Source organism: Chenopodium album, chromosome 16 (genome assembly GCF_948465745.1).
Source record: "Chenopodium album chromosome 16, dcCheAlbu1.1, whole genome shotgun sequence".
NCBI classification, from domain to species: Eukaryota; Viridiplantae; Streptophyta; class Magnoliopsida; order Caryophyllales; family Amaranthaceae; genus Chenopodium; species Chenopodium album.
The window spans coordinates 29,874,916-29,947,004 of NC_137849.1; the positions used below are offsets into that span (position 1 = coordinate 29,874,916).

At 35.6% G+C, this 72,089-nt stretch overlaps 4 protein-coding genes and 1 pseudogene across 4 annotated transcripts; 3 read left to right on the plus strand and 2 right to left on the minus strand.

Annotated features, from left to right (window-relative positions):
- The first annotated feature begins 163 nt into the window (after positions 1-163).
- LOC145584053 (uncharacterized) lies at positions 164-1,270 on the plus strand. The gene has a single exon (XM_081640991.1). It carries the CDS (start codon positions 164-166, stop codon positions 1,268-1,270), a length of 1,107 nt encoding a protein of 368 aa, XP_081497117.1.
- Positions 1,271-11,668: 10,398 nt separating this feature from the next.
- LOC145584055 (uncharacterized) lies at positions 11,669-12,214 on the plus strand. Its single transcript, XM_081640992.1, has one exon. It carries the CDS (start codon positions 11,669-11,671, stop codon positions 12,212-12,214), a length of 546 nt encoding a protein of 181 aa, XP_081497118.1.
- A 2,632-nt stretch (positions 12,215-14,846) lies between these two features.
- On the plus strand, positions 14,847-15,359 carry LOC145584056 (uncharacterized). The gene has a single exon (XM_081640994.1). The coding sequence runs from the start codon at positions 14,847-14,849 to the stop codon at positions 15,357-15,359; it is 513 nt and encodes a 170-aa protein (XP_081497120.1).
- A 9,123-nt stretch (positions 15,360-24,482) lies between these two features.
- On the minus strand, positions 24,483-38,637 carry LOC145585094 (agamous-like MADS-box protein AGL12). Its single transcript, XM_081641834.1, has 7 exons — positions 38,163-38,637; positions 27,187-27,277; positions 26,772-26,833; positions 25,992-26,091; positions 25,529-25,570; positions 24,941-24,982; positions 24,483-24,758 (listed from the first exon to the last, which is right to left on the minus strand). Exons 1-7 carry the CDS (start codon positions 38,342-38,344, stop codon positions 24,666-24,668), a joined length of 612 nt encoding a protein of 203 aa, XP_081497960.1. The 5' UTR covers positions 38,345-38,637; the 3' UTR covers positions 24,483-24,665.
- Positions 38,638-67,366: 28,729 nt separating this feature from the next.
- On the minus strand, positions 67,367-70,718 carry LOC145585095 (putative 12-oxophytodienoate reductase 11; annotated as a pseudogene).
- Between the last annotated feature and the right edge of the window lie 1,371 nt (positions 70,719-72,089).

The window sequence follows — 72,089 nt, forward strand, 5'->3', positions numbered from 1 at the left end:
AGGTTATGAAGGGCCGGTTATGAGTGAAGAGGAGCCATAAAAGAGAGATGAGGGAGTTGTGGTGAGAAGTGAGGATGAGTTTTAAAATGAAATAGTTGATGTTGAGAGAAAGGAGTCACAAAAGAAAAATGAGGGAGATGAGGAAATAATAGAAAAACCCCCCATGAAAATATACAAGCCTCCCATTCCATTTTCTCATAGGATTGTAAAGAAGTTGAATGAGAAGTTTTCAAATTTTCTTGAAGTCATGAGAGGACTTGAAGTGAATATCCCCTTTCTTCATGCTATGTCACAAATGCCTACCTATGCAAAATTTTTGAAGGATCTTCTATCAAACAATAGTAGGCTTGAGGAGAGTGCAACCATCTCCCTTCCTAAGGAGATGAGTGCTATCATTCAAAATAAGCTTCCTCAAAAGCTTAGTGACCCCGGTATCTATGCAATACCAGTGAAAATTGGAGATTTGGAAGCTATGGATGCTTTGTGTGATCTTCGGGCAAGTGTGAGCTTGATGCCCTATTCTATTGCAAAGAGTTTGAAAGTTGAAGACTTGAAGCCAACAAGAATTTCCTTACGATTGGCCGACCGCACGGTTAGGCTACTTTTGGGAATTCTTGAAGATGTACCAATTCAAGTTGGGAGAGTATTTGTGCCTTGTGATTTCGTTGTGATGGAAATGGAAGACGACACAAGGGTACCCCTCATTTTGGGGAGACCATTTTTGAACACCGCGGGTGTTGTAATTGATATGAAAGAAGGAAGGTTAACATTGAATGTGGGAGATGAGAAAATTTCATTTTCATTCTCACAAACATTGAAAAAGCTTTTGTTTGATGAAATTCATAGAGTCGACACATTGGAAAGGGACTTAGAGGAGTTCCAAGAGAATTTGATTGAGGAAGATCCTTTACAAGCTATCCTAACGGGAGGCTTAGTTGAGGAAGGTGAAGAAACAAGGGGGTATGATCTTTTGCTCAACCAACCTTTAGTCCACAATGAAATGAAAGTGGAAGTGCTTAATGTGGAGGTAAAAGAGGAGAGGACTATGCCTCCTCATAAGGTTGAACTTAAACCCCTTCCCCCTCTACTTAAATATGATTTTCTTGATGATAGTGAGACTTATCCCGTTATTGTCAATGCCAAGCTCGATGATATCTCTCTTGAGAAACTCCTAGTTGTTCTAAGGGAGTATAGAGATGTCATTGGGTATAAAATTGATGACATTAAGGGGATAAGTACCACAATTTGCATGCATAAGATTTTTACTTGATGATGATCATGCTTCTTTAATTGAGCACCAAAGAAGGCTCAATCCAAACATGAAGGAAGTTGTGAAAAAGGAAGTTTTAAAACTACTTGAAGCGGGCATAATCTACCCTACCTCCGATAGTAAGTGGGTTAGCCCGGTTCAAGTTGTGCCTAAAAAAGGAGGCATGAGCATCATCAAGAATGATAAGGGTGAGACCATTTCTACAAGGTCGATCACCGGGTGGAGGATGTGCATTGAGTATAGAAAATTGAATAAATCCACCTGGAAAGACCACTTTCCACTCCTCTTCATTGATCAAATATTGGAAAGACTAGCATCACATAGTCATTATTGCTTCTTGGATGGATATTCAGGATTCTTCCAAATCCCAATCTAACCCGATGACCAAGAAAAGACTACATTCACATGTCCTTTTGGCACCTTTGCTTATCGAAGAATGTCATTTGGACTTTGTAATGAACCTTCCATATTTCAAAGGTGTATGATGTCTATTTTTTCCGACATGCTTGAATCATCAATTGAAGATTCATGGATGACTTTTCTGTTTTTGGTTCATCTTTTGACATTTGCCCTTCGAATTTGATTAAAGTGTTGAAAATATGTCAAGAGGTGAACTTAGTCTTGAATTGGGAAAAATGTCATTTCATGGTGGAAGAGGGCATTGTTCTTGGTCATGTGATTTCTAGTAGGGGCATTAAAGTAGATCGTCCCAAAATTGAGGTAATTGAGCGCCTCCCACCCCCTACAAATGTGAAGGGGATAAGGAGCTTTCTTGGACACGTAGATTTTTACCGCCGGTTCATAAAGGATTTTTCAAAAATCGCAAAGCCGCTCACTCAATTGTTGGTAAAGGATGCCCCTTTTGTGTTTACTAATGATTTTTTGCTAGCATTTGATAGGTTGAAGGAGGCATTGATTTCGGCTCCTATCATTCAACCCCCTAATTGGGAGCTTCCTTTTGAGCTCATGTGTGATGCTTCAGATTTTGCCATTAGGTCCGTTCTTAGACAAAGAAAGGATAAGAAGCTCCATGCTATCTAATACACTAGCAAAACATTGGATGAAGTATAAAGAAATTACACAACCACGGAAAAGGAGTTTCTAGCCATTGTTCATGCAATTGAGAAGTTTAGGTCCTACTTGTTAGGGTCTAAAGTCATAGTCTTCACCGACCATTCGGCCTTGAAGTACCTCTTGTCGAAGAAGGAACCAAAGCCAAGATTGATACGGTGGGTCATGCTCTTACAAGACTATGACATTGAGATTAGAGACAAGAAAGGTGTCGAAAATGTTGTGGCCGATCATCTTTCACGGTTGCCTATCTTTGTAGGTGATCTTGATAACTTGCCAATCGATGATTCATTTCCGGATGATCAACTATTTGCTATTCTTCAAGCACCGGCACCATGGTTTGCGGACTGCAAACTATTTATCTTGCTCTGTTCTACCTCCCGACCTCTCCTATCAACAAAAAAGGAAGTTTCTACATGATGTTCGTCAATACTTTTGGGACGACCCCTTGCTCTTCAAACAAGGTGTTGATGGCCTTTTTAGAAGGTGTGTCCCAGATGATGAAATTGAAGATGTTATCACAATGTGCCACTCCTCACCTTGTGGAGGGCATATGAGTGCTAACAAAACTTGGGCAAAAATCTTGCAATGTGGTTTTTATTGGCCTACAATGTTCAAAGATGTGTGGGATGTAGTGAAAGCTTGTGACCAGTGTCAAAAAACCAATAATATTTCAAGAAGAAGTGAGATGCCTTTGAACAACATTCTTGAGCTAGAGATTTTCGATGTATGGGATATTGATTTTATGGGTCCTTTCCCAACCTCTTTTGGGAATAAGTTCATTCTTGTGGCCGTTGATTACATGTTAAAGTGGGTAGAAGCGGTTGCATCTCCTACTAATGATGCTAAAGTGGTGGTCAAGCTCTTTAAAAGAGTAATTTTCCTAAGGTTCGGGGTGCCACGTGCCGTTATTAGTGATGGAGGTTCACATTTTGCAAAGCGGTCCTTCCAAGCTCTCCTTAAGAAATATGGTGTGAGGCACAAGGTGTCATTGGCTTACCATCCACAAACAAGTGGCCAAGCCGAAATTTCAAATCGAGAGGTAAAAATGATTCTTGAGAAAACGGTGGATAGGTCTAGGAAAGATTGGTCTACAAAACTTGATGATGCTCTATGGGCCTACCGCACCGCATTCAAAATTCCCATTGGCACCACACCATACAAGCTTGTCTATGGAAAATCGTGCCAGTTGCCGGTAGAACTTGTGCATCGTGCTCATTGGGCTATCAAAACATTGAATTTTGACCTTCAAAGTGCCGGTGAAAAGAGGTTGCTTGACCTCCATGCCTTGGAAGAATTAAGGTTGGATGCATATGAGAGTGCACAGATCTACGAAGAAAAGACCAAGGCTTGGCATGACAAGCATATTAGCAAAAGGGAGTTTAAAGAAGGTAACAAGGTCCTACTATTCAATTCCCGGTTGAAGTTGTTTCCGGGTAAGCTCAAGTCAAGATGGAGTGGAGCTTTTACTTTTAAGAAGGTGTTTCCATATGGTGCAATTGAAATCTCAAATGACAATGGTGAACTGCTCAAAGTGAATGGCCAAAGGCTTAAGGCATACTTTGACGGTTTTGTGCATGAAGAAGCCAAGGTTGTTCACCTTGATGAGTTTGATGTTCTTTACTCTCATTGATCCCGCAATGTCGTCAAGCTAGTGACGTTAAAAGAGCGCTCCCGGGAGGCAACCAGAGTTTCTCAACCCCCCCTCTCTCATAAACTATTATCTCCTTTCCATCATTTTTATTATTACTAACCTTTCTCTTAATATCTTTTGTAGGTATTGAAGAAGAGGAAGTAAGAAAATTATCCTTGGAAGTGAAGTAGTAGGTATAATAATAATCATAATAATAATGGTGATAATAATAATTTAATTATTATTATTATTATGCCTTATTGTTATATTTTTTTTAAAAAAAAAAGAAAAAAAAAAGAAAAAAGAAAAAAAAAGGGTGAAGTTCGTACAACATCAAGTCTGCACGGACGTGCAGAACATCGCACGTCCGTGCAGGGCCAGGCAGAAAGTTGGGTTTCGAAGTTCAGAGTTTGGCATGGACGTGCCAAACTAAGCACGTCCGTGCTGAATATGGTGCACGTCCGTGCAACATGATGCACGTCCGTGCCACCTGAGTCAGAAACTTTATTTTGCTTCTGTGTGAGGCTGCTCGTCCGTGCCAAAAGCTGCGTGTCCGTGCAGCCCCAGAAGCCCGAGTCAGTAGCACGGCTTAAAGCTAAAAAAAAAAAAATTCACTCATCACCCTTTCTCACTCCACGACCCTCCTCCTCTTTCTCTCTCTAAACTCCTTTCCTCCTCTTTCTTACTCACTCAATTCCCTTCAAACACCCAAAATCACACCCAAGTTCAACAAATTTCTCAAAAATCTTCACTCCTTTTCACTCTAAATCACAAACTACTACTCCTTTTCCACATTTAAACCCAAAAAATACCCAATTTCTCAAACCCTAACATAAAAAAAAAAAATCAAATTGGGGGTTTTCTTTGTGGGTTGAAATTCAGCAATTGGTTGAAGGAGTAAGCTCAATCAAGCACAAGAAAGATTAGGGAGGTTCATTTGCAGGTTTTACACCCACGACACGTTTGGTATATTTGTTCCTTCCTTTCACTAATTTTATGCTTAAATTCTTGAATTTTTGCATGTATTTGCTTGGGAAAGTTTGTTTGAATTGATTGTGAGTGAATGATAGTTGATAATTGTCAAGAATTTGTGAATTTAAAGGTGTTTGGTGAATGTTGTGAGAATTGAAATTTTTTAAGTAAGTTTGGAATTGAGGGATTAATTTTTGTGAATGAAGAACATGCTTGATTAAGTGAATTGTTGTGTTGATTTGCTTGATAATAGTGCATGAAAATAATGTTGAAATTGTTGTGAATTGCATTATTGAGGTTGTCTTGGTTGTTTGGTGATTTGCTTGCCTTTTTTTAGGTGGTGGACTTAGAGCTTGGCTTGATTGTGTTGTGTTTGTTGGCCTTGTTTGAGCTTTGATTTGTCATCTTAGTGGACCTAGTTTCTTTGTGTGGTGATTATCTTGTCTTGGTTTGTTTGATTGGATTGCATAAAGACCGACCAGGTGTAGAAGAAACCGACCTAGAAACACCGATGCTAGGTACCGCAACCCTTCTCCTCCTCCCCCTGTTGATCCACCACAAGTGGATACAATGGGAATAATCTTTAATGACCCAACCTTTTTGAACAATTTTATTAGAAATAGTAGGAGGAGAGTTAGGCCGACTAAATTTTACAATGATGATGTGGCCAACAAATTAGGGGTAGGGGACGATGTGAGGATGTTGTTTGAGGGCTCCAGCCTAGGGTCTTGGTTAGGATTGCATGCCCCGACCTACAAGAGACTAACCCTCGAGTTCCTTTCTACCCTCCAAGTGCAACGAGACACCAACAAAACCCCCCGCCGCATTACCTTCCAATTCATGAATTCCCTACATAACTTGACAATAAGGAGGGTAAATCAAGCCTTTGGGTGGCCCACGACCGGAACCATAGGTCCAAGGGATAGGTACCCCCGTAATTATAATGCGGGTGAATTTTGGAGAAAACTCACGATCCTTTTCAAGTACAACCCTAGGACCGATAAGGCTACGGCTATTATCCACCCCGGCTTTAGGCTTTCTTAGAGGACTACGGCAAACACGACGTTTGCTAGGGGGGATAGCTCTGGGGTAGTGTCCACAAGGGAGATTTACTTCTTTTGGCACTTGAGTGAGGGTAGCACGGCCTTAGATGTAGGGTCTTGGCTAGTTGACCACCTAGAGGATGTTGCCACAAGGTCCGGTAAGATTACCATAAGTGGCATGATCACTATTATTGATGTTACTCTTAACCTTGATTTTGCAGATGAGGAGGTTTGTCCAGGGCTGACACAGCTTGATATGCAATCGTTGAGGACCATGAGATGGGTCGTGGACGCAGAAGGGGCACACCCATACTTATGGTATGTGAGTGGGCGACCTTATGCCTACCTTCCCGACCCAGAGAAGACATTCATTACAGACGAGAGCAACTGGGTATTTGAGAGGGACCTCCCATGGCTTCCCAGTGAAGAGGAAAAAGGGCAAGAGTAGCCACAACAGCAACATCAATTCTATCAACAACAACATGAGCAACAACAAGGGTACCAAGGTCAAGGTGTGGGTGAGAACAACCCACCCCTTTCATTCGAGCAACAGATTCAACTAATGAATACGGGTTTCACCCGCATGTTAACCGAATTTGAGACTATGAGAAAGTCTCACGAAGACATGAGGTCCTCCTATGACAACATGAGGACAAGTTTTGAGGGTCTTCGAAGGGAATTGGGTGAATTCCGAAACGTGTACCGACATTGGTACCCCGGGGGCTTAAGCTCCCAAGGCGGCCCGAGCCAATGAGTTAGAATTCCTTTTTTCCTCCTCTTGTGCTTATATTGTTTTAACATTAGGGACAATGTTCATGATAGCTTGGGGGGGAATCATTGGCTCATATGTTGGTTCATGTACTTTCTTGTGTTGATGGTGTTGAATTTGCATGTTGTTTGTTCCTTTCCCCTAAAATCCAAATCCCTTAAATCCAAAATTGCTCCCTTTGAAATCCAACACCCTAAATCCAAATCCCTTAATTTGTGAATACTTCTCCTCTCTTTTTATTTAGATGTATAGTTATGATTTATTTTTATGCTTAGCTTAGTTTAGCTTAACTTTGTAATTATAATAACTTTTCTAGTAAAAACAAAAAACAAAAAAAAAAAAAAAAAAAAAAAAAAAAAAAAGCCTAAGGATGAGACTCAAATGACGATGCTTATATGTTTTGCTTGCTTGACTCCTGAGTGATGAGTAAAAGTTCTTTTAGAAGGGTGTGTGCAAGAGTTGGGGTCATTTAGAGGTCCATTAATCTTGATTGCATTAGAGTATATGAAATGAAAACCGATGAATGCTCAATTGCATGTCTAGCATAAGATATTGTCAAATTTGCACAAAGTAGGATATGTTTGTATCAATTTGCGTTCCCTTGTGCCCTTGGTGTGCCCCCTTTCCTTCTCGAAATGAAACCCTATTAGGGAATTGGTTCTATTTGTATCTTATGTAATAAGTGGCATAATAAGCCACATGTTTCGAATAAAAGAAAGAGTCGCCCACAGTAAAAAGAGGCGAGGGCAATGTATGTTGAAAAAGAAAAAAAGAAAAGAAAAAGAAAGAAAAAAGAAAAAAATATAAAAAAAAGAAAAGGGGAACAAAAACTCCTCCAAAATTCTCAAAATTTTCACTTTTTCTAATCTTGAGGTCAACTTGTGGATGCCTCCAACACATTGTCTATTTTGATGTTTCTTGTATAATTCCCGACTTAGAGTGTAGTTAACGGGGCTTGGGAGTGCATTTTGGGAGGTGGACTTGCATTTTGAGATTTTATAACTGAAAGAGGGCTTGTTGCAACTTTGGAATATCTATACGTGCTCTAATGAATTAGTAAAAGGTCTAAAGAAGTATCTTATTGCAATCTTGCTTAGTTCTCCTCTCTACCCCCAACTCATGTGCACATTTGCATGATCGGTAATTCTTGAAAGTCGCTCACTTGTCTTGCTTGTGATTTATATCCCGATGAGTTGACTTGGGCAATAAAAACATTGGTTTTGGTGTGTATTGATTACTTTGATAGTAATGATGTGTCTTGATAGTTTTGGCGTGGTTTGTGTGAGTTGTGGGTTAAGCTCAAGGGAAACCCTCATGAGATAAAAACTCGTCCTCTTAGGCGACTTAGGCGTTTAAATTGCTTTTCACTTGTGCTAAAAGTGACTATGGTTATTACCATGTGGATTTGTGTTTTTGTGTTTCCTCTTTAATGCCTCTCCTTGGTTTGATCATTAGCAAGTAATCTTCCTTCTTATTTTAACATGTTTGTTTTACTCGAGGACTAGCAAAAGCATAGCTTGGGGGGATTTGATAACTTGTTATTCAATATGATTTTAGGGCGATTTTAAATCTTGTTTACTTGACAAATTGGTGTTTTAGTTCACTTTTACTCTATTATCGTGCATTTTTGTGTGTATCCTTTGCTTCACGGGTTGTTATTGTTTTTGTTGAGTTCTTAGGTCTAAAGATGACCATTTTGGAGCATATGGATGATAACCGAGGTTAGAAGCCGAGACATAGGAGTAAAACCGAAGAAAAGGTGAAGAAAAGGGCCTAAGAGACCCTGCACGGTCGTGCCACATCCTGCACATCCGTGCAGGGGTGTTCCAGCAAGTATAATGTTTCTGCTAGAGCCTGCACGGACGTGCAAGAGTGCAATATATCCGTACATGACCCCAAGCACGGCCGTGCTTATCCGCGCGTCTTTCCCAGGCCAAATCTGGGCTTTTGACTTGCACTGCACGGTCGTGCACTAGGTGGCACGTCCGTGCTGCTTAAGCTGCACGTCCGTGCCGAGCCTGGCACGTCCGTGCTGACCTGGAGACGAGCCCGACTCTTGTTTTCTCCGTCCTTTTTATTTGGGGGTCATATAAATACTCCCCTTAGCTCTTTTGTACGAGGATCCAAGTTTTTAGAGCTTTCTCTTAGTTTATAATCTTAGAAACACAAATATTCTCAAATCATTAGTTAGATTTTAATTATTAGCGTGGAAATTTCAATCTCAATCATTGTACAAGACAAGTTCCACCATTGTTATTCAAAGTTGAAGCTTCTAGTAACTTTTCTTACTCTTCTCTTCCATTTTAGTTGCTTTGATTGTTAATTATTTTGCTTAATTCTTATATGCTTAGATTGTTAATTAGCTTAATATTTAGTTTAAATCTTGTTCATGAGTAGCTTGAAAACCTTAATTGCTTTAATCTCCATGGATTGTGAGTAGTCTAATTGTAAGGGATAGATCCTGCTGAGCTATTCCTTCCAACTGGGCTCAGTTGGGAAGATTCAACCGCGCAAGTAAGAGTCGGCATGAGTGACCTCATATCACCTCTTGAGGGGCTAGTTGTATAGGATAGCTCCCGCTGAACTATTGCCCAGCTCCCAAGGTGCGCACTCATGGCCGAGAGAACAACTATGAGGAGCTCACTAGCCCGATGGAGTCAGCCCGTAGAGCTGACCAGGTTGAACTCTCCACAAAGGAGATCGTACACCTATAAATAGAGGGCAAAGTACAACGGAAAAGAGGTTAGACACACAAGTTATTATACTCTCTACATCTCTCTAAGTACACTTTCTCTCTCTAAACACTCTCTAACTTAGGCATCGGAGGGGGGTTCCTCGAGCCACCCCCGAGGGCAGTTTACATGTGTTGCCTTGTGTAGGTTGTCGACGAGGCCCAGCTCGCCTAGCAGAACCCTAGGATCCATACCTGGAACAATTGGCGCTAGAAGGAGGGGAAGGATCATCTAACCTGAGGTTCACCAACTGAGTTAGGGACTAGTTGACAAACCACCATGGTCGGGGAGGAAGTTGTACAAACACCCATACCCAAGGCCAATGACGCCAACCAAACACCATAAAAAACACCACCAGCAACCATCGATCTTAAAGGATCCGCCGAGAAACCCAAATCCACCATCTCACAAAAATCCAATCCCATTGGATCGACGTCTGCTGCAACTAAAGCAGCTTCGAAACCAGTCGATTCGGTAAGATCTAGTTCCATTTTCAAATACGGTATGCCATTGATAGGCGCGAACAATGAACCCATTGTTTCAGCACCCATAGCCCAAAAACCGCAGCCCGTAAGCATGCCAGCCATTCTGCAAAACCTCTCTAAGTGCAGTAAGGAGCAGTTGGCAGCGATGACAGCAGTCCTTGCTAACTTTGGTAAGGGAGTGAGCTCGTCACCAACAGTAGCAGCTGCAGAACCAGCGGTGAAGAAGGCAACACCCACAACCCTCACTCCCGAGCAGAAGGAGCTCATCCAGCTGAGGAAGAAGGTGTTGGAGTTGGAAGCCCGGAATCTGAACCGAGAATGGAGCGTGGAAGAGATAACCCAGGCTAAGGGCAACACGGAGAGACGAGTCGCCCGCAGCAGGTCGCCAGCCTCTGAGCGGGGACCGAGCCTGGATAGGGAGAAGCGAGTATGGATCCAGGTTATTCCAGATGATTCCCCATTTTGCCGGGAGATTCTAGAAGAACCAATGGAGAAGATAAAGATGCCAAGCTGCAGGTACAACGGAACTACAACACCTAAGAAACATATCTCGGCTTTTAAGAATCACATGGTGCTCTATATCATGACGGATTCAGTCTGGTGCAAAGCATTCCCGCCAACCCTGGAGGGGCTGGCAGCGGAGTGGCATGGAGCCATTCCAAAAGGTTCTGTGTACTCGTATAATCAGATGAAAAGGATGTTTATGGAGCATTTTATAGCTTTGGTAGACCGAACTAAGGTGACAACTGAGCAGATGTCCCTAGTTCAGGAGAAGGATGAACCCCTGAGGGAGTTTATCACCAGATTCAACAAGGAGGCAACAACCATCCCAAATATGAGCCAGAAGGTAGCGCTAATGGCAATGCAGAGCGGTTTGCTACCAGGCTCACCATTCAGAGCGTATATAGGGCGTAAGAGCCTCAAAACTCTAGCTGAAGCGCTAGGTAAAGCGCACGAGTTCATCAAGGCAGATGAGACTGACAGGGCGATGCTGAGTAGGAAGGCGCCAAACGACCCAGTTAAGCGGGCAGAAGTCACCCGGGCAGAAAACACAGCCAGGGCTGACCAGCCCAGCAAAGCTGAACAAGGTCGCAAAGAGGCAGATCGAGCTGTTGGGATGAGAAGGTCAGATCCGAAGAGAGCAGGAAGACATGGAAGGTTCGACCAGTATACCCCGCTCACTCACTCGAGGTCCCACATCTTGAGCATGAACAAAGCTGACGATAAGTGGCAGAGACCCCCGAGGATGGTTAATAGGAATCGTGATCCCAGTAAGTGGTGTGACTTCCATAGGGATCATGGCCACACGACCGATGAATGCACACATCTGAAAGATAACATAGAAGATCTAGTCAGGAGGGGGTACCTGAATCAGTTCAAACATCATGCTAATCCCCCCAAAAGAAGGGACGAGGACAGAACAGGTCGTGACCGTAGAGGAGGTCACAGGGGTCCCGCTGAGGATAGAGACAGAGATAGCAAGCCAGAAGGCAGGGTGTATGTGATCAGTGGAGGACCAGTACATGCGGAAATAGTGAACAAGGCACGAGCAGACCTACGAGCAATGATACACCAGATAAACTATAATGAGAAGCGCAAGTGGCCGCCTCTTCCCCCGTAGCCACGAGCTACATTTGATGAGTATAAACAAAAGGGCATAATCTATCCCCATGATGATCCTCTGGTGGTGACGATGAGAATTGCAAATTGGGAAGTAGACCGAATACTGATAGATGGTGGCAGCTCAGCCAACATCCTATATATCAACGCGTTCAAAGAACTGAAGTTAGATAGGAAAGATCTAAAAAGGGTGAGTTATGAAGTCACTGGGCTTAACGGGTCTGGACTGACCCCGGAGGGTATAATTGAGCTCTCAGTCCGAGTAGGTGAAAGGTCAAAAATGCGCGATGTTCGAGCAGAGTTCCTAGTGATAAACTCCCCTTCACCTTACAATGTGATCATGGGAAGGCCGCTCATCCACAATATCGGCGGATTGGTTTCCACCTATCATCTTGCCACGGCTTACACAACTAATGAAGGACGGTCGGCAAAGCTCAGAGGAAGCCAGAAGATGGCTCAACAATGTTACATAACTGCTCTAAAGCAGCCCACTAGGACCAGACAGCATCCTGTCTCAGAGCAAAGGTCCATTGAGCAAGCCGAGAAAAAGTCAAGAAAAAGGAAGCGCGAAATATCACAGGAAGAAGGAAAAGCAGAAGCTAGCCATGGAAAATTTTGAGCCTGCAAAGGAGGAAATGGGTAGGCCGCTTCCCAGTAGGGAGCATGTTACAATTGAGCTCACAGAAGGTGATCCTTTGAGAACAGTGAAAATTGGAAAGGACATTGATCCTGGAGTGGGGGTACACCTCATAGAATTGCTGAGAAAGAACAAGGACATCTTTGCATTTTCAGCAGATGAGATGCCCGAAATTGACCCTGCAGTCATGGTCCACAGGCTAAATGTGAGAGAAGATATCAAGCCAATAAGGCAGAAGAAACGAAGCTTCTCCACAAAGAAAAATCAGGCAATCCAGGAAGAAGGGGAAAAACTCCTGGAAGCTGGATTCATTGAGCCTTGCGACTACCCGGAATGGCTAGCCAACGTGCTCATGGTGAAGAAGGCAAATGGCCAGTGGAGGATGTATGTTGATTTCACATATCTCAACAAAGCTTGCCTGAAAGACTGTTACCCGCTGCCCCGAATCGATCAGCTGGTAGATTCAACTAGCGGGCACGCCCTGCTAAGCTTCATGGATGCGTTCTCTGGGTACCATCAGATCAGCTTACACAACCCAAACCGGCAGAAAACCGCATTCATCACCGAGGGGGGAGTATACAATTACATAGCTATGCCCTTCGGGTTGAAGAATGCCGGAGCTACTTTTCAGAAGACAATGGATAGAGTGTTCATGCACCAGAAGGGTAGGAATGTTGAGGTATACGTGGACGACTCAATTGTCAAGAGCGTCACGCAGGAAGGACATATCATGGATCTGGAGGAAACATTTCCCACCCTAAATAAGTATAACATCAAACTTAACCCGAAGAAATGTGTCTTCGAGGTGAGCTCGGGAAAATTCTTGGGCTTCCTTATCAGTGAGAGAGGGATAGATGCAAATCCGGAGAAGGTTATAGCAGCCCTGAGCTTACTTGAGCCTATGTGCATTAAGGACATCATGCGGCTGACAAGCAGAATGGCTGCACTGACTAGGTTCATCAGCAAGTCAGCCGACAAAGCTTTACTGTTCTACCAGTTGCTGAAAGGGAACAGGGAATTTAAGTGGGGAGTCGTAGAAAAAGAAGCCTTTGAGGGCATCAAGGAGCATCTGACTAAGCTCCCAACAATGAACAGCCCGGAGCTGAAAGAAAAATTACAGTTGTACATTTCTGCGTCAATTCAAACAATCGCAGCCGTTCTCCTGGTAGAAAGACAAAAGCAGCAAAGGCCAATATACTTTGTGAGCCACGTGCTGACTAAGGCCGAGCAATGGTACCCATTGGTGGAGAAGCTGGCTTTTGCGGTGGTAACTACAGCAAGGAAGTTGAAACCATATTTTGACGCGCACATAATACAAATCCTCACAAATCACCCACTGGAGAAAGAATTACAAAAAATGGACGCGTCAGGCAGACTCTTGAAGTGGGCCATTGAGCTCTCCGAGTATGAGTTCGAGGTCAAACCTAGGGCAGATATCAAAGTGAAAGCCTTAGCAGACTTCATCGTGGAAGCCTCGTATGAGGAGAAAGAAGATGATATTGGAATTTGGAAGGTAGAGGTAGATGGATCATCAGCCCAAACAGGGAGCGGAGCAGGGATCATAATGACATCCCCAGAGGGTAATGTATTTGAGTATGTCATTAAGTTCAAATTCAAGACATCGAACAATGAGGAAGAGTACGAGGCAGCTTTGGCAGGCCTGCGTATGAGTATCGCAGCCGGAGCCAAGAAAGTCCATATGCAGACTGACTCTCAGCTTGTCGCCAGTCAGCTGAGGGGGAAATATGAGATTAAGGAATCCACAATGTTGAAGTATGTAACCAAGGTAAAGGAGCTGGCAGCTCAACTAGTTCATTTCCAGATAAACTTGGTCCCTAGAGCGGGAAACTCCCAGGCTGATGCGTTATCAAAGTTAGCTAGTTCCACCCTGCAAAGTCTCACAAGGACAGTGATGGTGGAAGTCCCGGAGGAAAGCAGCATCGCCGAAAACAAGTAGGTGAACTGCATCGGACAGCAGCGAGCTTGGTTCACAGACATACTGGCATACAAAGTTCATGGCTCGCTGCCGGACGATGAAGTGCAAGCTAAGAAAGTGAAGAAAGACGCTAACTGGTACATGGTGACGAATGGGGAGCTCAACAAGAAGGGCTTCTCAAAACCACTGCTAAGGTGTATTCTAGAGTGGGAGCAGGAGAAAATCATGGAAGAAGCACACTCAGGAATATGTGCCAACCACATTAGTGGAAAGGCATTGGGAGTAGAAGTTCTCATAAGGGGTGCATACTGGCCAACTCTGACGCAAGACGCACTGGCATATGTGAAAAAGTGTGACAAGTGTCAAAAATATTCCCCAGTCATAAACCAGCCAGCAAATTATCTGACCCCAATCCTCAGCCCGATCCCGTTTGCTCAGTGGGGAATGAACATATTGGGACCCTTCACCACTAGGTCAGCGGGCAGGAAGTACCTCATAGTGGCAGTAGACTATTTTACCAAGTGGATAGAGGCCGAGCCCACTAAGTACATAAAGGAAACCCAAGTGAGGACGTTCATATGGAAAAACATCATCACAAGGTTCGGGGTGCCGTAATGCATAGTCTTTGACCACGGGTGCCAATTCGACTGCGACACCATCAAGGATTACCTGGAGGACATGGGCACCAAGTACGCAAGTGCCTCAGTCTGTCACCCACAGAGTAATGGCCAAGCTGAAGCAGCAAACAACCTGATCTTAATAGCCCTGCAGAGGAAGCTGGAGGAGCACAAAGGCCTATGGGCTAACCTAGTCCCAGAGGTGTTATGGGCAAACAGAACCACAGAGAAAGAATCCACTGGTAAAAGCCCTTTCACTCTAGCCTACGGGGCTGATGCAGTCGTCCTAGTGGAAGTACAAATTCCCAGCCTGAGGATACAACACTATGAGCCACAAAGAAATGAAAAGCGCATGCTGGAAGAATTAGACTTCCTGTCGGAAGTAAGGCTAAAAGCCGCTCTCAAGCTGGCAGCCAAGAAGAGCAGGATTTCCAAAGCTTTCAACAAAAGAGTCAAGCACCGGGAGCTCCTGCCTGGAGACTTGGTCCTCATAAGGACAGCAGCAGTGGGAAGAGGAAACCAGCATGGAAAGCTGTCAGCCAATTGGGAAGGCCCCTTCATCATTCATGAGTAGGTAGGACCTGGTGCATTCCTCGTTGCAGATCAGGAAGGTCAGGTCTTAAGGAATAGTTTCAATGCTGGTGTGTTAAAGAAATATTTTGTTTAAAAAGGCAAGAAATTAAGTAGAACTGGGGATAATTGTTTCAATTTTGCAAGAACTCTATTTAGTTCATGTTATGTCAATTAAGGAATTTAAGCCATTTTAATTCAAGGAAATACGAGCCTCTACGTGAAGAGTATATTGCATAAACTTGTTTAAATATATCATGCTTTAGCATCATACACTAACATGCAGGAAAAAAAAAAGAAAAGAAAGAAAGCATGCAAGTGCTGAAGGCAGCTAGCACCTTAGCATGGAGCAGCGAAACAACGTTAAACAGCAAAAGAACATCCCTCCCTAAAATCTCACCTTACCTGCTCAAAGTAAAACAGGGCACCACCTCGGGGACGCCTGAGGGGGAGGCCTGACACGTTCAACTTGAGCAGGAAAGGGCAGTAAAAACGAATAAGGATGGGCTGCGCGGGCAACACTAAGGTTCTCTTAGTCCCACTCAACTCACCTCTTTGAGGGGGAGAGGAGGAGGAGATAGGCATATAATAAGCCCTTACGAAGAGAAGTAAGAGGCACAAAGCAATAAGTCACAGCATAAACAAGCTGAAGGACATAAGCAATAAGTCACAGCATAAACAAACTGAATGACATAAGCAATAAGTCACAGCCTAAACAAGCTAAATGACATAAGCAATAAGTCACAACATAAACAAGCAGAATGACATAAACAACAAGTCACAGCGAAATAAGCTGAATAACATAAACAAGCAGCCAAAAGATGGTTGACACAAGTAAGTCTCAGCAGAATAGACTGAATGATGCCAAACAGTCAACAATTGAATAAACTAGCCAATATGCAAGCAAGTCTCTACAAGAATTAAGCAGAGTACATAAAGCATAAACATACAGTACAAACAGGGCAGAAAGAGCAAAGCTCATCGAAGCTCCAGCTAAACATAGAAAAGAGAAAGAAGGTAAAAAAGCCCTCAGCAGCCAAATCAAGAAAACAGGGAGGCCCAACCTACGAGGCTTCACTGAGCGCAACAAAGGGGCTGCTGTGCTAAGGCCTAGGTACTACTACACCTTGGCTCAACAGCAGGTTCAAACGAACACGCAGACCACAAAACAATCAGTGGACGAAATAGTAGAAAAACCATCAAGTACATACAACACAAAGCTGAACCCCTGCCCACCAGGACAGGGTAAACATCCAGCAAATCAATTACAATATATGCAAAGCTGAGCCCTCGTCCACCTAGACGAGGAAACACCCAGCAAAATAAGTCAAGGAAACATGAATTCAAGTTACGTTGGACAAGCCCAGCAACAAAAGATAAAGTATTCTGAGAAGACACAAGAAAATATAATCTTTGGTGGCTATACACCCCAAAGACAGCAACAAAAGCTACCTAGTTACCACGGATCTAGGTGAGGGAAACTTAGAGGAACCACTAGAGTAGGAAGGTGACAGCCGCCATAACCTTTATTATCCACCAGCCAAAGACTCTACCCCAATAGCTGCAGCAACGTTAGGGTAGAGGGGAACCTCCAAGTTCAGCACAGCATGGTCAGGAACCTTGCAGCTAGCAACACGAGGATGGTCAGCGGGCAGCTCGAATAAGCCAGCGTCGCCAGCAGCCTCAACCTTAGCCCAAAAAGTGTTGTAACGAGCCTGCTGCTCCTCACCTTCACCATACAAACTGCTCACACAGCGGGCATCAGCCTCCCATCCACCATCATGGCGATCAGCCAATAAATTAGCAAAAGCAGGAGAAAGCGCAAAGGCCTTAAGTGCCTCCTTCCTAGCAACTTCCAGCTCAGTTATACGCCCAGCCCCCAGATTGACAATCTCTGCTTCCAACGTCTGCACCCTTGCTTGAGAAGTCTGCAGCTGCTCCTCGTAGCTCGCTAGTTTGGTTTGGGTGAGCTGAAATTCTCCCAACTAGAGCTGTAGGGCGTCCGCCCTCTCCCTTAGAGGAGTCACCTCACTAACCATGGCATCCCTCTCCATACGAGCCTGCTGAACTTCCAAATTCTTCTGAGAAAGAATCAGGCCTTGATTCTGGTACTCCTTCTCCACTGTAAGCAAGGCATTGGATAAGTCCCCAACAGAACTGACAAGCTACAAAAAGGCAGAGAAAGGAAAGAGTAAGCTAGAATAGAAATTAATTAAAGATAAAAATAAGACAAGGCATTAACAAAAGAATAAGCAAAAGAAGAAAAAGAAACCAGAATCAAAGAAGAAAAGACTAAAAGCAAGGACTAACCTTCCGCAAGTCATGACAAGCCGTAGCCGTAGGAAGACTGGCCGAGCTGCGTGTAGAATCAGTGGGGAGACAAACTCCCAGAGTAAGACGATACCCCAAGGTACCACCCTTCTGGGGATCGTCCACGAACAAGGATTCATCAGCCCTCACGTTCATCTTTGGGCGAAATGGAGCATTCTCAGCTCCAGCAGGGCACAGCAAGGGACAAAGGTGGGCATCAATGGGGACCTCAGAAAATTCAATGGGCCTAGTAGGGCGGAAGGTACCCCCAGCAAAGATTGAGGTAGCAAACAGCAGGTTCTCAAAGGCATCACTCAGGAATTGGTGAACACAATGATTAAGTTCACTAGAATTCTGAGTATCGACTCCCCTGTCAGCATTCCCACCAGGTTGCCCAGTGTTAGTAGAGTGAGAAGCAAAAGAATCAAGGCTAGAGGAGGTGCGAGCCTTTTTCGCAGCGGGCTCATCCTCGGTGGGGGCAGAGGTCACAGGATCATCCTCCAAATCAATAATTGGCCGATCCTCCTTATGAGTACTCCCCTGAGAGTGCCCACCCCTGGTGGCGCTTCGGAGCCGCCCTCGCAATCTGGAAGGGCGCGGCGGAAACTTTGGAAGCTCCATGATAGTATCATCAGGAAGTTGGAAATCAGTGGCTTCAACAGAAGGAGCTACAGTATCCTTTGCAGCAATAGCAGTATCGATATCAGAAGAAAAGAGCAGAACATGCTCAGCAAAAGAAGTGGGCTTTACACCCGCAACAGTAGTAGTCTCAACCTCATCAGAGGGAAACTTGAGAACGTTATCCGCAAAATCATCAGCGGTATTCTTTGGATCATCAGAAGCTTGATCAAGTTGTTTTTTGGCAGCAGAGGTTTGAGGTGCCACCTGGCCGGAAGCCGCAGCAGGCTGCTTCTCAAGAGAAGCACCATGCGCCACTAATGCCTCAGAATCTGAAGCCGCTCTTCGGGGGGTAGGCCGAGTATCGCGTCTACTCCCAACAGTGGAGGATGAGGGCTCAGCTTCAGTACGGCTGGATCCTGCACGATCAGCAGCTGTCACAGTGCCAAAGACAGCCCGCAGCTCAGATGGAGCTAGGCGCACCTCATTCTTTAGGGAACCAACATATACCTCCAGAGTGTTAAAAAGCTCTGAAGGATTATCAGGGGTAGCAGTTAAGGGGTCCTTCCAATTATCAGCCAACCCAAGAATGCGCCTATCCAGCTTGTCATAACCTGAAAATGGGAAACAAAGAAACAAAATAACATAAGGACTAAAAAAAAAATTAAAAAAATAAAAAAAAAGAAGAAGAAAGGGAAGAAAGGAAGGCAAAAACTTACCAGCCTCATGCGTATAGCACAAACGCATAGCAGAGAGCTGCTCGTTGCCCACAATGTATATAGAGTTGGGCAGCCAGATCTTGGGAAATTTCGAGTCACCAGTCCCCGCTCCCTGCAGAGTGTCAAAGGCCTCCGTCTCACGGGCAGACTCAGATGGGGAGATAGTAACCCCAGCCATGTTGGTACGAATCTCCTGAAAATTGCGCGGCACAGCAAAAGTAGAGGGCACCTTCACCCAGAAGAACTTACCAGTCCAATCCCTGAAGCGACCAAGCTTTGGGAAGGACAGAACTCTACCATCCTTGGGAGCTACGTAGTACCACCCAGACTTAATCCCAGAAGCAGACCTTTTCAGGCTCATTAAAGACTTGAATAAGTGCAGGGACTCAGGATACCTTCGAAAACGCAGGAACCATAGCAGGCAGATCAAGGTGTGAAGGGAAGTTGGATGCAGCAAGGATATACAAATATTAAAGGCACGAAACACCTTCTCCAGAGTAAGGTCAAGGGGAAACCTCAGACCCAAATCTAGCTGAGAAGCAAACACAGCAATATGACCAGCGGGGGGAGCAGACAGCTTCGCACCATCAGTGGGCAGGACCAACTCATAGCCCTCACCAAAACCGTAAAACTTCTGCCCAACAGAAGCAAGGTTCAATCTCTTGGCGTCCTTACGCCAACTGGAGTCCAGCACGCAGTTCTTGGGCCCATAGCATTTGTCATCCAGAAATAACTCAGTTTTGCCTTCCTCTACAAGCTCCACAACATAAGTGGGCTGACAATCATAAAAAGAGCGATCACCTAGGGATTTAGTCATCCTGCTCGAATGGATAGCTGGAGAGGGAGACGGTGATGACTCAGCACTGCCACCCCGCACTATATAATGGTCAAACCGATTCACATCAGCCATGTCATCAAGCCAAGCAAAACTGTTTAAAGGCTGAACATTGGGAATGAGGCTAACAAGGGACACATCAGGAGGATTAGCCTTGACAGCGTCGGCTAACTATTTATGGCGCATTGCGCGCATCCTCAAACGGGTAAGATGGGACAAAGGAATCACATCCAAAACAAGCACCCGCTAGCAGTAAGGATCAAAGAAATCAGGGCGAGGCTTGCGTTGAAAAGGGCGAAAAGCACTACCCTCAGCAGGACGACTACTGCTTGACCCAGATGCAACAGTAGGAGTCGAAGCAGTACCCGTCCCGCTCGCAGCGGGGGGACAATTAAAAGGCATAACCACTTGTATAGGAGCGGGGGAAGAAGAATGAGAAACAGGAGAAGTGTGCGCAGGGCGCTCACCTGAGAGGGATGATCGAGAAGGAGAATCCGATTCAGTGGCCACTTGAGGCTCACTTATGTTCTGACTATTAGAAGCGTCAGACATTGTGAAATCTACAAAGACAAAAAGCCCACAAAGAGGAGGAAGAAGGTAATGGGGCATCGAAAATTGAAAATCAGTTTATGGAGACAAGAATAATGGAGGAATAAAAAGAAAGAATCAAGAGCGCAATTACAACAACAAAAAGGGGGTAAAATTGGACAATGATAATTGAAACGAGTCAAAAGACACAATTTTGTGAAAAAAATGCAAAAAGAAGCAAAATTGGGTAAGTACATACAACAAAAGGTACAAAGTAAGTACCTTTAGAACAAAAGTTACAGAAGCAACAGAGTACAACAACAATGGCGAACACAAGAGCTCGAACAAAAGTGATGCTCAAAACTGCAACCAAGAGGAAGAAAAAAGCCAAATTAGTAAGAAAGCAAGAACAAAGAGGAGAAAAGTAAATATAACAGGAAAAGGAAGCAAAAGCAAAGATGAAGAAAGCGAGAACTTACCGCAACAATGGAGGAATCGCGAGCGTCTGAAGGGGAAAACGAAGAGCGAAATTTTTTGAAATGAAAATGAAGAAGAAGGGAAGATGAAAAATAAAAAGTGAGGAGAGTAAAAGAAGTAAAAAGGGGGGGACAGTGAATTTAATACGAAGTAAATGGGCGGTTGGGCATGAAGTAAAGCCAAACCGCCATGTCACTCCAGTAAAATCGAAACTGACGGCTTGGATCATCAACACGTGTCCCATTCATGCTAACACTATTCCCGCCTAAAAAAAAGAAAAAAGAAAAAAAAAACGCGCACTTCAGCGGGAGTGATCGAAATTCCTCTCCGCAAGCTCGTCATTTCTCAGACTTCAGCGGGAGTGATCGAAATTCCTCTCCGCAAGATTGTCATTTCACAGACTTCAACGGGAATGATCAAAGTTCCTCTCCGCAAGCTTGTCATTTCTCAAACTTCAGCGGGAGTGATCAAAATCTCTCCCTGCAGTCTTGGCAAACCACGACCAGACGTGTGCCTAGCAAGCAGGAACAGAGCCATCATAAAAACCAAGCAGCATGGTAGCACCATCACCAGAATTACGACCTGATCTCCCAAGTCTCCGGATCGCATCAACAACCCAGAGACTTAAGGGGCTAGGAGTGTGCAGGGTAATTTAGTCAGACGACCCGTTGAGCCACGGCCGATAAGGCCACACGCTCAGAATAGTTGGCATGAATGACCTCACGCCATCTCTTGAGGGGCTAGTTGTAGGGGATAGCTCCTGCTGAGCTATTCCTTCCAGCTGGGCTCGGTTGGGAAGATTCCACCGCGCAAGTAAGAGTCGGCATGAGTGACCTCATATCACCTCTTGAGGGGCTAGTTGTATAGGATAGCTCCCGCTGAACTATCGCCCAACTCCGAGGGTGCGCACTCATGGCCGAGAGAACAATTGTGAGGGGCTCACCAGCCCGATGGAGTCAGCCCGCAGAGCTGACCAGGTCGAACTCTCCACAAAGGAGATCGTACACCTATAAATAGAGGGCAAAGTACAACGGAAAAGAGGTTAGACACACAAGTTATTATACTCTCTACATCTCTCTAAGTACACTTTCTCTCTCTAAACACTCTCTAACTTAGGCATCGGAGGGGGGTTCCTCGAGCCACCCCCGAGGGCAGTTTACGTGTGTTGCCTTGTGTAGGTTGTCGATAGGGCCCAGCTCACCCAGCAAAACCCTTGGATCCGTACCTGGAACACTAATTTTCTAGGGTTGGGGTAAAACCCTCAATGTAGTCACTAATTGCTTGTTGCATGTGTTAATTTGGTAATTGTTAGGTGTTAATTAGTTGAGCTTAAGTGGTTTAATTGCTTAGTTCTTGTATATGGCCATTGCTAGAACTATTATCCAAGCTTTCTCAACGAAGGATCGAGAGATGAACTTGAGTTAGCTCCCTTATGCTTAATTGATTTGAAATGCCATGAGAATAGGAATTTCCAGTCAAGGGAATGTTTTTGTCATGGTGATTATTCTTTAATACTTGTTTTGTGCTTTGTAACCACGAGAGTAGGTTGCATTCATGATTCAAGTAATCCCTCTAGCTTGATAGAGTAGTTGGGTGCTTTAGATGACTTCCCCTATATTATCCCCTTAATTTACCATTGTTTGCTACAGGCTATTTGTGATTTGTGATGAAGTTGAGTGGTATTTCCCGAGCCCTAGAATCCTCTAAATATTGTTAATCTCCCCTTAGTCTTAGTTGTTTTGAACTAGTACATGTTACATAAAACCAAACCAATACCGACTTCATTTAGCTTACTTAAACGGTAGTATCTCGGTGGTTGATTCAACGCCTCTCTTGGGTTCGACCCTTTCTTACCCCTGCTATTAGCTAGTGAGACCAAGATAGGACTTTTATCTTTGGTAGGCTCGACGACGGCCTATCACTCACTCAATTTCTTATTCGCCTATATTGTACTACTCTCAAAATTGGGGAAAAAAATTTAAATTGTGAAATAATTATCATGAATATGTAATTTAATTTGAAGTTTTTTCCCTAATTTTGAGAGGAGTACAGTATAGGAGAGTGAGAAATCGAGAAATAAAGAAAAAAAAGAAGGGAAATATGGTGAGATAGTAATTAGTGGGCCCTACATGACATCACACTTCAGTTCATAGCCAATTAGGTATGAAGTTTAATGTTTTAAAAAATAGTAGGTGATAAAAAAATTTTAAAAAATGTAGGTGGTAATTGCTAAAATAGCAACATTTGTAAGTGGTAATCGTCAAAAAATCCAAAAATTAACAATGCTAAATAGATGTCACATATGTCCAACATACAAGTTACTTTTATATGTTTATCATCGTCAATAGTATGATTAATTATAACAAGGAATTTTTGACAATTACTACTTACAATTATTGCTGTTTTAGGAATCACCAGCTACAGTTTTTTTTTTATTAAAATTTACCACCTAAATTTTATAAAAATGATAAAACTTCCCACTATTTTGAAAGATAATGTCATGGTGGGGCCCACAAAATGGTATTTCCTTCCTTTTCCTTCCTTCCTCTTTCAATACTCAGTCTTTCTTCTTCATCTCCTTTTTAATTTTGCACAAATACTAAAAGCAAATTACTAAATTAAAAAATTAGGGTTTCAAAATTCGTTGTTCTTGCTTCGAATCTTAAAAAAATAGGGATTCTAGCAATTCGATTTCAAGATATGCCTCAATTTATATTTAAGTGGAAGAAGAGGCAAGTGAGAATCGAGTGACGAAGAAAGAAAACGGAGGGAAATAGCAATGATGATATCATCTTTGAGGGGTTGGTCAAAGTGGTGGGAAGTTTTTGTGTTTTCATAAAATGTAGGTGGTAATAAAATAGCAACAATTACATGTGGTAGTTGTCAAAAAATCCTTCTAACAAATTGTAAAATTCATTTCTTTAACTTATGATTGAAATAAATAAGGGCATGTTCACTTCAGCTTAATTTCAGTTCAGTTCAGTTCAGTTCAGCTCCAATCAATTCAGTTCAGTTCAGTTCAGCTCATTTGTATAAATGTGAACATGCCTTAATTTTGATAACTATAATAAACTTATTTTGAGGTGAGGTGTCAAAATCTTCCATCGATATGCACCAACAAATTAAAAGTATAACTAGTGTTAGGCCCGGGCGATGCCCCGAGTTACTGCATTATTTCCATGACAAAAATCTTTATTAATATTTAATTTTTATTAAATGACATGTAATATGGTAATAGCTTAGTGGCTAACACGTTGAAATTTAAACTTGAGGTTGTGGGTTCAAATCTTGTAAGAACCATATTTTTAGATATGGAGTGAAAATCGGATTAAATGAGGAGAGCGCCACGTGGCACCTAAACTTCATTAGGAACACCTTGAGGAGAGCGCCATGTGGCATGCATCTTAAATTCTTGAGGAACGCCTTTTAATATATAAAATAATAATAATAATAATAATAATAATAATAATAATAATAATAATAATAATAAAGATGTCAAAGTATTTTGATCTAAGCTTTGTCTGAACTTGTTTGTTTTAGTCGATAACAAGAGACATATTATTTGGAAGGGGGTGTAGTAAGTAGTAACTAAAAAAAATTAAATAAAAGCAAACCAAACACATTGGTCACAATACATAAATTCATGCCATAATTGAGTGTATTATACAAGCAACCACTAAGCAAACCATGACACAAAGTTTCAATAGTATGATCTCAAACCTTACATAAGATAGAGATATATTACATAGAGATTCGATTGAGCCAAATTGTATCTCAATTTTATTCATTAACTACAAAGAAATATATGTTGTTAGTACACTAACTAGTATTGGTATATTTCATTTGGTATAGTCAGTGTGTATGGGATGTTAGTTGTCAGTGGTTCAACATTATAAAACCCATGTTGCTCTTCAACCTGCAAGTGTGGAAGGTAATAAATAAGTTTATACATTGTAATACTCTCTCTGCTCGGAATTAATAGTCATACTAATAATGAAATATGAACTACTAATATGACAATTAAATTCAGACAGACCATAGTATTTATTATTTATTATGAGCAAAATGTCAAGTAATAATGATGATAAATTAAGCTACCTTTTGTTGAAGATACTTGTTCGCTGCCCTCAGGACACCCTCCTTAACAATCAAACCAAATAGATTTTCTATTAAATTAAGAAAACAATAAATAGTAGAGCGTAAAGATCAGTATTATAACAATAAGAATCAAATGTAAGCATTTTAATTAAAGCTTTTTAGTTGACTAGAAAAAAAGCCTGGCCTTTTAGTTTTCACTTCCACATTACAAATTATATGTTTAAGAAGTTCTTGTTCAATAATTCCTATGTTTATAATATTGCAAGTTTGCAACATCACCTGAATTTGCATGATTTTAATAAAAAAACAAGTCCACAATATTATTACGCTTATTAGCCATTGTTTTGGAAAAAAAAAATAAAATAAAATAAAATATTAAAAAAGCTCTATTATATAAGCTAGCTCTTGAGAATTGAAGTTAATATGTCCCAAATTTCTTCCCATGTTTTATTTTGCTTAAAAAAATATCAAATACAACTTTCCCAAAATTAAACAAAATCAATCCAAAAACCATAATTGCCGATTAAATGAAAAAAAAAAAAAAAAAAAAAAAAAAAAAAAAAAAACAGTTGGGTGATTTAAACTAACCTTGTTCTTTAGAACTTGAATCTCCTGAAACATAATTTTCATCTGCAATTGGATAGTGAGTAAATTAGTGGTGGTCATATTATAGATATAAGATATATACTACTTCTTTTTCCTTTACAACATAAGATTTGTTTTTTTCCCAGGTAACTGACCATAATGGCACAAATTATGGCTGTAGGTGCACGAGGCAACAAAACCTCAACTTGGTGCAAAGAATAACATAATGTAGTAGGGCATAATGAATGAAATATACGACACTAGAGGCCCCGAACTCCGTGATTTTATTAGATTTTAATTTCAATTTTATAACGCTGCCCCTTAATAATGTAAACACGGATTATGATACAATATTTGTAAAATAAAAGAAGTACTGAATTGATATATTTTATTTTATTTTTTGTTAGTGGGAAGAAACTAAAAAAGTTAAAAGGAAATACAAAGTAGAAGTAGAATTAAAAAGCACCTTGGTAGCACGAATTTGGTAAATCCATGACTCGAGATGCTTTTCCAGTGCATGCAGTTCATCCAATGTCATTGCTCCTTCTGCCCCTCCAAATATGGACCTATTTCCAGCTCAATTTTTTTTTTTTTGCCATTTTTGTAGCAAATTAATCTCATGAATTGCATGTATATAATCAATTGATCTATTGCATGTATGTGTATTGATGTATTGAAACTTTGTACATGATTAATAAAAACACGTAGGTATAGTGCATGGTATATATGTTTAAATGCGTAGTATGGTGTGAAAAGAAATAACACTTAATATGTGACCAAACTCTCCTTCTAATAAAGTTTATACCACATGTCCCTTAACCACATTGATATTAAGTTATATAATAATCTTCTAACCTATGTATGATTAATTGTAGCTTTATTTTGTATGAGTATCTGACCAAATTTGTTTGAACTTATTTTATTTAAAATTTGTTTAACTTATGACTATGCAAAACGCGGACATAATAGGGCCTAAGCCTACTATAAATCCGATGCTCATAAGTCATAAGACCAATTGAAAATAAGATCCAGTTACCTAATCAAGTAAATTCTTGGTGATCATAAAACATGTGAGGCCATGAGCATTTTATCATTCATAAAATTCAATTAAAGGGAAAAAATGGTGATTTTGAAAGGAAAAAAATTAAAAGGATTTAGCTTCTGGCCTTTTCTTTTGGATAATTAATAAACCAGTAATAAACAAATAACTAAAAGAATTACTATGGTGATGGTTCTTATACCGTACCAGAGCCCTTTCTCAAGTAATTTGATCTCATGTGTCATCATGTTGACTTCATCCTTGGATTCCTATTCCAGAACAAAAAAAAAAAAAAAAAAAAAAAAAAAAAAAAAAAAAGCTAAATAATCAATAAATGAGTAAATCTTTTGCACATATTATGTGTATATTCTCTATCACTACTAGTGTAACTTTGTAAAACTAAATAGTACAAATATTTAACTATGGCATATGTATCGAACTACGCATATGTATGAGAGGTAAAGATTTCCAAAATACTTTGATGGACCAATATTCTTCCAAAAGCACTTAGAGGTAAAGATTATAATTTTTGAAAGAAAAAAATACGTTCATATATTAAAACATTCAACGATAATTATGAAGACATTGATTTAACATTAAGTTAATGGCAGAAGTGCAATACCAGTAAGTGCTTCTGTGTGACACTGTCACATTCAGCTGGGAGAAAACCACTTGTGCACTTCATGTACTTCTCAATCAGCCCTTGCATGGTTCTTTATAAAATGCACACTAGCTGGTTAGCAACAATAAGTAAAAATTACATAACAAAAATGTAATAGAATAAATATGGAATTTTTGCTTAAATTATACTTGCTTTAATTTACTTTCTAAATACCTAGTATGTTTTGAATATAACCCTATTACATATGCGTTGTTTATTGTATTTTGATTAGCTTTTGTGATTTATTTTTTCCTGAAAAATCATGTAAAATCATTTAGAATTATCTCATAATATATTTTCAGACATTAATACTTTTGAGTTATTATTAATTTGATAATCAATTGATATCATCATACTTGTTCAAAAAAACATGTCATCTTCAAAAGCAAATGAATTATACATTTAAGTTTGGTAAGTAATTTTTGAAATTCTAACATCTTATCTCTATTGACTATACACTTGATCATGGGACTTTGTCAAAAAAGGTGGTCGTTTTAGTCTAAAACTCAAGCTTTGGCCAAAAATTTGTATCCTATCCGCAGTTTTGGGCAACATAAAAAGGTCTTTTTTGGCCAAGTCAGAATTATATACTTCCTCTATTTTTTTAGTTGACATCTTTCTATTATCACGCTTGTCAACGCATGTTTTTAGCGATTAATATCTCTAATTATCAACATTGTAAAATTATAATAAGTGGATATTAATAAAATATACATTGAAACGATTCAAACAATAAGATCCCACATGAATTTCTTTTGTCGTATCTATAAACCACAAAAGCGAGTCAAAGCGTCTTGTGTGAATAGTGTAAAAGTCAAACGGTGTCAACTAAAAAAAATGAAGGAAGTAAAAATTAACTTGTGTTTTTTTAAAAAAAAATTAAGTCCTAAAACACACTAAATATCATTCATTAAATCTATACGGCATCTACAATTTAAAATTAAGATAATGAAATCGAATTCAACAAAATCAAACAAGAATTAATCGGGAAAGGGCTAAGATTCCAAATACATAAATATAACAATTAGGGACATTCTCAATTTGTTGTCTCATACAACTTTTTGAGTGGATCCGTCATTGCTTTGTAATTTTTTTAGAAAGAAAATTCTGGTGCTTATGTTAATTTGTAATAACCCGAATCCGAGCAATAATCAATCATAACCCCGCACAACTAGAGACCAAATTAAACACAAACTTAGCCTTGTCTTTCAAAGGATTTCGAAAAACCTTGTCTTTCGAATGAGATCGAAAAAAACTTATTTTTCGAAGGAGATAAACCCTATTTTTTTAGGGAGACACTATTATAACCTAAGAAATAAAAATTGGGACTTTTCACCAGTGAAATCCGATGAAAGCCCCTTTAAAATTAACAAAGGAGACTAGTTAGGAGAGAGGAGTGAGAGAGAGAGAGAGGAGACTAAAGTAATTTTATAAAACTTAAGTTTTAAGTTCCCCGAAATCCATAATAATGATTTAGTTGAGCCAACCCAAAATTTAGGCCCAAAAAACCAGCCTACCTAAAAAATTATTAAGAGTAATTAGTACTCTCTGTCCTTAATATTTTGCTCCATTTGACTTTTTGCGGTCTCCCAGGCACGAGTTAAAATAAATTTATCTGTATTTCGTACGTGTAAAAGTTATAAAAATTAGATATTACAATGAGACGGATCCAACAAGATCTCACATGACTCTATTATCTATTATAGATTAAGAGTATTTTATTGTCAAAGATTTTAAAGTTTGATCCATATTTTTGCAACGGGGTGGACAAAAAAATTAGGGACATAGGGAGTACTTCGTAGGTAGGTAGTGTTATCGTTATGTATTTGGAGTAGAGAACAAATAGTGAGAGATGGTGATATGCTTGCTTGTGAATTAAGGGTCTATTTGTTTCATCTTATTTTTAAAAAAGTTAAGATTATTTTAGATAAAATAAGCTCTAAGAAATTAAGTTTAGATAATATAAGCTCCAATAAAATAAATTCATAATATAGATTTAGACAACATGCATTTAGATAGAATAATTTTAGACAAAATAAGCTCACAAATTCAAAGAAACTAAGTTCCAATTAACTCAAATAAAATAAAATAAAATAAGTAAGGATAAAATAAATAAGGTCATATAAAATAAAATAAATACGTTGTTAAAAAATTAATTTAGATAAAATAATAATGAGGCAGTTTTTATGAGATGGATGAAGTATATAAGCTAACAATTTCATTTCTTAACTTGTATCCCAAAAACACACTAATTATACTTATCTACGCGTATTTTTATCATGAATTTCTAATTTTATACAATTTTCAAGAGTGTTTTTAATGCTTATATATAGCCTTAAGGGCTATGTATAACATTACCCTTAATTAAAACCTATCTCGAAAAATTAAATCATTGGAGTTTCAAGTAATTAAAATTAGAACAATATTTAATTTGCAGTCTCATCATTTCATTTTAACAACACATACATGAATTCAATTTTATTGAAGACTCCAAAAAAAAATAAAAAAAAATAAAAAAAAATGGTTAAACAAATATCCTACTCTCTCTTATTCTTTTGTTCGTTCCTATTGGAATATTGACACTATAATTTTTTTAAATTACTCACAACAAATAAATACTTCGTAAATCATAGTCATATTTATTGGGTTTATTTGATTCATTTCAATGAATACCTTATAAATATTAAATTATCATATATATATATATATATATATATATATATATATATATATATATATATATATATATATATATATATATATATATATATATATATATATATATATATATATATATATATATATATATATATATATATATATATATATATATATATATATATATATATATCACTTAAGATTGAAGAAAGTACATTCTTATACATGAGATTCTAATTACAATTAATTCAATCATCTACTTTAACAAGCTAAACTAGTCAAATTATCAATATGTATGGGGAAAAATCTACCCAAAGATTTGTTTATGTGTTTAGTTATATGGTATGGCCATATCTGTTTATAAGAGTAAGACCCGTTCACTTTACCTTATTATTGCTGAACTAAAATAATTTTTACTGAACTGAAATTATTTTTGCTGAACTTAAATTATTTTTACTGAACTAAAATTAATTTTACTAAACTAAATTTATTTTTGCTGAACTGAAATTAATTTTACTAAACTAAATTATATTTGCTGAACTGAAATTATTTTTACTGATTTTCTATTATATTTCTTCTTAATAGTTACTAAATTTTATTGAAGTGAAATTATTTTTACTAGACTGAACTTATTTTTACTGAACTGAAATTATTTTTACTAAACTGAAATTATATTTTTACTTAATATTATTTTTTCTAAGGTGAAGTGAACAGGGGCTAATATATACTTATCCATCATAGCAATAACTTATAAGGGTGACCTAATTTTATCCAAGGTAATCTCAATGCATCATACGAGTAACCTACATCATTTTTTTTTTAATTTTTTCTAAAGTAACCTCATATTTGTTCATTTCAATGTCCGTTCTTCTTATGGCCTCATAACTTAAGAGTAAGCCGCCCCCCTCTTCTCTCTCCTCTAAGGTTTTATTTATTTTTTTTTTTTTTTTTTTTGTCGAAAACAGTCTAATTTTCTCAGACCCTTGTTCTTTAATTTAATTCAGTTTTTTGCTTTGTTTTGCTTGTTCTCTTCTTTTGTAAAAGTTTATCCCAAATTCCGGAATTTTGTCAATTTTTTTGGGATTTTTGTTCTTTTCTATGGATGAGAATTTTATTTTTAGGAATCTAATAATAGTTGGGAAGGTAACATGGATTCATATGGGTTTAGGGTTTGTCATCAACTCTATGATCAAAACATCATTTCTCAAGTCAAGTTTGAAACGGTGGAGTGTGAGCTATGCAAAATAGTTATGATTTTGATTATAGAAGTTACGTTACCTCTAAATACACACGTGATTTACAAATCTTTATTATTATTGTAAATATGTAGTTTATTCAATAAAGATATTATTGTTCTTCTCAAAAAAAAAAAAAAAAAAAAAATCTTCTTTTGTAATAATCAATATTGTTTGATAGATAATTTTAATTTTCCATCATTGTAAAAGCCCTAGTTTGATTATCACTGTAACCCCTATTACTCAATTACATTAATTTCTTATGCGTAAAGTGATGATATTATTAATTAATAATGTTGGTGATCACATATAAAAATTTGCATTGAACATAGAGTAATAATAAATATACTAAAAAAAATATAGAGTAATGATAAATTAAAAAAGGGAACTCGTTCCACGTACCCCCAAAGTTTTAAAAAATGCACCATGTACCCTTGAAAACTTTCAAATGCACCATGTACCCTGACTCCCTGAGGTTTGTAAAAAAAAAAATGCACCAAATACTCTAATCCTCTAACAAATGCGCATATCATTGACTTATCAAAATAAAATAATTCCAACACATTAACTCAGTTTTAATACTTTATACTACGTATTTATGTAGTAAAACAGCCTAAATACTTAAACTACATCAAAATTTGAATTCCGACGATCATTAGAAATTCTAAACTTTTGGATAGAGGTGTCAATTCAGATAACCAGATGGAGTTTGTATTGGGTCTATTCGGATCGGGTCTATAGGATCGGATATGTTCGGGTCAAAATTATTCTTATAACTCAAGTCGAGTCAAGTTGGGTCACATTCAGGTCGGGTCGAATTCGGATCATGGTCTATTGAGTCCAGGCCAAATATGGGTCGGGTTAATTCCAGATCGATCGGTTCATATACGGTTCGGATAAATTCGTATCGGATTCAAAACGAGTTAGACCGGGTTAATTTTGGATCCGATGAATTAGGGTCGGGTTGATTTCAATTTGGATGATTTCAGTTCGGTCAAGGTTGGTTTGCTTAAGATAATGTTGATTCAGTATTTGGTCAATTTCGATTCAAATCCTTTACGTGTTTGTCTAGATTTTATTTGGTCGAGTTGACCGAATTCAATATCCAAATAAGGTCATTTTTAAACTAGAGTAACTATTGAATTTTTACCATATTATTGAGTCGATATCAAGTCATCCATGTGTCATTTTTCATATTGCGTGATTAATTATTACGAAGTGTGAAGAATTAGTTTTCTCATTCAATCAACTCTTGTGTAATATTTATCTTGGAGCCAAATTCAAATTGAATAATTATCGATGAGTATCATACCTACGTACATAAGTGAGACAAATAGTAATGAACTAGTGATAGATTGATAGATGATAGTCACATATGGTGATATACAAAAAAGAATGTCCTCTTTTTAAGGTACTACTGTTCAATTGTTTAATCTCATGAGGCTATTTAGTTTACTTTTTTACTAATTCAATTTGTATAAAATATTTGTTAGAGTTTTAGACTTTCAAACTTATCAATATTAGTAAATTTGTAAATATATAGTAGTATAAGAACTTGAAAAAAAGGGTCAATAATAGGTTAGGTTTAAAATTGTGGTCGGGTTAAAATCGGAACGGGTAAAACCAGATCGGTTTAAAATCGAGACGGGGTAATATCAGTTTGGGTTAAAACAAATTTGATTAAATCGGTTATTTGTCGGGTCATTTTCGAATCGGGTTGAGTTTAAGTTGAATCAAATCATTTCGGTTTGAGTTCATATCGGGTCATATCAGGTTCGGGCTGAGTTCAAGTCAGATCAAATCGGTGTGGAGTTAAGTTCAGATCGGGTTAAATTTAGATTCGAATTAAGTTTAGGTCGGTTACAGATCGGATTTGGGTCCTGAATATCTTGGGTCAAATCGGATCTGTTACAGCTCAAAACGGATGATTTTTTTTTTCCGGATCGGTTCGATTTTGACACCTCTACTTTTGGGTGTTAGAATTTGCTTTATTAACTAAGTTTACTTTATAATTTAATGGTGTAACATTATAGTAGCATTAAACTGTGATAATTTAATAGATTTGATGTTTATGGAGTCTTAATTTAACAAAATGAACATTCATTGTGAACCTAAAGGTATTTGGTGCAAGTTTTTACAAACGTCAATGGTACACGATGCATTTAAAAGTTTTCAGGGATACATGGTACATTTTTTAAAACCTCAAGGTACCTGGAACAATTTTCCATTAATATAAAATTAGTACATAAAAGTTTTAAAAATTATAGAATATATTCTATCTCATCAATCCCTTAAACGTTTCTCCATATGAGATATCTCTACCTACAATTTGACAATTAAAAAAACGTGACGACCAATTGATGCTATAATCTAGAAGACTTTTAAGATAATGAAACCATTAGTCCAAAAAGCCAAAAAGGTTTTTGAAGTTTTAAATTTTTTCATAGTTTCAAAAACACAAAATCAACTAAAATCTGCATAATAGCACGTAATATTAGAAAGTTTTCCCCTTCTACTCCCTTTTGTACTATTTTGCTTACTGCTTAATGCTTATTCATGGTTTTCAATGTATTAATATTTTTTCTTTTTTTGACAAGGTCAATGTATTAATTTGATTATGAATACTTTAATATACGTTGTTACAAATTATAAAAAAAATTCACATATTGAATATTAGATTAGAACCCGTGCGATTCACGGTTTATATAAAATCTATTTTTATAATTTGTGCATTTTTTTTTTAAAAAAAAATGGATAAGTATAAATAAGAGTTATGCACCTTGTACAAAAATATCTATACTTTTAAAATTTTAGATCTTCATCAAAATTATGATATAATACTTGTTCAACTTCGCCTAATACATATTTCAATGTAAGAGTCTATTTATTAGTGTGTTACATAAAATTATTTCATTTTTTAAGGATAAATTGATAGGTTGTAGTTGTAATATAGAAGCTTCTATTATTCAAATTTCAAAATTATTAAATATGATAGCTCTAAAAAAAAATCCTTGTATTCAGGCGGGAAAATTTTTATTATGAGAATGACATGTGGACAATGATGACGTCAACAACATTTTGTTTTAGTAATAGTTAATTGATATGATATACAAGTACTAACAATTACAACAATATCTTACTTAACTATATTTTATTTTACTCCCTTCGTCCTTTATTGATAGTCCCTTATGGACAATTTTCACGAGAATTAATAAACATAAATAAGTAGTAAAAGTACATTGAAAATGTAAATTTACATTGGATATACAAAAAAATAGAGAAAGAAAGGAATAAAAGTACATGGAAAAATAAAATTTACATGGAAAAGTTGAATTGGCACAAATATTGTTGCAAATTGGAAATTTTTTTGATAAAATATTAATATTCATGTTACTTGAAAAAAAACAAATAAGACTTACAAAAATAAGAGACAGAGAGAGTATATAATAGTGAAAATTTACGTTAAAATTCCGAAAGTTGACATTCATAAGAGATATGATTCAATAATTTAGTAAGCACAATAGAGATGTAGATTAAACTTTTGGTTAAGTGCATCAGTTCTATATGCTCAATGTTTAGACAAGTATATTTAAGTGAATTTTATTTTATTTTATTTATTTAGAAATAAAGTATATTCAAGTGAATTTTTAAGTGTGCAAATGGGTAAATTTAGAAATTTAATACTTCATATACGGGTAAAAAAAAAAATGTAAATGAAAGAATATTTTATTCACACATTAAGGGAGTATCGGAAAGATCGAGAGTTAAAAAAAGTTTGAGTGAAAAAATATATACTACTCCAATATAGATGAATATTCACATTTTAAAAAAGTAAGAGCGTCTTCAATGGCAACCTAATTGTTAAATGAGCTTGTCATGCCACACATGATTTCAAGCTAATCCACATTGTAGCTATTTTATGTCCCAATGGTTAGCTACTAGCTTGCTATTTAAATAAGCTTGACCTTTTCAATTACCTTTATTAATTTAATTATTTTAATATATTAATCTCCAAAAATTTAAACAAGCTAATTTGCTTGGACAAGCTATTTGTATTTTTTAGCTCCAATGGTCAAGCTACTAGCTAGAGATTTTTGAAAATTGCAAGCAAGTCCTTAGCTATAACCATTGGAGTTGCTCTAATACACTTTTCTAAAATGGCTAGATAAGTCAACCGATCAATGCACTTATTTAGGAGGGTTCTTTTAAAAAAAAAATATCAACGTAGGGAATAAATGATTTTGTGTGATCAAACTGATTGGTAGCATAACCACAAAATAAAATGCCAAAGGTTATATTTTATTTAGCTGATCTAGGGGTGAAAGTTCGGTTTTTGGTTTGGTTTTTTGCCCAAACCGAAACCGAACCACTTTAATTCGGTTTCTGTATTTCAGAAACCACACCGCACCACTTTACTTTAGAAACCGAACCAAACCAAACCATATTTATTTCGGTTTCATATTAAAAAACCGAACCAAACCGATTTTTACAAAAAAAACTCGAAAGTGCAGAAGATTGGTACGCAACGTTCACACAACAACGGCGATGACAATGGACTACATTAGGCGAAGAATTCGAAGCCTGGGTACTCTCAATCAAGACTATTATTACAGTTGGATGTGTACTCTCAATAAAGACTACATTAGTGATTAGGCGATGAATTCGAAGCCCAAACGTCCTTGTTCTTCATATTCTTCTCTTTCTTCAAATTATTTCTTCCCAATTTCATGTTTTTTTGCAATTAATTGATTTGGGGTTTGATTAATTTGTTAAAATTTAACTGGGTTTTGATTATCTTGAGCTCCTTAACCTGGGTTTTTCTGGGGTTTCACAAGAGGGTTCAAAATCTGGACCTCGAAAAAATTTGAGGTTGTTGAAGGCTAATTATATTAAGGAATTTACCTTAGTAGGAGGAGAGTGAGAAAGTTGCTGGTGGACTAGACGGTGGTCGACTGGTCGGAGCTCGAAGGAGAGGAAGGGACAGGAGAGTGAAGAGTGAGAGAGGGGCTGAGAGTAAACTGATTAGGGTTATTTTTTCCCTTATATACCTAGGGTTGGGCTAGGGTTATTTGGGGTGGGCTTGTAGTTCGGTTTGGTTCGGTTTTGTTCGGTTTTCCATTTTGGCAAACCGAAACCAAACCAGAAACCGAATTATATTTTTTTTAAGAATCGAAACCGAACCACTTCCTAAAAAAACCGAACCAAATTTCTTATTCGGTTCGGTTTTCAGTTTGGTTCGGTTTTAAACCGCACTTGTTTCACCCCTAAGCTGATCAACATTTTTCATCAAAATAACCAAATCAAGTCAAGGGTCTGTTTAAACGGTTTGGTTCCTCTAATTTTGTCTGAAATTATTTTATCTAAAATTACTTTATTTTATCTAAACATACTCGTATTTTGTAAGGAATTTATTTTATTTTATCTGAATTTATTTTATTTTATTTTATCCGAACTTATTTTAATTTCTTTAATTTTTTTTCAAATACTCTATAAAATAATCATTATTTTTTAATTAAGTTTTGATATAAATATTTTCTAAAAAAAACTGGATAATGCTTGAGCCATGCTCGATTTTTAAAATTAATACAAAGTAGTAATTGAAATATAGAAGTCTTTTAATTTTCTTTTTTGAACAAAATCAATTGTCATTCAGCAAATGAAATCTAAATTATCAAGTACATGAAATAGAATCAAATAAAGATTTACTTTACCAAAACTACGATCGTTAAAAATTAACAAATACATAAATAATGAAGTTTGTGGATAAATTAATGATTTTAAAATTAAAAATAAAAATAAAATTGGAGTTTAGGAGGGATAATTCCCTCCAAAAAGACTCCACTTTTAGTATAGCTATATAGATTAGTTTGTGATAACATGGAGGATTAAGGACAATCATCCATAAAAAGTTATAAGAAATTTTAAGGACAATACTCCATAAAAACATATAAGAAGTACGGAGTGTATATATATATATATATATATATATATATATATATATATATATATATTTTGTGTTAAGCTCAATAAGCATGACCACGCGTTTTCGTTGCAAAAATTACAACTCGAGAACTCAAACCATATATTTTTTTTTTTTTGGTTAGAGAATTCAACCATGCTTGGAGAGACTAATCGTGACCATTGATTAGCGTACTTTATGCATTAAAATTTTTGTATCTAATATTCTTTGTATTAGACTAATAGTAAATTATTGTTATTATCATAATTAGTCATATTAGATTAGTACTAGTAGTTAGTAGTAAGTGGACAAGCTAGTTCTTATAGTGGTCATCCAACAAATCATTTTGTTTGAGCTTAATATTTTTTTAAAAATTGTTTTATTTCAATCATGTGAAACTTATAGATAGCAATCTCATCATAAACTTCAATAAATATTCTACTTAATGGAACCCATGACCACTTGTTTATTAAAGTTAAATTTCTAAAACTCCAAATGTCACTTGTTTATTAAAGTTAAACTTTTAAAACAAATCCAAATGACACATCATATGTCAAGAAAGTTAATTTTAAAAAGAGTTAATCATATTTATAAAATTGTAAATATATAAGTTTCAACTTATATATCTATATTTTTAAAATTTTAAAATGATAAATCTCATATCTTTCAATTCATTTGCTCACACCTATTACTAAAATATGTAACCCAACCAAAAATGTATTGTGATTTTTAAGTAAATATTTTTTCTTACTTTTTTTTTTCCACAAAAATGTGTTAGCTTTCAAAGAAGTTCTTATAATAAAAACTAACATTTCAATTTTTGACAATTTAAATACTCATAAGTCGTAACTAATACAGATTATAAAATTGAAATTACTAAATAATGAACAATGAATTTTGATGTTTTGTAAAATTAAAGTTTAAATGGCACTTTTACCTCGAAATAAAGGTAACTAATCTATGTTTATATTTGACCTAAATTTATTATAAATTTTATTTTCAAAATACATACAATGACCTGGGTCATCAAATCACTCGAGCCAAAAACTAATCAAAGATTACACGTAAAATGTATAGTTACGTACCCTTTAGTAGCAAGTTCATAGAGTTTGCCTTGAGGTGAAAAAACAATAACCCCAATATCAGCATCACAAAGAACAGATAGTTCCTTAGCCTTCTTCAGCAACCCTGCTCGCCTCTTGCAGAACGTAACTTGCCTATGCACCGGGTTCACTATCCGCTTCAGCTGCACCTTTCCTCGTGCCATTCTGTCAATCTTTAATCTCCAATCAAGTTTCTGTATCGATCCTTTACTCGTTCTTTAGAAATTATTAACCAACAAACTAATATTCGATGATCAATGAAATTGTTTTTGTAATATAAATTTTTTGTGTGTGTTTTTTGAATGCTTAATAGCAAACAACCCCCCACTAGTTTGAACTAGCTTCGGAGTTGCCGCTTGTAATTTTGTGTGTTTTTGCTTCTGAAATGAAGCGTTTGTTTTCTTCATTCTTAGCTCTTGAGACCTCTTATTATATATGCAAGTACAACTATTTTTTTACATCTTTTTTTACAAATAATTATAGGATGGTATAGTTTTATTATTTTTTTACCGTAACTTTTTATGTTGGACTGTCCCCCAATTAAATTTTATTTTTGAGAAATTATTTATTAAAATTTAGTATCACTTTTATAGTGCTATTCTAAGGTGGCAAAATATGGCTTAAAATTAAATTATTCTGATGCTTTGGAATGATTTATGCAGTTGATTATTCAGTGGGTTTGCGAATGTTAGACAGTCTTTCAAGGTTATTATTCTTTGTTTAAATTGAAGACACTTGTACGGATAAAGGGGAGTATGATCTTAAAGAATCACAAGTTATTCATCAAAACTAAAGCCAATTAAAGGTGGGATATTACACCTATTGGCATGTTCCAAGCTCACAAGTGCTTAGTCCCGGACGATGTCATGAATGGTGTGTTGCACTGGTATGTCCGCGTGTGTCAACGTACGTACATACGATGAGTTTGAAATTTGGATAATTTCAAAAAAAGCTCTAGTCAAAATTTTCAACATACCTAACTTTGAGAGTCAACTCTATCAAGCTATGTTAGCTTGTCAAAAAATGCTGTAAAATGTGCCTTAAGTATGGTAATTTTTTATTAGCACTTATGAATAATATATATATTTGTCTCACAGTTATTATTGCAAAACTTAAAGGTCATCACTTTATAATGATTGATATTAATAAGATTAATCAAATTTTTATTCAGTTTTAATACAATATTTGCAACAAAGAAATATTTTATATCTTAATAATAATACCTCTTTATTGCAAATAATAAAAAATGGAGATAATATCTATTCCATTAAAATTTGGTGTGGTTAAAATTTTATATGCTTATTGTAGAATTTAATTTATTGTTTAGGGCTTTTAATTCAGTTTGGGTATTTTAATTCCTAGGGCTTATGGCTTAAATTAAATTAGGAGTTTTGCTTATTTCGTCAACTAAAAATTTAGGGTTCTAATTTGAGCAATGAAAAATTAAGGTTTTCTACATATTCAACAATTTATAATTTAAAGTCCACAAATTTCATAGTAATTCCTACATTGTACCTCGTTCATCCTTGTTTTCATTCACTATTTTCTGCATTTACTTTGCCGTCCCCTTTAGCCATTGATGTAGTTTCACCCTCTGACATGGAATTACTCAAAATAGCAAGAAGATGAATAGGAAAGAGAGAGACAACAAAGAAAAGGGTTTTAGGCTTTGTCAATTTTCAAAAAAGGGGATGAATTTGGAGATATGCTTAGATTATATTAAGATAGTTAAAGGTGGAAGGTCAAAGAACAGGAGTTAAAATGGAGGGAAAGTAATATAAATTAAGGAAGAGAGAGATAGTCGAGGAGGGGAGTTAATTAGGTGGAAACCATAGGAGTGGGCCCCACAAATGGCTCAATTGGACAAAAACTATTTTATTAGGGGTGTGAAAAAAAACCCGTAACCGTTAATCGGTATAACTGACTCATTTTATAGGTTAATTAACCAAACCATTAAAAATAAATGGTTACGGATAACCGAACTGTTAAATATAGCGGTTAAGGGTTACGGTTATGGTTACACTTTTGAGTAAACAGTTAACCGATGGTTAAATCGTTAAAATAAAAACACATTTTTATATATATTTTTTTTGGGGAAAAGAGAATTATAATTAATTAAGTTAACCCTAAAATAATCTATATTGATTTGTAATCAACTAATTGGAGTTTATTCTTGTTTATATCCAAATTGGTATTAGAGTTGAAACTCTTGGAACGGCAAAAAGTATTGATTTATAATTTATTTATTGATTAGCGGTTAACGGGTAACCGTACCGTTAAGAAATAGTTACCGTTTTTTAACGGTACGGTTACGGTTTGTGTATTTAAGTAACCTCTCTAACGGTTAACCATGCCGTTAAGGCTTAATGTTACGGTAAACCTAATGTGTACAACCCTATTGTTTATGGGTAGTCCTAGATAAACTTTTGCGATCTTATGGGTAGTTTTAAACAAAATTTTAAAAAGCAAACAGTTGTTCACAATACAACCTATCATTAGGGTTTCTACACAAAATTTTCTATTAAAAATAGTGTTAAAAGAACTACCGAATAAAAGGTAAAATGTTGTTTAAAAAAAAAACAACCTATTAACAGGTAAAATGTTGTAAAATACTACTATTAACGGATTTTCACCGTTCACCCACCTTAAAACACCTCCGAAACCACAAATTTCAATCAACACAACTTGCTTGAAATTTCCTCCACCACGCCGAAACCACCCACCAACCTCAAAACCACCATCTCTAACTCCAAAAACCAACATCCTGAATCACGAAACTACCCTCATATATAAACTCAAAATATCCTCCAATCATCCCAAAATTAACTTTAACACCTTGAAAATCAACCCCCGTGGTGGCAGGGGTATTTGAGGTGGGTCATCGCCATAAAATTAGGTCAATGGTAGAAATTTGGCAAAAGCTAATATCTTACTACATTTTACCTTTTATTAGGTAGTTTCTTTTAATATTTTTTTTATTTGGTAGCTTCTCACAAAATTTAGGTTTTATTAGGTAATTTCTAACCAAAAAAAAAAAAAAAAAAAAACCCAAATCATAAAGGTCTTCAAAAGAGAAAGTGTAACTAAAAACAAAAAAAAAAAAAAAAAAAAAAAAAAAAAAAAAAAAGGAGAAAAATAGCAAATGTTGCTTTTCTCTACCTTATAAAAAGTATAACATTACTCTTATGAATAGTGTGATGCCAAATTTATCCTTCCAAAAGTGTATTTACATTTATACACTCATTAATATGCATAAGTTTTTATTAATGAAAAGTGTTTGGACAATTATATCCTCAAAAATATTTATTCACTTATTTTCTATCGTAATGTTAGTAGCTTTGGTGGCTTTAAAAAAAAACTTAGTTGTCTTGGATAATTATACCCCTAAAAATAGTTGTTACATATCAACAACTAAATTTATGATTTAAGGTCAAACCGAAAGAACTTTCGAATATGGCTAGCTATGGCGCACGCAACGTTCGCATTAGCTGCCCTAGTTTAAAAAAATGAAGGGAGTGTCAAATATGCCTCGATCGAGTATAATAGTCTATTTTTATTAGTATTTATGAATAATCTTTATTTGCTCACAATTATAGTACTCCCTCCGTTTCAATTTGTTAGTCTCATATACTATTCCTCTTTTAACTTAGTTTTTATTTTCTATTTTATACATATTAAATTCTTATTGGTTAAATTAATTGATTGTGAATTGATGACATGACTCTAAATGAAGAAATTACTCCCTTGATTATGCAATTATGGCTAATGCTTTCCTTAAAAAATCAAAAATTGTAAATAAGTCAAAACTATTTACGAATTATTTTTTACTTTATTGTTAGATTCCAAATATTATCCTTTTCTTATTTTATGTGATTGATTCTATATAGGACTATCATATTGAAACAGAGGGAGTACAACTTTTCAATCATCATATATAATGATTGATATTTATAAGATCAATTAGATTTTATTCAATTTTAATACAAGTATATGATCTACCAATCATTATGTGTGCTAATAATTTCTTCGATCTGCATGACACGGACAAAATGAGGTATTTTCGATAACCTTTTTCAAAATCAGACTTCAAATCAAAACCAAATTACCAAAATGTCCCCGAAAACCATAATAGAGCAAGTTTTGGTTTAAAATTGATGATTTTATTTTTATAGTGTTCAATGGCGGTGAAAGCTAACGCTTTTGAAAAAAAAATGATGATATTTTATAACATTAAAAAAAGGATGGTTATTTCTTAATAGGGTATCTTGAGGGTGTTTTTTTTTAAAACAAAATTTCTAATCTTTTATATTAGATTGACAAATGCACATAAGGTAAATGTCACATAAATTTTAATAAAGGATACTATGTTAAAAATAAGGTTACTATTGTTCCGGATGTAACCCAACAACCCGTATTCAAGATCCGTGAAGACCCTAACGTTCGGCTAAGCACGTACACAGGAAATATGGATTAGCTAACCCTGGAGTGAATCCGGGGATAACCAATCTGATGGTAAAATCAAAAAGTGTTTAGGAAGAAAAAGAGAAGATATTAAGAGAGAAAGAGAGAGAGAGAGAGAGAGAGAAAGAGAGAGAGAGAGTGCATTTATTGTTACCTTTTAATGAAGAATTAACTTGCCTATTTAAATAAGATTCACGCCTATTTAAATAAGATTCACGCTTATTTAAAGAAGATTCATCTGTCAGGTGGCTGCATGCTATGCAAGTAACATAAATGCCAGGTGTTGATCGCCTCACACCACGTGTTGTTCGCAGGACGACCGTAACCTATGTCGTTATGAGAATATACCAATATGGTCAATATGACCTATAATAGAAACCCGAAAATTCTGTAAAAGGGATGATATCGGCATTTATGTATCCTTCAACGGTATCTCCCCATACAACTATGTTAAAAATTAGGGTCACAATGTTCCATATAACGTCAGTTGCATGCGTATAAATCTCGGGTTCACAATAATATTATTGTTGACCAAATTGTGTTCAATCAATTTTAAATTGATTTAAACAATGAGTCATATCAAATAATAGTTTCAGTAGGGGGTAATATATCTATACAATTTTTTTTAATTTTTTTGTGTGTCTATTTCAGTTATTATTGAATTTTAAATATATTAGGTCATTTTTTAACAGCTTATGTATGGTAATAATTCTAAATCTTGATTATGATTTTTTGGTTCGAATCAATCATAAGAACAATACTACAAATTACAAATGAGATGCAGACCTATGACCGAGCTATTGTATCCTAATTGCTAGGCCAAGATCTCGATCATTTTGGTTATATTAAGGTAACTAACTATACTCCATAAATGATGAATCTTCTCATAAATTGCACCCTTGAAATAAGTTATTTTCATCAACGTTAAAAAAAAATGAACAAATAAAAGGAGTTTGGTCTCTTCACTAGATTGCAAAAGAATATATAAAGAATAAAATTGTAAATAAGTAGTTCTTTTCATTATCAAGAGGTGGCAAAGGCAGAAGAGAGGCTCTTCCAATAAGATTGGCATCTTTAGTCATTCATACCAATTAGCGGTTGATAAGGTTTTGTGTAGGCCATGGAATCAGCTATCCACTATCTCAGACAAAAGCCGCCAGTGCACATTGGAAGCATGGGGTTCTTTTTCTCACTCCACGTACTTGTTTGTCTTTGTTTTTTTGTCAAAAAGAAGCGCAAAAGGTTTATAAAACACTTAAGTCGTGAACATGGTCACAAAACTTTAATATTAGTTCGCTACCCAGTAATAAGGGCGTATTCATCAAAGTATAGCAATAGAGATAATTATTAGCTATTATAGTAGCAGTTAGCTATCAAATAAGTTGTTAGTTGTGAAGATAGTAGATAATTTAAGTATGAGTAGTAAGTCAATAGCTGTTATATATAAAAAGTAATTTTTTTTCCTAACGGTGTGTTTGGATTGAAGGAAATGGAGGGAAAGGAAGGGAAGGAAAATGGAGAGATGAGATATCTTTCATTTGGATAACAAATGAGGAAAGAATGGAATTGGAGGGAAGAAAAATGGAGGGATTAAATTACAAGAAATTTCTCCCTCCAACAAGGGAGAGATTTGGAAGGAAAACTCACCATTCTTCCTCCCTCCCTTTCCCTCCCCTCCTCTTCTCCTCCCTCCCCTTCTTCCCCCCCCCCCCCCCCTTTATTTATCCAAACACAGTGTAAAAGTTATATTATATCAGCAACAACTACCTTCATCTCTCAAAACCTAATAATATTAACATATTGACAAAAGCTACTATATCTCTACGACTAAAAGCTACTCTAACCACTATGTTACCCAATGCTCAAATTTTATCAAGTAGTGGTTTGACAAGGTCAAAACCACTATTAGCTATCTAAAATATAATAAAAAGCTAATGCTGAACAAGCCTTAAATAACAGTCATGGTGTAATAAGATTTTGTGATGTTATTATGAGAAGACATCTTATGTTTATATGTACATGTCTTAAAGGTGATGTGAGCTCTCACGAATATGTATGCAATTTTCCTTAATTTAATTTACATAGGAAACGTTGTGGATGGATGGAAATTGAAATCTATTTGAGCAATCTAGGGTATTTTTATATACTTAGCACAATTCCTGCCAACCATTATTGTCTACTCCGGCCCCGGCCCGTTCACTACACCTTATTTTTTTCCGACTGAAATTAATTTTATTGAATTTAAATTACTTTTGTTGAACTTAAATTACTTTTATTGAACTGAAATTATTTTTACTGAACTGAAATTAATATTGCTGAACATAAATTATTTTTACTGATTCCCTATTATATTTCTTCTTTAGAGTTACTGATTTTTGCTGAAATGAAATTATTTTTACTGAGCTGAAATTAATTTTATTAAATTAAACTTATTTTTGCTAAATTAAAATATTTTTACTGAAATAAGATTAATTTTACTGAATATTACTTTTTAAAGGTGAAATGAAAAAGGCCTCCTTAAGATTTACATGCATGCCATAAGTGCATGCACTCTATTTTATTTTGTTTGCAACGTACTGGAGATATTTGTACTCAACGTTTCCTTATATTTCATCAAATATTCAAAACCCAATAAACTGAATATTATCCTTTAATCATTCACAAAACACATTAATTTTATTATCCATAAGATATTATAATACCCACTGAATTAAAAATAAGAATTCATCATAATTATAAAAAGAGCTTGCATGAACTCGATCTTTCAATACTGGAGATATACTTATCTATTTTTAATACTCTTTTTTTTTTTAATTTATTTTTTATTTTAAATGAAATGATTCATGATGGAAAAAAATAAATAAAATAATTGCTTCCTTTTTTCCTTCTCTTTTATAATGGAATTAGTGCATATGAAGGACCAAAGAAAAAAAAGAAAAATATACTATTAATTAGGTTAATTGGGTTCTTGATGGTGAAGATAGTGGGAATCTTGTCAAATCACAACTTTAAATTGCGAACCTTAAAAGAATCTTGATGATCATAGGTTACAGCTGCTGATAGCCTTAAAATATTATTGGAATAAATTTTTATGTTCAGAATATAAAGTAAGATCCCACTAAATGCATGCATTGTTCCCTTAAAGCCTTAAAATTAATTAAATATACAGTAAATTCAATCATCTCAGATCTTTAAGTTGTACAAATTATTAAGCTGTATTAATTAATTAATTAGTTACAGAATTAAATTATATTAATTAAGAATAATCCTTTTCAGATAACTTTTGCTTTCTCTTAAGACTTAGTGCTGCGACGTCGGCATATGCCATATGTACAGTTAATCATAGTTATTACATGTACAATAAAAATGGTGGAAATTATTATTATGTTAATTTTATATAACATATATTCTATAAATTCACTGTTAGATTTATTGATAATAAGAAGCAGTCTTTGGTTTTAAAAAAAATTGATTGCAATAGTGATTTGCACTTATTCCTTAATTAGGCCACTTTAGTTTATTTGTCTCATTCTACTTCTCTCGATACAAGTAACAATAAAAAAAAAATTTCATTTCTCAAGGATGCTGATATACTATTACAATCTTAAGATCTCATGCAAATACATTGGAAAACAAAGTATATGATAATAAAGCTTAAACATAAATAAGATCAAAATATGTATAATTTGTTTGGGTCCAAATAACTTTATTTGGGCTGGTTCATTTAATGGTTCATAAACAAGCCCAAACACTAGAGCTAAAAGAGAACTATCCATGCCTAAGTCTAGTCAGCGGTCAGGCCCTGCTGAGGCCCCACCTTCTAAATAGTATAAATACCCCATTTATCCCACCAACCAAGGTGTTCACTCATACTCATTTAATTCTACATTTATTGTATTTATAAGTGTTGATTATTTCCGTTAGTCTCCAACCTCACATATTAAGGGCCAGTTCTCTTCAGATTATTTTCAGTTCAGTTCTAATAAGTTCAGTTCAGTTCAGCTCTAATAAGTTTAGTTCAGTTCAGTTCAGTTTTTCATTTCCTTCTCTCATAAAATATTCAATTCATTTCAGTTCAGTCCAACTCCAATAAATTCAGTTCAATTCAACTCAGTTCAGTCAATCAGAACATGCCCTAAATAAGGCTAATAAACTAACCATGCCACCATCAATTCACTCCGAGGAAGATTCTCATAACTCTGGCCATGCCTCCAGGAGAGAGAGCCGAAGGAACTCCCCTCGGCGTTCTCCAAGGCACAATCAAAGGGATAGCCCTATGAAATAATCCTAGAATCGAAGTCACCTTGCCACCAGTGTCAGGGCACAACATCCCCGGCATGCCTTCAGGGCAAACCCTGGAGTAGGTCATGGCGACCCTCGCTAATTCCTCGATTGAACCGAACAGATGGGCAATAAAAATGACGAAGGCAAAGTGGATGCCAATCGAGGCAGACACCAGTCCATTACAAGACAACTAAATATGGATGGATGGCGTAGGTCATGGTCACCGAGGGAGGAGAGGGATCTCTCCCAAGGAGCCTCCCGATGAGCTCAGAGTAGGAAGAGTCCACTTAGCAAACCAATAGGGAAGCTGATAGGAATCTTGCGTTCTTCAGGACTCCGACCCCTCAAACGTTCCAAAAGCAATGGAACAACAGTAGTAGTAACTCAGCCCACCGGTCAAAACGTTCACGAATGCCTCGGGTCGAGAGAAGTTAGCATGCACAGTCGCCTAAGTTTCCCTAGACAAGGAGGTGGACCGAACCAAAGGCATCACGTCCTCAAGGCCAGAAACTTCTGGTTGGTGAAGAGCTATTTCTCCCGAGAGAACAACCAAAAACTATGCTCCTTAGTCAAGAGGGAAGATGATCATGACCCTAGAAAGGTCGCCGCGGCCCTTCGTCAAATCGATCTTTATGGAGATCACATTGAAAGTGAAATTGCCTTCACATGTTAAATATGATGGGTCTATGGACTCGAACAACCACGTGGCCGCATTTGATAATATATTTTTCTTTATTTTCCAGAATCAGGCTTATAATATGCCTTTGTGAAGCTGTTTGAAAGGTTTATCCGCCTAATAGGCCTTGCACAGATCTTATAATGTTTGGTTAATTTCTTTGCTTGCTTGATTTTCAACAATGTAAGGTCCATTAGGCCTAAGCATTGCATTTGACGTGTTTAGGTGTAACACCCCTGTAGACACCCAAATGTGTCTCCCTAAAACCAAACCCAGTGATGAATACCTTTTACTTCATTTGATTATCGAACGGAGTGAAAGTGTAAAAAGTCTAGTGATGTGGTTGTTTTTATTAAAATATCTCTCTTTCTGTTTTTGAAAATATTTCTTTTCTTATTTTATTTATAAAAATAGCCAGTCCAATTTAGTTTGATCCATAATAAGGGTCCAATAATAGTGTAGTTGGATTGGGCTTGAAAATAGCTTTCCAACGATATATTATAAGCCCAATTCCGATGAATAATGAGGAAGTTATGCATTAAATTAGATTTGGCCCGAAATGAATTTTATATGCGGCCCGATGATTTAGAGGAGGGCCTATTAATTATTATTCCTAAAGTTATTAGGATTGATTTTAATCTTTTAGAAGGTTCTTTTAAATTTTAATAGTATTAGGATTGGTAATTATATTTTAAAGAGTTTTATTTGGAATAAAGTAAGTGTTTTATGATAAATCAGATTTTAATTTGATAAACACGGAATTTGCTGCTTAATCATATTAAGGACAGGATTCCGAGTACAAAGCGCGTTTTATATTTTAATTAGCGCCAAACGACAGAGTCTGTCGCCTGGCGTTGATGTCTGTCGCCTGGCGGCAGATGCCAGTTTTATTTCGAATAGGACTTGATTTGTTTCCGGACTATTTTTTCTATAAATAGGGTCCTAGACCTCTGTTTTCATTCATTGACAATCATCTCTCTCTATTCTCTCTAAAGCTAGAAGCTTATTCTCTCTCTATTCTTTTTCTAAACCTTCCCTCTTACAAAATTCCACATACACAAGTTCTAGACACACCTAGCCAAGTTCGAAGTTGCCTTCGCCCTAGACGTGAAAGGTTTATAATTTCTGAGGGTTTGGTCCCAAATCCTATTTCAATTATTTAATTTAGTTATTTGATTTATTATTTTCCTTGAAGTTACTAACGTGTGTATTTTGTTATTAGAAAGAGATACGAGACATCCGAGTAAGTAATTTAATTGTTATTATTTTGATATAGAAATCATGCTTTGATTATTTTGATTCCTAGTATCATGTTAGGATGTCTTTATGATTCCTTGTATCATGTTTAAGGTAATAACTAATATTTCTAATATCATGCATGTTTTCATGATGCTTCCTATTCTTTCTAATATCATGTTAGTATCACGTTAGGGGTAAAGCTTTGATTTTTATTGTTTAGTGACATGCTAGGGTTTGTTATTAATATTATTAGTATCATGCCTAGGATCTTGCTAATATTATTATTGCTTTGAGATTGAGATTATTATTATTAATATAATGATGATGATTGTGATTATTATGTTGCTTGATATTATTATTGTTATTGCTTGATCACGCCTTTTCTGCAGATTAAAGGGAATTTGTACTTGTAATCACGCTTAATAAGATAATTAATAATCTTGTTTAGGCTAATATGATTATAATTCAAGTGATCGCCAATAATAGGTTTGTTGTGCATTAATATTCAACCAATATAGATTAAACAGGTTTAGGGTTAATCTGGTTAGTCAGAAAGTGCACATGAATACGAGAATAATAAAGTAGAGGCCTATTTTTAGGGCAAGTTCAATCTCTTTTAGGTTGAATTTGTACCTTCATCCCTGAATATCCAGTCATGGTTCCAGACCACTATGGAGTTAGTAATCTCATGGATCGTGAAGGGGTGTAACCTTCACCCTGTGAACGGTTTACAAGTTCCTAAAACTTGATGGCGGCTCTTTTACTCTAGCTTCCTTCCCTTTGGACGTCACCATGCTTAAGTGTATGATCACAGTAGGGCTCAAGTATAAGATGCTTGAAATATTCCCTACGACCCCCAAATCTCCCTCTACGAAAATACTAATACGTATAATTATACCGTAGAGATAGACTTAGGCGTATTACCGACGCGTGATTACGCAAGGCTACTCAAAATACTTAACTCAATAACAAAACTTGCAGCGAAAACTCAACTTTCTTTTATTAATAGTTATAAAAATAGTAGAGAAATTCTCTCTGGTAACCACAAACTTTTTTTTTTCTTAGTGGTAAAGTCTAAAACTTTTGATTATCAATGGTAATCACGAATTAAGAAAACTAAGCTAATGGTAACATTAATGATATTAAAACATCATTAAACGATTAACAAGGGTTAATCTTAGGTTAAGTAACAATAGATTTACATTAATACCCTTCAAATTATTTAAAAAAAAAAACAAAAAATCCAAACCCCTCCCAAACCACCAGCCCTCCTTTCCTTGTCGGAGCTCAGCTCGGTGCGGCTGACGGCGTCTCAACCCTCTACCCCGCCGGAGACCCCCACCACCAACACCCCAATCCCAAAACGAGCACCCCTCCCTTGTTCTCGACCCACCCTCTCTCTCCTTTCATAACCACCAAATTAAAACCGCTTGTCGGAACGCCGAAATCAGCCATCCTCCCTAGCCGGAATCAACCACCCTCCTCCCTTCCCCGATTCCCTCTCGTTCCCCGAATTTGGGTTGAAATTTCTAGGTTTTTTGGTGATTTTGGGGTCGAATTTGTTGATTTTGGGGGTCGAATTTATCGAAATTGTTGATTTTTGGGGTCCAAATTGTTAGTTTTGGGTTCGAATTTGTTGGTTTTTGGGGTCAAATTTGTTGGTTTTGTGGTCGAATTTGTTGATTTTAGGAGTCGACTTTGTCGATTTTGGGGTCAAATTTGTTGATTTTGGGGGTCGAATTGCTACTTTAAGGGTCGAATTTGTTAATTTTTGGAGTCGAATTGGTCAAATATGTTGATTTGGGGTCGAATTAGTGGTCGATTTTGTTGATTTTGGGATTTAATTTGTTGGTTTTGGGTCGAATTTGTCGGGATTTTGTTAAATTCGGGGTTTAATTTGTTGAATTCGCTGGTGCCACCACTTTTGGTGCTGCCGTTGCACTCCCTTTCCGACCTTAACAACAGTTTAACAATGGTGGTGGTGGCTCTAATGGAAGAAGATGGAGGAGGAAAGAGAAAGGAAGAAGATGGAGGAGGAATGACATTAGGGTATTTATGTCTTTTTACTGTCCAATAGCTAAACCATGGTAAAGATTTTAACAAATTGTTTAACTTAAGTTACCATTAGCTTAATAATATTAATATGTGATTACCATTGATAATCAAAAGTTTTAGACTTTATCACTGAGAAAAAAAAAAGTTTGTGATTACCAGAGAGAATTTCCCAAAATTGTAACATTGTTATGAGTACTCAAAATAAGGACAAAACCAACATTCCTAAACTTGGTGAAGTAAATCCCAAGACTCCCATATGCTCATTAATGAATCCACATGAAAATAGTCAACACTACTTATCATTACGGTAAACAAGGCGAACCAAAACTAAATACGGATTAGCAAAATGTGCTAAGTATGTTAATTGCAAGATAATGTAAACTCCATTTATTTGCATACATTCTTTTAAAATCAATTCCAATAACTAATCCAATAAATTCCAAAACTCATGATTCAAAACCAATTCTCAAATATAATTCCAATAACTCAATAATTCAATAATGGTGATTAATAAAATCAAATTTTTTCAAAAACCCAATTTCCTCTCTAAGTGTGCACACCCCCCAAGCTAGTCTCCTACTATTTCAAGGCTATTCTTAAGGAAAACTAGGTCACACAAAATCCATATTCTTCAATGAATCCACATAGTGGGATTAATATAATAATAATAATAATAATACTTGTAAAACTTTATAAATAAGGAAAAATGCAAATTAAAAATCCAACCTTTGCTCGGTGTTCTCTTAAAAATCCAACCTTCAGTTAATCTCACAAAAATCCAACCTTTATTCCCCACCTTCATCTAAAGATCCATTACCTGTTAATGACAGGTCTTTTTAGGTTATATGCCACGTGTTAGCTATTTATAGGTCAATTAATTTTTTAATAATTAAAAACAAAAATAATTAAAAGAAAAAAAATAAATAAAAAAAAAACAGAATACCCAGCCCCACCCTCTTTCCCTTACCACTCCTCCCGCCGGCTAGCCGCCCCTACACTCCATTTCCAATCTCCGTTCAGCAGCCCGGCAACAACCACAATCACAACCGCACCACCCTCCAACTCCAACCTCACACTGTAACGTTCCCACCAATCACTAATCCACATCCATCTTTCTCGCCACCACACGAAACAGAAACACAACCGCACAGCCACACACTTCACCAACAAAAACTCACCACCTTTACCAACAACATCAACTCGCCAACAACAACAGCAATTGGCGCAATTGCAGTAGCTAACCACCAATTTCAGCCCGATATTAGCCAACAATCGACCACCAACCTGCCGCCCCAAACTACGGCCACCAATCGCCACAAACCACATCCCTTATAACTCACAACAATTCCCCAAATACACGCACCTACCCCAAATCCACCACCAATTTGGCTGCCGCCGTATCATTTCCACCACCGCAATCGAAGCCCTCCAAGCGCAACCACCATTCAAACCTCAAAAAGCCCTAACCTCATGCAACAATTCCCATTCGATCAACCATTGCAGCCCCAAAATTAGAGCATATAGCAAGTTTAATTGAGTTGGGTCTCGGGTTTCGGATTTTGGTGGTGGTGATTAGGTTACGGGTGGTGGTGTTGGTGCGAGTTGTTTGGGGTGGTTGACTGGTGTTGGTGGTGTGCTGGCGGTGTCATTGGTGGATTGTTGGGTTGTTTTCATTTTTGAGGAGAGAGGAGAGAGAAAGAGGAGGATTGAGAAAGGAAATTGAGAGAATTAAAAAAAAAACTTTTTAACCTGTTTAACAAGTTAAAGGTCAAATGGATCTATTGGTGAAGGTGGGGTATATAGGTTGAATTTTTATGAGATTAATGGAAGGTTGGGTTTTTAAGAGAAGACCGAGAAAAGGTTGGATTTTAAATTTTCATTTTTCCTATAAATAATTCAATAATTCTCATGAAATTCCTCTTTGAATAAAATCAACCTTTATAATAGAATAACTCAAAAACTCAGTTTGTATTTAATTCAATAAGCTTCTAAAATCAAACCTTTTATAAAAACTCTTTACAACAATCCAACATTCTTTTTAAAACCAAATTCCTTTAAACATAATTAATAATTTAAAACCATTTGAAATATTATATTAAAATCAATCCTTCAAAATACATTTATTAAAACAAATATTAAAACCAATTCCTCCAACCATACTTTATTTCATAATTCATAATTCAAATCAAAATTCAATCACCAATAATATCATGTAAAACATGCTATTCAAACCAATCACTTTCGAAGGTATCTAGCCACATAAACGTACCTTGATTCGGAATATCAATCAACACTTCGCACTTTCAATGTTTAATCACGAATACGCCTTGCAATTAATATAACCATAAGGTAATCACAACATCTTTAGACATAAACCCAAATCTAATGTGCATGGACTATAAAACTCTTTTAAAAATAATATTTTAATATAAAATTTTAACTTTGAAATAGATATTTATATTTTAGAAAACTAACCATGAAAAAAAATAAAAGAATAGGATTAAAGATAATTGAATTTGGGTTGGAAAGAATAGGCAGAACTTGCAGAGCCTATAACTCCTTCAATATAACTTTGAATTGGGTGATTCTTGAGCTCAAACTCAAGGATTTTTCAAGAGGAACAATCTTTCGTGAAACTTCGTGAAACATCAAAACCCCAAAAACTGACACAAAGTGCCAGAAAATTGGCTTCAAAGGTATACAAGCTGATTTTCTTTTAGAAAAGAGGAGAAGAAAAGTAGGAAAAGGTTGAGGGAAAAGAAGAGTAAGAGAGAAGAAGAGAATTGATTTTGGTGTGAAGAATATGAGAGGTATAAGGGGGTATTTATAGGCAAGCTCATGCAAGAATTATAGTAGGAGAATGTAAGAAGAATTATGGTAAATTGGTTTAAGGAAATTACTTGGAGAAGAGAGTTGAAGAATTTAGGAAAGTCTAGTTTATGGTGATTAAGAAATGAATAAATAAGGTAAGTATGTAGTCATGAAACATTAAATGGTAAATGGCTTTGCTTGGGGAATAATCAAGAATGATTTAAAGCAAATAAATTGTATGATCAAATCTTTGTGAGATGGAGAATAGGAATTAAGGAAATAAGGAATTTAAGAAAGCTAATTAAATTACAAAACTAAAAAATAATTAACCCAAAATTAACATAGGGTGGCCGAAAATATTGAGCATATCCATGTTCATATTTTCGGACCTCCACTACTAGTTTTAGGAAAATATTTTCTAGATTTTAAGGATTAAAAATGATTGTGTAAATAATATATTTTGTATAAAATAATTAATTAAGAAAATACCAATTATTCACTAAATAAATTCACTAAGAAAATATGATTTCTACACTTAGAAATTCCGAAAATCTCGTTAATTAATTTAGGAAATTCGGCCCTTTAATTTATTAATAAGAAATATAATTTCCTTTTGTTAATTAAAATATCCGAAAAATATATGTATAATTTGGTTTTTATTAAAATAAATGGATGATAAATCTTATCCAAAATCCAAAATAATCATTGAGTTTTGAAAATGTTGTTGGTGGAAAAATTCAAATATTAATATGGCTCTAAAATTCAAATAGTAAAATAAATTACTTAAAATACCCTTTTTAGAAAATACTAATTAATTAATTAATTAGAAAATACGTTTCAATATAATACGGGGTATTACATTAGGTTCGCTATTAATCAAGATTAAATATGTATGCACATATTATTGTAGGCCTAATTAATAATTAGATTGAGCTCGATCTAAAAGGATTTAGTCTTAAAAACTACTTCATGTGACGTTTCAAAGTCCATAAACACTTTAATTGTAATCTAGCTTGAAAAACCTTTTAACATCATTGCAATTATTTCAGGATAGGTTGCCAAATCTAGGTTTCCTTGGTTAGCCCCTGATAAGTGGTTTATTTAACCACTTATTGTGGTGATTTTAACCCAATTTTGCTATCCATTCCCCTCTTTCTAACCCGTTTTGTGTATAAAAGATATGTCTCGGCCTTGCCCCCTTTTTATTTGCATTTGTCCATGTTTTGTAGGTGTTACAACTCATTTTGACAAACAATCAAAACTTGGAATGATGTTCGAGGCAAGGAATTAGAGAAAGGAGAGCCCACTCCAGGTGGAGCGGGCGTGCACCTCTCCAGGAGCGGGCGCTCCTCAACCTAAGCAACATTCTGCCCAAATCCAACCCTACGAGGAGCGGGCGTGCGCCTCATCTAGAGCGGGCGCTCCTAGCTGCTTCAAGTGATGCTGTCTTAAGGTGAAGTAGGGGGGAACGGGCGTGCACCCTCCTTGGAGCGGGCGCTCCTCCCCCTGAAGATAGAATCTGCCACAAGCTGAAGAGTGGGGGAGCGGGCGTGCAGAGCCCTTGGAGCGGGCGCTCCTCCCCGAATATTTTTAATCTGCCTTCTTCTGAAGCCAGAAAGAGCGGGTGTGCAAGAAATAGGAGCGGGCACTCCTCGCTGGAAATCCGTTTTATTTTGACGGATTTACCTATGTAATTCAGGGAGTATAAATACTTCCCCTTGAGTTCATTTTAGAGATAGACAGCAGTAGCCTAGTTTTTAGTAGTTCCTTTTAGTTTGAAACATTCCACTTTGATAATTTAGTTTAGTTTTCATCAATCCAATCATTGTAATAGTGAGTTTCAAGGATTATTCTCAAGATTTGGCACTTTGTAATCAACATTTAAAGCTTCAATTAGTAATTTCTTCCACCTTCATCTTCTTAATTTCTGATTTTATTTGGTATTTGCATGTTACTTGAATCTCTTTAGTTTTTGATAATTTGTTGTTGGATGATAGTTTATTCAATTGTTAACTACTTTTCCCCAATTATTAAAGTAGTTAGAACCCTAATCCTTTCTTGCATGTTGATTAAGATGAGTAGTGAGTAGTCCTCTTTGCAAAGGGTTAGGTAAAGCTCAACCTATTGGTTAGTTATATAAATGTGGGAGGATTATTGATGTTTGTATTGCAATTAAATTGAATGTATGAGATTGCTTGTTGGTTCTTCATGATAGGATTAGCTACCCTTGATTTAGGAGCTTGATAGCATGGTATGCTTAGTTTGACATGTAAATGTGAATTGAGTATGTCATTACTTATTGCAATTTGATTATGTATCTTCTATTGCTAAACTAATGAGGAATCTAAGTTTAGTAGTGTGAGTTGTTTCTTAATTGCATGAGGTTTATTTTACATATAGTCCTTGCTATATCTTGTCTATTTTACTCCCTATTTGCCTAATTACCTTAGTTGAGTGGATCCCATTCCCTAGTGTCTTTAATCCATTGAATTAGAACCATAGTTTGTTTGTCTACATGACGAACCCCAAATCACCAAAGACTTCGAATTAGCTTAAGTGTTAAGATCATTAGCAACCATATCATATCCCGTTCCTTGTGGACCGAACTCTTACTTATCATTATGCTTGGTTTGTAGGATATTTGTTTATAAGTGTGTTTGATTGAGTGTGGAATGTGAGACCATTTTAACGCCCATCAGCCCCCACTTTGATTAAGTCTTGAAAACACGAAGATCAAAGTAGTCAAAAATTAATGCGAGACTTATTCTATAGGGCCTTTAAAATACAAGATCCCCCCAATGCAGTAGTGGTTATCAAATTGAACCTCTATTCACAAAATATCCAAGTAGCTAACATCGAAGGCTTAGGTGTCTCTCACTCGGTCATTGAGAACCTATTCCAAATGATTTTAACAAAGAATGATGATAAAAGAGAAAAATCCCTAGGGAATACCAGGATGAGCGATGAGATCTACTTATGACGAAATATCACTTATATATCCATGTCCACAAGATGAAAACACTAATCCCAAGATTGACTAGGGATAAAGTATCTAAATTATGGGACAATGTAAGGTTTACTAGACCTATGCACTGCATTTTGCATTTAGGTCCGTTATTAATTAAGATTAAATATGCCTGAGCATATTTAAAATCTAATTAATAAGAGTAAGATTGAACTGTAAAAGGATTTAGTCTCAAAAATCACTTCATATGACCTATCAAAATCAATAAACACTTCCACTTTGATCTAGCTTGAAGAACGGGTTTTTGTATCCTCATTACACTTCTTTTCAAGACAAGAGACCAAATATAGGGTTTACAACATGAAGATTTCTTTTGTAAATTGCAAACACTTTTTTAGTATAAGTACGAATGAAATTAAATCTATTAATGTAGTGCAACATTCATATAAATGACAGACAAAGGAACAAAATGTATGTTTTTATTGCTATAGCCTTACCTTAAGAACATATTTATATTTATGGTGATTGGACAAAGAATTGAATATGATCAACATGATGATGCGCACTTGTAGAAAAATTCTAATCAACATCATACTACCTTCTGTAGTTCTCTGTGATCCAATAAATGGTACAAACAAGTAACAGTACCTACCATAAATTGATTATGACAAACATATATGCAACAATATCTCCAAGAGTTCAAGGAACAAACACCAGTTTCACTGATATAAAAGGTTTCTCTATTATACTTATTTAGAGGTGCAAAAAGCTTATATCTTCTAAGAAAATCCAAATTTGCCAAAACAAGCTACCATAAGCTACATATCATCATATAATCCTTCATCACAACCTTATTACCTTCTTCCCTATCATAACCTTTGGCAGCAATGAAAGTACCATTGAATGCCTTTCTCATAAGTTGTAAACTATTCTTCTTCTCACCAGTAGTTATCATCCTAGGTTCGATTGCATGCAATAAAGGATACCATGCTTGCTGACAGATTCTAACATGTCTAGGCATAGCTCAAAGTGCACCTATGTATGTAAAGCATGTTTTAAAATATGATTGGCAATCATATTTAGTGGGATTTGACTTACCAATTAAGGACAAAAAGTAGGGAGCTGCTAACAAAATTTTAAGGAACTTGTAAACCGTTCACGGATCATTAAAGGCAACCACAAAAAGGGAACAATTGAAGGCAACAACAATTTGATCCATTAAGGTTACACCCCATTCATAAACCATGAGATTACTAACTCTATAATGATCCTGAACTATAACTAGATATTATGGGATGATGTTACAAAATTGAGTCTGAAAGTTAGTTCTGCTCGTATTGACCTCTACTCGATTTTTATAGTGACATTTATTAGTTGTAACCTATAATACATACAAATAATATTTAATTCGCTCTAATCTAATTAATCTAAGTTGGTTGAATATTTAGTGCACACATAAATCTAATTATTTTGATCACTTGAATTTAGCAACAAGATTACTGGGAACTTAATAAACCGGTTGTCCAAATTAAATTTTCTTATTAAGCGTGATTTTCAATTATAGTTCTTGATTAAACATGAAATATAGGTGATCATTTCAAATAGAAGAAGTCAAATAAGCATAGGCATGCATAAATATAGGAAACAATTAGATAATAATATTAAAAAAACATCAAAATAAAGCATCCTAAACATGATGCTACATAATCATTAAAATTACATTCGGCATAGTAATAACATGTATGATAATATAAAGCCTAAACATGACACAAATAATTAAAAACAATGTTTCTAAACATGATGCTAGCAAGAATAAATATCATAGAATTAAATAAATGGAGGGAATAATAATTAAATCTACTTACTTTGATTGCAAAACCTTACAACTACAACATGAGTAAATCGTTAGTACTAGTAAACTTCAATTTAATACATAAATCAAAAGCAAATTAAACTAAATTAGATTAAATAAAATAAAATCAAGTTTAGATTTGAAACGCTTAGGGTTTATAATAAACCTTTCATGTCGTGGACCGCAAAAAGAACATCGAGTTAAGTATGATGTCTATGAGCTCTTGAAGAAAGAATTGTGAAAGATTTCAAAAGATGGTCGATGATTAAAAGAATAAGAGCATTAGAGAAAAGGTGAGCAGAACTAATGCTCGCAGCCTTGAAAGGCTATAGTATTTATTGGAATACAATGGGAAAAAGATAGAAAATTGTCGACAAAGTACGGAAACCATTGCGTCACGTCGGATTTTAGCACGACGTGAAACTAGTGCTACACGACAGAACTGTCGCGTTGTGCCAGGCCTAGCTAGGTGTGACGCGCCAAAATGCAAATTTTTAGATTTATCTAATTTATCCTTCTAAAACTTTTGATGTACAAAGTAGTTAATTATATGTTTTAAATGGTTTTTGTACATGTTTATGAATTCTATAAATTCGTTTTAAACTTGCTTGTTTTTGTAAATTGGACTATTAATAAATTGGGCTTAAAAAGAATTAAAAATAAATGCTTGGATTTCAAATAAAAATAAAATGTGGGCTGAAAAAGTAAAATGGAATGGGTTTAGGACCTGTTCTCTTCAGCTAAATTTCAATTTAGTTCAGTTTAGCTCAATTTAGTTCAATTCCTAACAATCCTAGAAAACAAGCCATTTTCGACGGAAAAATTCCGTCAGAAACACCTTGAATCCCGTCGGAAATACTTTGAACCTGTCGGAAAAGATTTTGTAGGAAAAATGACCTTTTTCGACGGAATTTACATTGGAAACACTTTCCCGACGGAATTCTTTGTTGGAAGAGATTTTCCGGCCCCGAAAAAGTCCGTCGGAAATTTCCGACCTACACAATTCCGCCGAAAATTTCCGACGAAAACTGATTTAATGAATTAAAAAAACACGCCGCACCACCACCGACACGGCGTATCACCATCTACAACCGAACATCATACCACCACCGCCACTAACCCTCACATCAGACCACCACCAGCCCCTAACTAACCCAAACCCTAAGCTTAGATCTAAACTATCCCCAGCCTAACCCTAAACCCATCTAAGCCTACAACCACCGCAAACCCAGCGCCACCAACCACACGCATACACATCAGCCACACCCACCACCACCACCGAACCCTAACCTAGACCCACCTAACCCAAATTCTGATCGAACCCTAACCAAAACCCCACCAGACCTAAACCCAGATCCACTAACCTTAAACACCCATAAATTAACCCAAACTTGACCAAACCCACACTCAAACCCACCCACCTAAAACCATCAATACGAACGACCAAACCAACCACCATACAACCCAAAATTAATTAAAAAAATTAAAAACATTAAAACGTACCTTAAAAATCGAATTAGCTTCAAATTTCACCTCGAACTTGGTTTAATAAGGTCAAATTCGACCATAAAAATTCTAGATCTAGCATTTTCATGGTCGAATTTGACCTTAAAAACCATTAATTTATTTTACACCATCACCGTTGTAACACCCCCAAATCTCTCTCTACAGAAATACTAGTATAATACGTATAATTATACCGTAGAGATAGACTTAGGCGAATTACCACTGCGTGATTACGCAAGGCTACTCAAACTTACTAAACAAACCAACACTTTGCAGCGGAAAACTTCAATACTCTTCTTTATTTAATAATAGACTAAAAATAGTAACCATTGTCATGAGTACTCAAAAATAAACACAAGAACCAACATATCCTAATCTAGGTGAACCATTCCCGGGACTCCAAATGCTCATTTATGACTTCACCTGAAATTAGTTAACACTGCTTACCATTAAGGTAAACAGGGCGAACCAAAACAAAATAAGAAATACGGATTAGCAAAATATTCTAAGTACGATAAGTGCAAGATAATTAAACTCAATTTATTAGCAAACATGCTTTTGAAATCAATTCCATCATTTCCAATGATTTGACCAATAATTCCAACTCAAAATTCCAAAACCAATTTTAATAATCAATATCAATAATCAATTTAATAAACCAATTCCTCTTTAAAACCAATTCCTTTTAATCCAATTCCTTTAAAACCAATTCCTCACCCAAGTGTGCACACCCCCCAAGCTAGTCTCCTTATATTACAAGGCTATTCTTGAGGATAGACCCGGTCATACAAAGTCCGAGGCCTTATCAATAAACCAAATCCGCCTAGTGGGATTATCAACATGCTTGTAAAACATTAATAATAATTATTCAATAAATCCTCTTTAAATCCAATAATTCCAACTTTTAATAATAATAATTCAAACTCCCTTTTCATTTAAATCCACATGCTTTCAAAATCAAACCTTTTAAACAAGAATAATAATTTTAATTATTTAAAACATGATATAAAATCAATACTCCAATTTATTTATCAAAACCAATTTATTTAAACATGATTTTATTTCATAAATCATAATTCAATTCAATTTAATTCAATCATCAAAAAATCATTCAAACATGCTTATTCAAACCCATCACTTTCAAGGTATCTAGTCACCTAACGTACCTTGATCTTCGCTTATCAAAACACACAAACGAAACCTCAAGAATCTTGATCGAACACACCCTACAAATAAATATAACCTTAATTAATATAAGGTTAACAAATAATCACAATAATTAAATTAAAAACCCCCAACTATATGTACATGAATCTTTATAAATTAATTTTCATAAACATCATTAAAAACCTGATTTTATATAATTAAAGCTACTCATAATAATTTTTATAAATCCCCCATAATAATAATAATAATAATAATAATTAAATAAGAGAAGAGAAGAAGAAAAGATAAGAAACCAAGGAGAAGAGAAGAATTGGATTTGCGTTGGAAAGAATAGGCAAAACTTGCAGAGGCTGTAACTCCTTTGATATAACTTCGAATTGGGTGATTCTTGAGCCTAACCTCAACAATTGTTCGAGAGGAACAATCTTCTATGAAACGTCAATACCCCAAAAACTGACCAGAAGTGCCCGAAAATTGGCTTCAAAGATAACGGGATGATTTGTATAAAAAGAGGAGAAGAAAAGAAGAGAATTGGTGTGAAGAATGTGAGAGGTATGGAGGGGTATATATAGGCTAGCTCATGTGAGAATTATAGCAAGAGAATGTGGAAAGAATTATGGCAAGTAGGGTTTAAGGGATTACTTGGAGAAGTGAGTAAAAGAATTAAGGAAAGTTTGGATATTAAGGTGATTTTGTATAATTGAATATGAAATGTATGTATGTCATGAAAAATAATAAGGAAATTGGAATTACTTGGGGAGTAATTAAGAAGAATGAATGGCAAGAAAATATGATGATTAGATATTAAAAAGATGGAGAAATAGGATTAAGGAAAATAAGAGATTTTGGGAGATAGTTTAAAATACAATTTTACCAAATAAATTCCCCCAAAATAATTCAAAAGGGCCGAATATATTGAGCTTACCATAGCTCAAATTTTCGGATTCCTCTAGATATATTTAGGAAGATTTTGCTCGGTTTTTAAGGAATAAAATAATTGTATAAATAATATAGAATAAATAATTAAATAATTAATTAATTAAATACCAATTATTCACCAATAAATAACCAAGAAAAATCAGGTTTTCCATACATGGAAAATCCGAAATTCCTTAGCTCATTATTGAGAATTTTCGGCCATAATAATTAATTAATAAAATATTATTTTGCTTTAATTAAAATATCTGAAATATGTAAATAACCGGTTTTTAAAATAAGATAAATGGATAATAAATCTTATCCAAAATAATGATTAGTTTTCAAAATACTTTTGGCGCCAAAATTCAAATATTATTTTTGCTCCAAATAATAAATTTACTAAAATACCTTTTTTATAAAAAAAATTCCTAATTAATTAATTAGAAAATACGTATGAAAATACGGGGTATTACAACCGTTATCGGCTTAAACCCACCACCGGAGAAAGAGGGGCATGAGAAAAACTAGAAAAGAGGAGAGGAGAGGAGAGGAGAGGAGAGGAGAGGAGATGGGCATGGGAAAGAATTAGAGAAGAGAAGGGACGTGAGAAATGAAGAGGGAAGATGAGAGGAAGAGAGGAGAGGAGAAAGAAAGACAAGAGAGTCGGAGAGAGAGAAATGAGAAATGAAAGGGGGAGGGGGAAGGGGAAGGGCGCCGTAGGGTTTTGGGTGGTTTGTTTTTGTTTTTTTTTTTTTTTAAAAACCATAATTCCATCGGAAATTATCGATGGAATTAATTTCCGTCGGAAAATATAACACTTCCGATGGATTTTCCGTTGGAAATAAAGAATTTTCCACCATTAAAATTTCGTATGAAATTTTCGACAAATGTTTGATGGAAATAAAAACCGTCGAAAATTTTGTTTTTTCTGACGGATTTTCGTGTCCATCGGATCTTTTTCGTCGGAATTTGACTATATTCTAGCAGTGCAATTTCCTTCTCTCATAAACATTTCAGTTTAGTTCAGTTCAACTCAGTTAAGTTCAGCTCAATTCAGTAAATCAGAACATGCCCTTATAAATTAAATTATGTACTCCTTTATTTTGACGCTCTACGCTAACCAATTGACTATGATATCTTTCACTCATCAACAGGTTTCAATTCAAGAGACATTTTTAAGTATCTACACCATGTAATTGCCCGGATATGAATCAATTGATTCCATGTAATTGGCAAACAAAAATACAAATCCCAACTCTATTTGCCCCTATATCCTTCCCAACTGCTTCAACTATTTCTCAAAGAATCCACCAGGTATGTTTGATCATTAATTTGGTCATTCAGAAATTGATCAATGATACAGCCGTAAACTACAAGGATTTCTACACTATCAAAACCTAGATAAGAATACAATAATAAGATAAGCATGAAGCATAATAATAAGGTTTTTCATGCCCTCGTTGCAACCATGTTCATTCGACACAGTGGTGCAATTCCATAATAATTTTGCATCTGAAATCCCTCATGACCCTCACTTGTTTTATTTTTTGATAATCTAGATGAATGGACCAACAACAAAAGCAACAATATTAAAACACAAATTCTCCGAAAAAAGCGAGTATATGTTAATTTATTGTAAGATGTGTTAAAATTATCATAAAAGTATTTAAAGTTACCCTTTATATACTACAAAAGTTATTATATTTCTTAATAAATTTTACGGATTTTTCACCAAATGCCGCTTAGTTATTATTTTATTCCTCATATACCCATGAAAATTTTCAAATTCACCATATACTCATGACTTTCACAAAAATGTCATCAAACACCCAAATGACTAACGGACATCAACTCCTTTAGTCATTAAGGCTAATTATGCCACATGGCATATTCTAATTGGTTCATTTTTATTATAATTTTATTTAACAAAAAAAAAAAAACAAGCCCCCAGCCACTCTCCCCAACACACCACCACTCCCATGCCAACCCAGCCCTTTGACCCTGCCCCCACCGGTGACCAACGTCTTCTCGGCATCGGTGGCCACCCTCCCTCTCCCCTTATCCTAAGCCGTCGCCTCCCACTACTAAAATTTGTCCAAATTGCGACCGTTTTATGTCCGTCATAAAAACAGTCGCAAAATCTACGCCCGTTTAAAAAACGGTCGCAATATTGCGACCGTTTTATAAGCGACCACAGAATTGCGACCGTTTTTGGCCAAAAAAACGGTCGCAAGAGTATTTGAATAATTTTTTTTTTAAAAAAAATACATGTCTAAAATAATTGAAAAAGAAAAATAACCTATTTGCAAAATTGCGACCGCTTTTGACGGTCGTAATACCGTTATTTAAAAAAAAAATAGGGTATATAAGAGTGCCCAATTCACCCTAATCCTAACATTCATTCTCACGCCGCTACATCTCCTCTTTCCTTTCTCTTTACTTTCTCTCTCTTCTCTTTCCTCCTCCCTCTTTTTTCTGAACGTCGCTACAAGCCTACAACACTTTCCTTTCTCTCTCTTCTCTTTCCTCCTCCCTCTGTTTTCTCACGCCACCCTTTCTCTTTTTTCATTCCTCTATTCTATCTCTTTCCATCGGCGTCTACTTCACTCACACTATCTTTGTCCCTTTTTGGATTTTGGTCCATGGGTCTGAGCAACGAACAAACAAATTTTGGTGTTCATGGTCGAATTCGACCATGAAAATTCCAGATCTGGAGTTTTCGTGGTCGAATTTAACCATATAAACCAAAAGAGGATGAAATATTTGTAAAGGTATGTTGTTTTTTCGAGATATTTTGGGTTTTTTTTTCGAATTTCCATATTTGGTTTTTGTTTGATTTTCGTTAATTTTAGTTATTATTCGTTTTTGTGATTTTTATTTCTCGTTTGTTTGAATCCGGAGTGTAGTATGCTTTTAGTTTGATTTTCGTTAATTTTTGTTTGAAATCTGATTTATAAGTTTTGTTCATTTTGGGTTTGATGTTCATGATAAATTTGTTTAATTTTTGCTATTTTTTCATTCGTTTTTTTTTTGTTTAATTTGTTAATTTTTTTTTATTATTTTATTTCGTTATTCTGTTTGATTTTTTTTTTGTTTAATTTTTGTTTATTTTGGGTTTGATATTCATATAAATTTTTGATTTTATGTTTAATTTCACAATTTTGTTGGTTTAGTTTCATGGGTTATTTTTTTTTATAAATTTATTTTTTTGGGTTAAAGGGTGGCTGGTGGTGGTGGGTGTAGATTGTTTAAGGTGTGTGGTGGTAGTGGTGGGTGGAGTTGGTTTGGGTGGGAATTTTTGGTGGGGGCTAGGTGAAGTATGCAGACAGTGGGGCTCATTTTGCGACCGCTAAAAATCGTCGCTAAACTTAATATGGCTGGGCTCATTTTTTTTTTTAATTTTTTTTTATAATTTAGCGATCGCTAAAAACTGTCGCTAAACTTAATATTTGCTATCGGTTATAATTCGGTCGCAGTTAATACAAATTGCGACTGTTTTTTACTGGTCGTTGAAAATCAGGGAAATGGTCGCAAAAAAATTGCGACCAGCTAGCAAACGGTCGTAATTTTGTTTTTTTGTAACCAAGTAAATTACGACAATCAGGTTACGACCGTCGACGGTCGTAAATATTTTCAATGACCGTTTTACCTATTTTCAGCGACCATTTGCGACGGTCGCAAAAACCTTCATTTTTAGTAGTGGCCTCTCTCCTTCCTAGAACCACCTTCCCCTCACCCTAAAACCATTCCCTCCACTCGAAAAATATCTCTCTCCCCTCTCGTCGCCGCCTAGCCCGCGCCCAAACCTCATCTCTTGCGCCAACGGCGAAGCTATCTTGTACCTCCTCATACTATCTCCACTTAATTACCCTTCTTAAACCACCATCCCAAAACCCTAAAACCCAAAAATTGAAAATTCTAAGGTTCAAATTTTCGATTTTGGGGTTTCGAGATGACGATTTAAGGGGAATAGGGAGAGGCAACGGTCCGTGGGATGACGTGCGACGCCAATTGTGGGAGGGAGCAGGCATGGACAACGTCCGACATCGATGCCGGAGTACAAGAAGCGGAGGTGCTCGTCCAAAGGAGTGAGAAAGCATGTACGGGTTTTGGTAGTGTTGGGGTTGGGTAGAGACGTTAGTTTTGGGTCGCCGGTGGCGGAAGGACTGAACCAGCGACGGGAAGGCGCTCGCCGCTCACCGGTGAGGGGCTGGCCGCCGGTGGTAGTAGAAAAGGGGAGGTTGATTGGTGGTTTATTTTTTTTATATTTTTTTAAATAATTAATTTACTAATTTAATAAACACCAATCATATGCTGCCACGTGGAATAATTAGCCTTAATGACTAACGGAGTTAACTGCCGCCAGTCATTAAGAGCGTTTGGTGACAACTTTGTGAAACTCAAGTGTATATGGTGAATTTAAAAATTTTCATGGGTTTATGGTGAATAAAAAAATAACCTAGGGGCATTTGGTGAAAAATCCGTAAATTTTATCTTATAAAAAACTTATAATGTTATTAGATTAATGATATTAGCCTTTATAGTATATAATCATGAATCTATAAAATATTACACATTAAAATGAAATTCAAACCAACAACAAAGTAAAAGTTACCCTTTAAGCAGTTAAATTTAACATAAAAATAGTTAAAGTTACCCCTCAAACTGACTGTCTTACAATAAAATTAACGTACACCCGCCTTACACAAGACTTGTTGAAATTACAAAGTAAATAAAGTAACAAACTAGATGTATATATAGGATTTTTGCAATAAAAAGCTGGCATGGGCACAAAATCCACATTTAATGCATCAATGGGCATACAAATCAAATAACAACGCATGCAGTACACAACCTTATTTGCTTTTAATTCGCAAACTTTTTACTAACACAAATACAAATGACATATAGGACATAATGTATAAGTGACCACAATTAAAAATTGAATGATAAATGATAATGAGCTTTACTACTATGATACTTTTATATCCATATATCTAAGATACATATGTTGATATGTATTATTCTTGGAGGATATTACTTAGAATGTAATCAACATGATGAGTACCATCTACATCATATTATACACTTGGTGGCTCTCTTTGAACCTAACAATTATACAAACAACTGATTATACTTTTCACAAATTTATTGAATAATAAAAAAAACCATTATTACAAATTTTTGTGTTTGGTCTACATTGCATCGATCTCAAGGAACCAATTATCAATGTAGCCAACAACAAAATCACACATGTAAAAAAAAATGTATCTATATGATACTTATTTAGAGCAAAATTAAGCTCAAATTGACCAGGAACAACATATATAGATGTAAATTATGGTGTCTGGACTACATTGTCCCTTCAAGAAATGGATAGTCGGTGTATCCAACAACCGGATCAGAAATGTAAAACGTATCCCTGTGAAACTTATTTAGAGGCGAATTAAGCTCAAATCTTTTGGGCAAATCCGGATTAGCTAGAAACAAACGACCATAAGCTACAAGATCGGTGTCATTCTTCTTATAACCACCAGCGGCAATGAAAGTGCCATTGAAAGCCTTCCTCATGGGAACTAAACTATGTAGAGATTCCTTAATCTCGCCAATAGATGTCAGCCTAGGTTCAATTACGTGGAAATAAAGGATTCCAAACTTGTTCAGGGCATTAGCCATATGTAGGCTTAAAGCTTCGGGATTTGAGTCTCCTGCTTCCATAAAATCAGCAAAGGGAGTCATTCGAAACCCAACCTTACCTGCACCAATCTCCTTCACTACTGCTTCAACTACTTCCAGAGCAAATCCTACAACGGTTTTCTATAGATCCACCATAATAATCTGTTGGGTCATTTACTTGGTCTTTCATAAATTGGTATAAGGTATCCAAAAGCACCATGGATTTCAATACCATCGAAGTCTATAAAAGATTAGCTTTAGTTAGATTAGGTAATCATGAGACAAAGAAAACATAAAATCATACCTTTTACAAGAATGAAACTTTATTTCTTGCATTAGCCTTAGTAAAAATTTGAATTTCAAATGATCAAGACCTCATCAACTACCATGTTTATTTGACCATCAGTCCATCACATATGGATGATATTTCACCTTATTATGCACTGCAATATCAAAGACATCATATCATTGAAAAAGTTGTTGAAAGTAAAGTTGGACACTTAAATCTATATGCATGGACCAAAATTGAAAGCCAACATCTTATAAGGCCAAACATAAAAAAAACATAGTGAAAACAAACAAAATTATTCCAACCTACGAAACTTCTTTATGACATTGGAATGAATTTATCATCTCTAATAAAGAAAATGTGTATTATAAGTTTTAATTTAGACAACTAATATTAGGTGAAGGAAACAATGCCTTTGTGGCTTTGTGCCCAACTAATATTTTATATACATATAAAATATAACTTAATTAAAAAATGACATAAACCCTTAAGGAGCTTTTGGTATGTAAATTAGAAATAATGGAGTGGAAAGAAAATAAATAAGGAGAAAGAAACGAATCATTTAAGCGTTATCTTTTTATTTGTTTGGTTTTAAACATGGAAAGGAATCACTTAAACCTCACTCTCTTTATTTTTGAGAGGTAACAAATGGGAGGAATAAGGTAATGGTAATTGTTACCCAACCCCTTCTAACCAAACACTTGATAATGTTAATGATTGAATTGAATCCATTTTAACCCTTAAAATACTCTTACCAAACGTACTCTTAGTATATTCTTTCTCGTGCCTTATGTTCTCTCCTCCAAGACTTGCACCTTATATAAGCTTGTTAGGTTACAGAGGGTTCATCATGCACAATTGGACATTCTCAAAGCCATAAGAAAAGGCTTAAATTATATTTGACTGGCTTTGTAAGCATTTTATCATCACTTAAATAAAGGTAGACGTATAAAGATATGAATAATATTTCCTTTGTTTTTTTATTGCACCATATGAGTGATTTCATATTTGCTTATCCTATACTCCGTACATTACTTTGACTATTAATATCATTAATTACACTATTGTGAAAAGTATAAAAAGATGATATCTAAAAAATAAAATTCGAGCCGAATCTAACTAAATCCGCAAAATTATGTTTTTCATTATGGAAAAATCATAAAAGATAATGGTCAAAGAAGATTGTGTCAATAGTGTAAAAGTCTTTATGATACAATAAAATAAAAACAAAGAAAGTATTAAAGATTATAACAAGGAATTCCTTGCTAAAGATAATGATAAAATGCTACCATCTTGCATGATTAGAACACATACTCGAAGGTACAACCTCCCACGACATATTTTCAGGTTGATTGAGCGAATACTTACCAGCTTCTATGGCATTCCTAGCTGCAAGTATGTAATCATTCACCACCAAAGGTATCTCATCCGTTGTTAGTCGCCTTGGGGTTGAAAATTTTGGACCTTTAGCTGTTGGTGTTAAAGCCTTATCAGTGCAAGAGATTGGAGCGTGGCCATTTGGCTAGAAACCTAGTAACAAGAAAACTTGAGTTAGAAGAAGCTAGGGATAAATACGAAGCACAAGTGAATACTGAATAAATAGGGAAACAAAATACGAAGCACAAGTAAAGTGATCATTGCATAAACCAACCAAAAACAATCAACTTAAAGAAAATTGAATAAATATAAAATGTTCAATCAATGACAACACAACCTAAAAATGAGATAAAGTCAATAAATACTTGATGCCAAGCTACATAAGTCATTATGAGAGTAAGTAAAATGAATAGTAAAATATATTAAGTCCCTTTTCCACGATGAAAAATAAGAGAAAAATTAAAACAAAACCACATAACATGAGAAAGTTAGTTATTGTAAATTTAATCCAACTGTAGAAATTAATTATCAAATCACCTCTATATCTTTGTTTGTTATACCATTCTATCCATTTATATGCTAACAATTCTTTACAATTGAAAAAGATCAATTATATAATTGCTTGATCAATAATATAATTGCCTAATGTTTTATATTTAGCAACTTGAGATTAAAAAAAAAAAAAAAAAAAAAAATGAGTAGGGTTTAGCTATTGACCTTCATTAGAAACTCCTCCAACATGTAATAGTTGACAGAAAAATATACCGCCTTTGGCATGCACAGCATCAACAATTGGTTTACATGCTTCAACTTGCTCTTTTGTCCATATACCAGGTGTATCTGAGTACCTGCACAATAAAATAGGTTTAAAGCTTAGGGAAGAATGTTTTGATTCTTTTGTCACTAAAGAGTGTGGAGCTAAAGCTAGCGACCTAAGACATACCCTTGAGCGGTGTCAGAAACTCCAGTTGCTTCACTAATGAGCATACCACCGTTTGACGCCCGTTGGGAGTACTATAGAATTGCATGTGGTTGAGGAACATTTCCATACGACCTTTGTCGAGTCAATGGCGCTAAAACAACCCTAATAATAAAAAAATATCAACTTAATTGTCACATATAAGTATGGCAAATCTAACATCATTGTTGTATAACTATAAATTCTTCTTAATTATACAACAATGCAAACAAATTAAAATAAAAATGAATTATTAAGCTCGCCTATGAGAAAGATGGAAGTTACCCATTTGATAAGGCCGGGGTCATGACAGGGATAATTGCAGAATCTAAAGCCAATTTCTTAATTTTCTTTCTTACTTCGTATTATTATTTTCTACAACATATGATGAATCATATAAATTCACTGAAATTTATAAGGTTTATGGAGCCAATACTTTATAGGTGAGTTAATTAGTTGGTTTATTGGTAGGGCCAAAAGAACAATTGGATGGTGGCTCTAAAAATTTTTCTCTTCTACATTATTTTTGACATTAAAAACTAATGTGTGGCTCGGATGTTACACGTGATTCTTACTTTTATTAAATTTTGAGATAATATGTATTTTATTTTTATGGTGTATTTTTTTTCTTCTTTTCAAATTAGACACTGTGATTTGCAAATATATACATTTATTTACTCCCTTCGTCCCTAAATTACATTCCTTCTTTCGATTTTGGGTATTCCAAAATTACATTCCACCTTTCTATTTTTAGTAAGTTTTTTTTTTCTAAATATCCCAAATACACTCTCTTTTTTAGTTGTACTTTTAATGTATAATTAATGTATTTACATTCCACTTTTAAAGTTTGGTTGGATAATGTACTTTTTCAGCCTTTAATTTTTCAGAATCATTGTGCCAAATTACAATGAATATGATTGGTTAAAAATTTTCAATTAGGAACATGTGATTGGTTCTTTTTTTTTTTTTTTGCAAAGGATTGATGACATGTCATGAGTAATCACTAATCTATCTTTGTTTTATTCAAAAATATTATTTAATATTTTGTACTTCCCATTGCATTATCTAATTATTGTTAGTTGTCTTATTCTTTCCTCCTTAATTCCCGTGTAATTTCCAAACAGGAATGTAATTTAGGGACGGAAAGAGTACTTTTTTATAACATGTTTAATTAATTGACTTAGATAATTAAATAATCAGTTTTAAAAAAGAGGTTGGGCCGTTAAGTGTTCGAATCTCCTTATTTTTATATTTTTATATGGAATAAAGTTGGTTGTGAGTGGTGATGTGGCATAATGAAATGTTGAATAGGTGATGTCCAATAATAAAAGAGGTATGGTGACCCACATCTTTTAATATATTAATATAAAATATGATTTTTTTTTTTCTGAAAAATAAGAGTTAATTATGTTCGGAGTACTAAGGGCGTGTTCATATTTACTGAACTGATTGAAGCTGAACTGAACTGATTGGAGCCGAACTGAGCTAAAATGAATATTTTATGAAAGAGGAAAATTAGGAGCTGAACTGAACTAAACTGAACTGATTGGAGCTAAACTGAACTGAACTGAACTTATTAGAGCTGAACTGAATAAAACTGAACTGAAATTCAGCAAATGTGAACAGGTTCTAAAGTTCATTAATAAAAAATTATAAAGTTCATTAAGTGGCTTTA

Coding starts and splice junctions, on each gene's coding strand:
- LOC145584053 (XM_081640991.1), top strand. CDS start 164: ATGAAAATATACAAGCCTCCCATTCCATTTTCTCATAGGATTGTAAAG.
- LOC145584056 (XM_081640994.1), top strand. CDS start 14,847: ATGGGCACCAAGTACGCAAGTGCCTCAGTCTGTCACCCACAGAGTAAT.
- LOC145585094 (XM_081641834.1), bottom strand. CDS start 38,344: ATGGCACGAGGAAAGGTGCAGCTGAAGCGGATAGTGAACCCGGTGCAT. Junction 26,834..27,186: donor TCACACAGAAGCACTTACTG/GTATTGCACTTC, acceptor GTTCTGGAATAG/GAATCCAAGGATGAAGTCAA. Junction 24,983..25,528: donor TTCAAGTTCTAAAGAACAAG/GTTAGTTTAAAT, acceptor TTGATTGTTAAG/GAGGGTGTCCTGAGGGCAGC.
- LOC145584055 (XM_081640992.1), top strand. CDS start 11,669: ATGAGAATTGCAAATTGGGAAGTAGACCGAATACTGATAGATGGTGGC.